Below are 71,218 nucleotides of genomic sequence, written 5' to 3'. Positions count from 1 at the left end.
TGGCTACTGCAATCGCCAAAAAAAATATTATAAAGATCGCGATAAACCGCTGACAACTGAGACGTCACGATGCAGTCTAAAAGCCTGCCTTACTACCTTGCCCCTAGGCAATATAAAGGAGTTCCACTTGTCAACCTTTAGAAGCAATAAAAATGTGGTTTTAAGGAAATGAAATGCGCGCTGTCTCACTTCTGGGTGGAGATCTCAACCGCGCCGTGAGGGAAGGGAGGAAATCGGGAGTGATAGAAGATAGAGAGGAAGAGGCCGTAGTGGAGGGCTCGGGAATAATTTCGACCACATGTGGATTTTAATGTAGACTGACATCGCACAGCACAGGCGTGCCTTTAACGCTTCGCCTCCATCGAAACGCGCAGCGCCGCGGCGGTCGGGTTCGAATCCGGCCGGGTGCACCGGTTCACTAGCCGTATTACAGCAGTAGCTATTATAACGTTCCACAGAAAAAAAAAACTGGTTAAAAAAAAGACGCAGTAATTGTCTCACTTCTCGGTGGACACGTCGACCGCGCCGTGAGGGAAAGAATGAAGGAGGGAGTGAAAGGGCGCATGGGCGTGTTTGAGAACGAGCACAGCACACTGACTTCCGTTGTATCGTGTGGGTCCCGGCTCACTCGCAGGTAGCAGGCAACATCATCACCGACTGCCATGCCCGAGAAATGTCAATCGGGCCGAGCACGAGCCGGAAGAGCTACCGCACCCGGTTACCAGCTTTCGGGACATTACCAGGATGTACCGAGAGGAAAGGTGCACACTGCCAGAACCGCACTCCAAACCCACCAGGCAACAGACGATCCTGCGTCGAGCGCAGGCGGGATCGCTTGCGCATCCTGTACTGATGAACCGCATGTACCCCGCGGAACACGATAAGCTCTGTCCTATTTGCAAGAGAAAATTAAGGGCACCCTGCCGCATGTCTTGGCAGAGTGCACAGAACTCAAGACCCCCCCCTCCTCCTTCCCTTCCCGACAACACCCCCAATCCCCAACCCTTAATTGTTATCTTTGTTATCCAGCCCGCACTACCGATTCAGCACGCACTGACAGACAGGGGCCAGGAGCTGCTGGGAACATATGTGTCCCGTAACTAGGGAACCACCCCGTCACCGATTTATTTCGGGCCCAGTAAATGTTGATTCATCATCATCCGCTGTCTCCATTCATCCATATACGCCCGGCGCGAGATTGGCTATCAGGAAATGAAAAGTCAGGTAACTGTCTCACTTCTCGGTGGACAGCTCAACCTCGCAAGGAGGTAAGGGAAGAAGGTGGGAGTGATGGAAAAAAAAATGTCAGTCGACCGATTTGGGTAGTTCGGCCAAATGCTGATATGTGCAGTAGCGTGATGTGTTTCTGTGCCGCGCTGCTCTGCTAGGTTAAGGTGGTTGTTGGTGTGTTGTTTTATTAAATTAGAAGTGAAAGGAGGACATGGCAACACAGCAGGTGCTATGGCAGGTGTTGCCATCGGTGGGACTTGGATTGCTTGGGTGGGATGACAACCCTGGTTGTTCTTCCCGAGCAGCCCCTCAGGATTAGATGGGCTGCCGCCTGACACGGTGGGCAGGTTGCCCACCACTCGGTGGGCAGGTGAGCAGCCTGCCACAAAACCGGATACTCCCTCCTTTATCCCTTCTCTTACGGCGCGGTTCGGGTGTCCACCGATATATGTGAGACAGTTACTGCATCATTTCCTCTCCTCAAAACCAATTTTCAATTTTTGCAAACAGACAGACAGACAGGCAGGCAGGCAGGCAACGCCTAATTGCGGGGAATAGCGAAATGGCCACTATAAGTGCTAGCGCACTAAAAGAAAGAGGTGCCGTAGTGGAGGGCTCCGGAATAATCTCGATCACTTGGGAATCTGTAAGGCGGACGGACATCGCACAGCACACGGGCGCCTTTTGCGTTTCGCCTCCATCGAAACATGGCCGCTGCGGCCGGGCTCGAACCTGGATATTCCAGCTCAGCAGCCGTCCGGCGTGAGCGACGCACCCAGACAACACCAAGCGTCCTGGGAACGTCTTCAAACAGTCAGAACGTCCTAGTTCTGAACAGGATATTCTGAGTACCTTTTCAGTATGTCATGGCTAAATGTCCTCATAAGAATGCCATTGCTGGATGACTTGAGGATGAAAATTCCTGAAATGTCCTACAACCGTCCTATCACAGGAAAATATTATGGAACTGCATGAACTGAGATCAAACCAGCTTATCTCTCGCACTCGGCTCTCATTACTTAAGGCTGTAGGTTTATTACAATATGTGTGTACAATAGTGGAGTAATGAAGGAAACCATTGTGATTTTGTGACCCAAAAATTATATGCCTTGAGGAGACATCTCAAGACATTTTGTTCCTTTGGTGTTGGACTGTAGATTTTTGGGCCACTCGTCTTTTCCATCCAGGCAGCAGAATTCAACTCCACAGAGGGCTATACAGCTCTGCGGCCCTAGACATGGTAAACCCGTGTTGTGCCTCTTCATTTGCTTATTGTGGTTAGCTTAATTCTCTTACATTAGCTTTGAATACAGAAAAAAATACATGAAAAACATGACATACATACATGAAACTTGAAATACACGAAGAAAAAGCTCTTGACACAAATTCTGAAGTATAGCAAAGAAAATGTCCCCCAGACATGGTCCTCAAGACATCCCGCAGTATCTGCAACGGACGGGAAAAATGGGTTTTAGTTGGACTGCTTGAGGACCAGTTAGAGGCAACCTGAGGATGCCTGAACAACCTGACATGGGCCTCCTGAGGTGATACTAGAGACGCCTTTGCATCGTCTGGGCAGCTACCCAAGCAGCATCGAACATTAGAATAATGCTATATTAATGTTATGTAAGCTGCGTTAACAATATATGCTGCATTGGAGCGTCACATTATTGTTAAAAATTAACATATAACGTTACACGTTGTACCAAGAATATTAGTTTAACATTCTAAGTACACATTAATACAATACTCACTTTGAAATGTTACTGTAATGTTATAAATTAGCGGATAATGATCTATTGCAAACATTGGTTTAACGTTCCAAATAAAAGTTGTTTTAATATGCAATATATATTACAAGCACACGGTTCCAGAACTTTTCCGACCGTTGTTGCAGTATAAATGTTTTTCAACTAGCAGTACTTCGCAACTAAACCTCTTAGATTGCGCCTTTCCATAGATTGCATGCACAGTCCCATTATTTTGTCGCAAAGTTTTGCTTATTACCCATTCGCCACTGTCAATTGAGTGCGACAGAAAGCCAGGTTGCAACGCTTCACGTTACAGTAAACGACCAAGCAATCACTATTAACGGCCAAGCAAACACTATTAAACACATAACAAAAGAGATTAGAAGACTGCACGAAAAAAGCGTCGAGTCAGAAAACAGAAGGCGCCGAAATCACCTAGTCTTTTATGGCGTCGATGACGACGAATCGGAGACGTGGAAACAGTCGCATCAACTGCTCAAAAATCTCTGTAAAGAAAATTTAGGTTTAGAACTACAGTCGGTCGAAAGAGCGCACCGTATAGGCCGCTATCATGGAGAGAAGAAAAGGCCGATTATTGTTAACTTTGCCTCACACAAAGAAAAAGCCAACATTCTTTCCAATGCTAGGAATTCAAACAAGGAACTTCATACAGCGTTGACCAAGACTACTCGTCTGAAACACGAGATATTCAGAAATGGCTTTAGTAATATGGGAAGGCCAATAAAGCGGGGGAAATGAGTCGCATCAAATTAAGCGTCGACAAATTAGTTGTCGACGGCAAGACGTTTAGGTGGGACAAAGAAAAAAAAGTTGCCCCATTCATGAAAAATAAATTACCCAAACATGTGAGAAAAAAGAGTGACAAAGTTGACTTGAATGAGGTAGCAGTGAATTGTTGGAGCATCGTTAACAAAGCTGACGACCTTGCTGCTCTTATAAGTTCTGTACGAACCGATTTAATCACTTCGGTCTGAATCATCGCTTGATTCTTCTACCCAAGACAGTGAAGTGTTCTCGAAAGACTTCGTTGCTTATCGGAAAGATAGGTCGCGTACGGGTGGCGGCGTCTTTATCTTAGTTAGCCGCTCTTCAAATTCGTCTCAACTAGATATAGGCCACGACGATGTAGAATCTCAGTGGTGCAAAGTGACATTGGCGGACTATTCGTCATTTTCAGCCGGAGCGTTCCACGGGCCCCCAAACTCGTTTGTCGCGACGCTATAGAGATTTTACAAGAAATAATTTTCGAAGCCTCTTGCCATACTTTATCGCTAGCGGGAGACTTCAATCTGCCTGACTTGCAATGGCCTGATGGAACTTGCGAGTACGCAAGTGGTGGAAGCTTAAACATGCAAATGAAAAGTACTGTAGACTCATTCGGATTAATGCTATATGTGACTGATCACTCGGGGCACTAATATATTGGACCTGTTTTTATGTAACTCGCCAAATATGGTAAATTTTGTGAATGTCATTCCAGGAATAAGTGACCACCATGCTGTAGTCGCGAGCCTTAAAGCCAAAAGTAGCAGACAAACAAAAAAAGTGACTAGAAAAGTGTACCTATGTAATAAAGGGATTATGCCAGCATGTCAAGGAAGCGTTTTGATTACTTACCGGTATTTTAATGCCTTTCTGATGAGTGTGACGTTCATGAATTATGGAATAAGTTTAAAGGAAAGCTAAAAGGAACTGGGCTATAGCTACATCCCCAGCGTTGATCATAACAAACTTAAACAGCGCAAGAAGCCATGGATGACTGCGCGTATCTTAAGAATAGTTAGGAAACGAAGGCGCATATTTCTAAACTATCAGAGAACTAAAAGCGTTCGACACTTTGAAAATTTACGTGCTGCAACCAGGGAATGCAAACGGAAGAAGCGAAGGGACGCTACTTTGAAAAACTCGGCAACGAGGTGAAATCAAATACCAAGGCATTTTGGAAGTACCTGGATGATTATGGAGCAGATCCGACTGGCATTAGTGAAATAGTTTTTAATTACGAGGTGGTATTAGGTGACACTGAAAAGACTACTTGTCTGAATAATTACTTCCGGTCAATATATTTACCAAAACACAATTGTAGTCCCTTACATCAAATAAATTCAGTTTCGGCTATGGAACCATTAGAGCTAAATGTCAGTGGAATCAGATCACTGGTGAACAAAATTAACAATAATAAAGCTACCGGACCTGATCGTATTTCTCCCTGAATTTTAAAACAATGTGCCGAAGCTATTTCTCTTTATACAATTTACACCAAGTCGCTTTCTTGCGGTGCCCTTCCAGATGACTGGAAAACTGCACACGTTGTTCCCATTCATAAAGGTGGATAAAGAAAGAAGTAGCTAACTAAGGCCCATTTCACTTACATCCATACAGTGCAGAGTAATAGAACACATTTTATACAAAGAGATAATGACACATTTACTGATTAACAACCTACTGGCCTCCCAGCAACATGGATTCTGTAAAGGTCTATCCTGTACGACACAACTTATTGAATTTTATCATGACCTTGTATTTAATCTAGACAACGGCGGACAAATCGATTGCATTTTCCTGGACTTTCACAAGGCATCTGACACTGTTTCGCACCCTTTGTTCTTAAGAAAACTTGCTGTGCTGAATATCAACCACACAATACTTGCGTGGATCGAAGACTATCTATCTTCCCGTCGACAGTGCGTTGTATTCAATGGAAAGAAATCTAGTTTTGTAGATATAACATCGGGTGTCCCACAGGGTTCAGTTTTAGGACCGCTCCTGTTCTCAGTGTATATCAACGATAATTGTTCTGAAATCGATTCCTGCATACGGTTGTTTGCCGACGACTGTTGTATATGGACAAATTAGAAATGAAGGTGATGTTGCCCACTTACAAAGAGATTTATTAATTGTTCTCGAATGGTGCTCAGAATGGAGGCTGAAGTTAAACACTAAAAAAAATATATGTTCATGAAAATATGTTCATGTACCCTTTACGCGTAAAAAAAGATAAGTTAACCTCAGAGTGCATGATCAATGGTAATACAGTCACGAAGAACATAGAGCATGAATACCTAGGTGTTACATTTACATCTGACTGTTCATGGAATAAACACGTGAACACGGTAGTTGCGAAGGCCGCTAGGACCTTAAAGCGAAATATGAAGCACGAGCCTCCTTCTCTGAAATCAACGGCCTTTTTAACATACGCTGGGCCACTGCTCGAATACACTTGTGCCGTATGGGATACTTGGCAATCAGCTCTGAGCAATAAAATTGAAAGTATCCAAAACAGACTCAGCAAGGTTTGTCCTGTGCCGGCACTCGAGAACTGATATCTGCACCGACATGAAAAATGAATTAGGTTGGGACACTCTTTCCAACCGACAAAGGAAATTGCGTCTTAAGCTCTTGTTTCAGATACATCACAACAAAACAGGTATTCAAAAGGAAATGTCCCCACAGAGCCCACATTATGTCTCTGCCCGCACAGATCATGATCTAAAGATTTTTGGAATGCAGTGCCAAAACTAACATGTACGCCAGTTCCTTTTTTTTGTTCGTTCCATCAGCGACCATGGACTCGGCTTTCACGCCAACAGGTGTGCTGTATAAACGAAGACGTGTTTTTTTTTTTCCACTCTGTGACCCCCCTGCTGTAGCGCCCTCGGGCTAAGCGGGGTAATCATTGAATAAGGAATAAAGAAATAATAATTAAGTTAAGTTAGAAGACATGTTACTAGCAGAGTTTATTCAGAAAGTGTGGCGAGGTTCCGCTGCCGCGGTACAATCATCAACCAGCTAGACGGACGATCGGTACACATTTAGGGCCGGCCTCGGTCGCTGCCCTCCACTCGGCGAGTGCCGTTATCATCTCCGCGGCCACAGCTTCTGCCAAAGTCAAAACAGTCCCATGCTGAAATCCAGAGCCCCTCCAAGGTGTCCGCCGAGATTTCCCAACGGTGACGCTGTGTGCGCGAGCACGGCGCACAGGAAGACAGCCGCCATTCGCAAAACGCAGCTGCACACCTGAATGCGTGGCTGCGCCGTAGACGACGCTGTCTGTGCCCTTACAGAAACTGATGTTTAGTTTCTTTGGAACCTGCATAGTTCATATTTATGATTCTAAAGAATCTATAGGGTTACTCAGTACTATACCTATCGAGTAGGCTCACTAAAGAGTCCATGCATGTCTTTAAGGATATCTCTCTTTAAAATATCCCCCTGTATAGCGCTCAAAATAGATTACACAGAAATTGCGAAGCATGGCTCATTAATATACTGTAATGTGTTTCTGGCAGAACTCACGGATGCTTGTTTCGTACCTTCGTTATGTACACTCACTCTAGACAGGTACAATACAAGTGCTGCAAAAAGTGAAACGGTAGACTCGGCAAGTGTGATGGATGCAGCACCATGTACTTCTGCAAAAAACTTCGCAGATGCATCGAAGGTAATTAGTTCTGCAGGCTGGCACAGTAAATTCAGAGCCGACTGGTACTATAATGGAAATAATAAGTCTAGAAGATATTCCATTGTTCCACTTCAATGACCACCTGACGGTGAGTCGTATTAAACGGCCTTCCAAAAATGCAATTACCAAGACGCAAGGAAGGACTTAATCGCGCTGTAAACTGACTAATGCACAGCGCCCGCGTGCTGCTTCGCCGGTCAACATGTTCTTTCGTGCTTTAAACTTGTGAGTACTGCAGTTCGTATTAAAAATTGAATTTTTCCTCATTGCGCCTTACGAATATTTAGGTTGTGTAAGCAAGATGCTGGGAAGATTGTTGCGAAAATATTATAAAACGAGTAAAATGATTCAGTAAAATGAGCTCTTGGGCGAGTTTCTTAGGCTTAGTAGCAGCTAAAAAAAAAACACACACAAGAGAAGAACAGACACCGAGAGACACGCGCAGACTCTGCACTCACAACTGATTTTATTTCAAGCTATCAAAGTGGAATATATAGGCTGCGTCGCGCATGCGCGTTAAGAGGGAAAGACAGAAGGCGTGCCATGACAACATCCTGATAATGCATCTTATCTTGTAGCAGAAAAAAGTGCACGTTCCGAACTACACAGCAGAATTGACGTATCGCTAATACAATCACTGCCCGTTTTCTTTATATGGAAAGCTTCCTATAGCTCACGTGCAGTCTGGCCTTTACCTCTGCCTAGGACCATAGTACTTTCAAAATGAGGCGAACACTTGCAAGAACTGCAGTGCTGAACGAAGCGCACGTCCTCACTGTTCTGTAAATTTTGTTCTGTAAACGAGGCCTTCGTTTATTCGGGTGGTTTTAAGTGAATGCTGTTTCTTTTTGTAAACCTTGATCCAAACGCTTGGACTATAGCTATGCTTTTAAAGATTTAAATCCGGAGTACGAAGTCTTAACTCTGAGTACGTACAGGTAGAAGAAACATGAGAGGGAACACGGGAGCGCAGCCGCCGACATGCGACGAGACACCAGGGGCATGCGCGGACAGAGCAGCCGACCATGCTTACTGGGCTTATGCGCCTTTGCCGCCAATTCTCGCCGCCTCTCGGCGACAGTGGTTCGCAAAGAGATCGAGGCGGCCATGTGCTGCCGTGTTCCCTCTCATATTTCTTCTACCTTTACTTATGGTGAAATACACGCAGTATACCAGAACGAAATACACTAAGCATTTAAATAAAAATGACTTCTCAACGATATATTCATTTACTACTTTTCCCACCAGCATTCCGTGAGTGCAACAGTTTGCCTAGGGGTGCTATGAACTGCGCATCACTCGAAACTTTCGTTGCCAACATATCAAGCAATGCTTTGTAGTTTTGACCGAGACTCAGTCGCGCTGTGTTATTTCTATTTTTTTCTCTTTATTCGTTCACGATTAAATCTTGATTTACTTATCTGCTCCTTGTTTTCTGCCTTGGTTCTTTGTTCCCCATGACATTTGTCAGTAGTTGCTGTGCGATACTTTTTGCTCCTGAATATGCAACTTGTATGTATTTCCATTATGATTTTTTTTGCTTTCGTGCGCTAAATATTATAACATGTCATTTACTCCCCCTTGTCACCTTTTAGCATTTGTATAATGAATATACAGTGCATATGTACTGCCTCGTTCAATTAAAATTGCTTATGTGCATACCTTCTTGAACTTTGTTCGTTTTAATGCATATCGTGTCCGTTTAGTGCAATGGACCCAAATGTGAGGATAGCAGAGTGTTCAAATAAATAAATAAATCGCGTGCAGTCTAGTCATTTCTTACACGTTTGAAATTCGCAAGACGTTGTTGAGACGTGAAGTCAAAGAGGCGCTATAGAATTTCACTTATTGCTCTGCGGTGTAGACCATACCCCGCAATTCTGCACCAGCGCATTTTTTCAACCGGAAGTTGCTTATAAGCGCAATATTTTCACATATCCTAACATTGCACCATAACAATCAATGTATCCGCAGATCCTTACTCGGGGTATTTGTAGTTTTCTTATATTTATTGTCAAAAACGCACCCCATTGGTTTATAACTACTTGTGAGCGTAGGACAAACTTTAAAGTGTCACACAAAGGGGTGTTCGAGCTTGGCTTTAAAACGCTTGCACTATGTAGAGTACAGGCCACCGACCATCCATGCCGCATACAAGACCTCAGAAGCGAGCGGGAAATTTACAATACATTTTTAAAAACTACCGCTTTCGCACCTCGCGGCGACGCGCGGTGCCGGGCTTTCGCACGAAAACCTGGCAGACGACGTCACGTCTTGCACATGACGTCAGCAGCCGGGGGTTATCATTGGTTCACAGCTCCAAATTCTTTCAGACGTCACGCGCTACCGCGGCCGCGGCCACTCCGCGCGCGACACAGGCGGCGGAGGTAGGGAAGGGGCCGAGTGAGTGGGGCCGGCAGAGGAGCGCCGCCGTTTTGGCGTGCGAGAGGAGAGGAAAAGGCGTGAAGACGCGGAAGTTCAAATTTTGTCTGCATGTAACTCAGCTTCCACAAAACGCATTAAAATAATTCTTGCGGGGGGATAATTATCAACCGTCGTATTTTAACATCACAGACATACCACACCTTTATTCAGACCCCTTTTCTGGGTCCCTTTAAGAGGGCTCACCAGCTACGAGGCAACTCAGATTTGAACTTTTTCTGTCGATAGATGGCAGCACTTAAGTACCACAAAAAGCAGGCAACTTCTATTACCCATCCAGGTGCGTAAATTCTACCGCGACACGAAAGTATCAGTTCTTCCGCGAACAAAAAGTAGGGTCGAGAACTTTCTGTGTATATCCTGCCAAAGCAGGAAGCACAAAATAATAACCCGTCTCAAGGGGTGGTGGTCACAGAATGGACCTTTTTCCAATAACCCACCACTCAGCTGCCACAAGGAAAAGTACGTTTTCCAGTATTGGTCCCCCTAAGCTCCCGCACATCTTTTCTGCGAAAATACACTTACAATGATAGGGTGGGGTATACAGCCTGTAGTTAGAAGCAGTGTTGTTTAGCCTAGCCAGAACAGATGAGTGTGAGTCATCTTTTGACACACCTTGGGAACACCTCGCCATCCGCACTTTGGCCGGCTATTCCGTATTCCGCGTATTCCTCCGTCGCCACACGCAATACAAGCCCTGGTGACTGCGTACGAGTGTGGACCCCGATTCGGCGACGCGGCCTCTGTGAAAAGCTTTTTGAGCTCTCACTGCCAGTGTTTATTTTGCATTGTCTTTGCTGCTGTTGACCTTACTCTTTGTTTAAGCGTCCGGCCGGTGCTTCTTTGACAAAAGGAATGCCGCGAAACTATTGTACTACTTGTTTGTTCGAGTTCAAAACCGTTGGCGCGCGGGAATTCACTTTGTTATGCGAGATGCGATCAGCGTTATCTAGAAGGAATGCAACCAGGCGCAACTATTTCGACATTATTCTGGGTTGTTGTAGTTGCTTTTAGCGCCTTATCTTGAAGGTTCCTCTTCGATGACCACTGACAACGTTTGTTGCTATCGGCGTCGTCGAATTCTTGTTTATTTATGGGCGACAGTCACTTCAGTAACTAAATTACTGCTGAAATACTTCGTTTCATGTCTCCTTCACTGCTTATAATTTCACCCCGGAACAAATCAGACCTGAGTGAAGGGGTAAGATGTGTGGCTTGCAAAAGCACTGAGATCGTCCTGTTGCTATTCGTGGTGACTTTGAACGCGAATTTCGTCATTGCACAAGCGACTACCAACTGTTCTGGACAACGTTGCTAGTAGTCGTTTATTGTTAAAAATAACAAAAATTGCAATTTAATAAAAGATGGCCACTGCAGCCACGCCAACCGCGTGTGCTCTTTCTGAACACAAAAACGGCAGCGCACCTGAATTGTCATGACGTCAGGGGTTTTAAAGTGAAAATTCCACACCTACTATGGTTTCCGAAAAAGTCTCATTATTAGCTCTGCTTTTTTGCGTTGTTTTATATATTTTATCTATTATATACCTTTATGTATTATATATTTTATATATGTATTTATATAGCGCCCCTTCCGAGCGTTTTTCTGATTGAAATGTGCGACTTTTGGAAGCGTAGTGCAGGCGGTGCGACTAGGTGTGGTGCATACCTAGGCATATCTAACTGGGAGAATAAAGACGGTTGGGGAACGCTTGACACACGCGAAACCGCTTCAGAAGCAAAACTGGATGATTTTGCCAGCCAGGCCGTGAACGTTTGACATCACGTTGTTTACACCACAGAGATGTCTATTCTGGAGTAGGGGGCTCGGAAATCCGCGAGCTCCTTTCTGCAAATAAGGTGCAACCATGATTACCCGCGTACAGTGGACAGCACCTGCACTGATAACGCGAACATTCTGGCAGAGATATGCCTGGTCGCGAGGAGAAGTGGGGAAAAAGAGCGACGCTCAACCAAAGATTCGTTAGAGAACCGATGTTTCGATGCCGATCCGACACCTTCTGGTTTCACTAGGTTGGAGCCAATGCCGAACGTTGGCTTCGACCGGTTCTCATGACGTCGCCGCTGCAGTGCAGCAGGGGCTGAGCAGGGAAAGGAAGGAGACGGTCCTTTCTCCCCTTGATGTGGGCTGTTGCACTGGCATACATAGTTGTCCGCGAGTATAGCGTGAAATCGCAGGTGTTTGGCAAGTGCCTCAGTGAAAGGAAGTCAATAGCTACGTCATGACAATCAGTCTACGCCATTAGCCCTGTTTACATGAAACCGATAGCGTCGGGTCGATTCGGGGGTCGGGTTGAGCATGGTCAATCCAACTCAACCACTGCGTGTTTACATGAACTCGATTTTAGCGATTCGAGACCGGTTCAGCTGTGGCCCCACCAAGCGTCGAGCAAGCAGTAGCAGCCTCCAAGATTGAGGCACGCCATCGCTGTATCGGAGGTGCGACGGCGCACGTGGAAAGCAAGTTCGCATTTATCCCCTTCCCTCTCAATAACCCTACTTTTCGACTCCACAGCCTTTACAAGCACATCGGTTCAGGGTCGAGCTGAGTCACCTAGCCCTTGCGGCGGAATTGACTGGACCCGACCCGTCGACTCCCGGCTCGGCGTGCGTACCAGTACCGGTTTTCAAACAACCAGGCGCGTGGGTTCACGTAAGCGCCGGCCGCTATCGGCTCGAGGTCCTCCTATGAGGAATATTTGCAGCTTCATTCTTGACTTGTATCGACACCAGGGTCACTGCGCCCTTGCGCTGGGCAAGGAACAATGCTGCTTTCCCACACTGTCCTGAACAGGGAGCCCCCATCCTGTGTTTTGGCACTAACAATGCCTTATTGTGTGGCTGCCGGGAGGAGAAGAGGGGGCACTTTTGGGTGTGGCCTTGCATTCCACTTCCTTTCGGCACCAAGAGCTCGAGCATAAAAGAAACGCAGAAATCCTTTCCGAATACAGCCCAAGCAAGAAAAAAGGAAAGAAAGAGCTCAGGTCCGTCCAAGTTCTGAGTAAAAACCTGCGAGCACGAACACAGACAACCAAGAGGCTGGTGGTAGAGTGTAGTAGGGACAAATATTCTGACGCCAGATGGAGCCACATCGCGCTAGTTAATTTTGGCGCGAATTTCAAATCCCCACAGAAAATACATAACTTTCAGAGCCTGTAAAACGCAAATACTACGCTCGATATGAATGAAAATTGCGGCTTGACAATCAAGAAAAGGGAGGAGATGTTGCGGACGAAATTCTGACATTTGGCTTAGTTTTTTCGCAAGATGACATGAAAGACCGACATGTCTAAAAGTGAAAATTTTCTGGATATTTACCTGTGATTTGTAAAAAAATGAAACTTAAAAAATAATATTTGCAACATATCCTCCATTCATTAAAGAAAACGCTGCCACAGGCCTCATGAAAATCGAGTCATTTTTAGACACGCTACAGCTTCTGAAAGTTCCCATGTATTTCCAATGGACACTGTCACTGGTGAACCCTCTTAAAAGCAAGATTTTGCTACGAATCGGAAGATTAGTCCACTCCCATCAATATTTAATAACAGAAACTTACAATATTCCACTACAACATTGCAATATTAAAGGTTATGCCCAAGAAAGCTGGACCTGATAAGCTCAACGGCTCACTATTTGACCTTTCATCCGAGCTCCAGCCTATTTTGCTCATAAAATGTAAAAATAGCAAAGACATACAATAGTAAACAAAAGTATATTGGCTTCAATATATTTTCAATGTTTTTTAGTATAAATTCACAGTACCATGGATATAAAAAAAACTATTAGCTATTTCTGTGTACATTATCATGCAATAATGCCCTCTCCTTTTTCCATCAGGACTTGGGGCCGTAACTGTTTGCCTTAAGTTCGTCTTTCATTTTTCCTTTCATGGGCGTTCTCCATTGCATTCCTTTTTCGTTTGTTCTAAATTATTATTAATTTGCCGTCATTTTAAGGTGACATATTCTGCGGTTACATGTATTTACTGCATATTTTTGTAGGCAGTGGGTGGAGTGCGAGGTTAGCATAACGCTATCAACCATGCCCAAATAGTCATTATCCGCGGCCACAACTATGGGATGAAACACCGTCAGATTTCACTGCTTTCACACCTTCACGCAGCACAGAAAGGAATTGTTCAATGAAAATTTGCTCTGGGCACAAATTGCGGCTTAATATTATGATTAATATTGGTTGCTTTTGTGTAAAAAGTCTGACACTGTAGTTCCGCCAACCTCGTGTGTAAGTTTTAGGGCGAAAGAAGTTAAACTTAAAAAACGGAAATATCACACCTTTTTGTTCACTATGCTGTATGTCGACGCTAGCGGTTCAAGCTGGGCATCATGTGAAATTGTGCAGTGACGCGAATAACCTCGCATGCATTTTTTTGGTTACTGCACTTGGAATCAGTGTGGCCTTTCTCGGCAACATTTTTCTTCAAGAGTTTTTGTTGCACTATTTTCTACATACACGTCGCACTTCAAGTATTTTTATTATTAAAAAGTAAGATGCTACATCACTTTTCTCGAGATTAGGTTTCGTTTCTCGGCACAAAGTTAACCGCAATGTTACGATGAACATCCCTGACCACCTTTACAACGCGGTAAGTACAAACGGTCTATATGAAAATGCTTTTTTTTCGGAAAAAAATCCTTAAAACTCACGAAATGCACTGGAACTGGCCTGATAAAGTGTGAACTTGAAATTTTAAAAGCAAATGCATGATGCATGAAATCGCCTTTAACGTCCCTTTAATAAATGACTAACACATACGAGTGCTGACTATCAACTGAATGCCTTTACCGCCGAACCGGTTTGACAATAAGGGCGTTCAATTGATAATCAGGGCTTTTTCGTGACACTTCTTACCGCCCCTCTCTGCTCTTGTTTTCGTAGCGATTTGTTTTTCTGAGCATAGCATCTTCCTTTTTCCGGAGCCGAGCTTATGTAGCACGCATGTGACTCTCGTTTTCATCAATTAGTCAATAAGGTGTGTAAGCCGCCGGAACTGAGCAAATATCGACGTCTTTCTGCTCACAGTTCATCGCGTTGACAACGACCGCTTAGGAGATGGCCGAAGCTGCCTCATTATTTTAACATAAGCGTTACAGGCTCCCTTGTTGAGAAAAAAACCTTTCCTAATCATCGTAATGCATCGGAAAATTTCATGAGCAACAGAAGTGCAGTAACTAGCTGTCTAACGTATCTCATTGGACACCTAAACCACGCCGCGAGGGAAGGGACAAAGAAGGGAATAAAAAAGTAAGATAGGAAAAGACGGCGTAGTGGAGGGCTTCGGATTCATTTCAACCCCCTAGGGATGTTGAGCGTGTGGTAGCATGGCACAACACACGGGCGCCTTTCGCATTTCACCTCAATCGAAACGCGGCCTCAGCAGCCGGGATTCGATTATACCCGTAGCCACTAATACCTGTCAGCCTGTTTGAGCATCCATGGACGCCGGCAGCGCCCCATTGCTACCCCAATTCAGAGGTTTTTCGAGATCCACACGGGCTTTTGCGATCGCTATCTATAACGCTGGTGCAACGCATAGCGGCCTTATCCAAAAAAGTTTTGCCCTCGGCTTACACGCTGGGAAAGAAGGCTACAAGCAATGCAGCAACCAAACTATATATTATAATCATCAGCGAAACTAGGCCCGCTGCAGGCAAGAAAGGCATCTACCGTATCTCTCCAACTAACCCTAGCCTGTGTCATCTGCACCCACCTCATCCTCGCAAACTTCTTAATCTCATCCGCCAACCTATCTTTTGCCCCACTCGCCTTCTCAGAATCCACTACGCTACCCTTAAGGACCAGCGGTTATCTTGCCTTCGGATTACATATGCCCTGACCAACACCATTTCCACCTCTTGATTTAGACTGGAATGTCATTAACCTGCGCTTTTTCCCTGACCCGCTCTGCCCTCTTCCTGTATCTTAACGTTACGCCAATCATTTTACTTCCCATAGCTCGCTGCGTTGTCCTCAGGTTAAGTTGAAGCTCGACGGACTTTCCTTCGGTGCGACTACAGCGCGCTCACATCGGCCGCTACGGGAAACTCGCGTTGCGGACAATGTCCAACACAATGCCTCCGAACGTCGTCAAAAGCTACCTCGGTAAAACAGTGACGTCACGCTGTAGATGTTGCTCTCGGTACGAGTGAATGCAATCTGCTTTTGTCTAGCCCTACAATGCCGGAAAACGACGGTATATATTGCGCTAAAAATGCCATTCAGACGTAAGACGACCTACGAAGGACAGCCTGACATTTAAACTCAAAATAGTGGTGGGATATCCCTGAAGTTCATTCTTGCTGCCAAAAATACCGCAACGGGCGCTTGCTTAGCACATTTGTTAAATTTCATAAAAAATTCAGTCTGTATCGCTCCTGGACAGAGTGCAGATAGAAGGCATCAAACATATTTATTTGAACTTGTTTTGAACATCAAGAAGTGTTACATACTTCAGTCAAACCAGAAAATCTCATATCTTTCACTGAAAAAAGTAGGCCTTCGCTGTCAACATGCCAAGGCGAAAAAATGACCGTTGCCTAGGGCGGTGGGCACGCTTCAATATCCTCCCACTTTTTCTCGGTTGGCCCACAAATAGCACAGCAGCTACGACACCACGCATGACCCACGAACGAAGCCACCATCAGCGCAGTAGTCGTTGCTTGCCTCATAAGAAAAAAAAAAAGAGGTAGCACTACGGGTGCTTAATAACTTGCACGACATTCGGCACAATCGACGACTGTTGCAGCGTGCCGCCTAGTTGCCCGATGACCTGCATTTTCTTGTTGCAGTGCGCGTCAGTCTCCAAGTGCTCCAATTTATACTCAATGCTCTTGAAGAGAACGATGCCGCAGTAATGACATGACAGGTCCACATCTTCTTCATGTTCCCTCGGCTGATCCTGCTGTGGCAAGCATGCGGGTGCTGTGGGCGACATCGCTGTCTGGTTGTGTGCCTGCTCGGGCACCGGCCCTGCAAATATGGTGCCGTAAACCGAGACCTGACGCATAGTCTCTTCTGTATACAACGCCTTCATGTGCTTCTTGCCCTGCAGTGCATAGAAAAACAGAATGCATGCACGTTTTGAATTGTACAAGAAATGGTTGAGTGAATACCTGAGGCTACTAGAGAAGGAATGTTCACGGTGTCTGTCGTGCAGTTACACAGTAAGAGCTTTTAATGACACATCCCAGTCGAAAGGCTACAGAACCGTGTGAAAAAATTGGCAGTGTCTTAGCTCGGCTATGTCAGGACATAGGTAGCAAAAGCTAAGGCATAGCATGGTCAGCCTTGGTTAATCTTGATTGCAAGTCCAGGTTAATCTGGTTGTCTAGCTATGTTGTTGTCGCATTAAAGACGACACAACTGTGGTTGCGGCGCGCGCGAGCTCTCCTTTTCAATCCTCCGACATGTTATCAGGCATGCGACGCAGCTGGCGAAACGAGCGGAGGCGAGCGCAACGAGGAACGCGGTGTGACGCCATACCAAACGGCGGCGGTGTGACGTCATGCCAGATGGCGCGGCGAGCGCGCAAAACACAGTAACCGTCTCACATATCTCGGTGGACACCCGAACCGCGCCGTAAAGGAAGGGATAAAGGAGGGAGGGAAAGAAAGAGAAAACTGAAAATTGAATTTTGAGGAAAGGCGGGGCGCTGCGCAGCGGCGGAACACCTGTGGCTCGGTTCTACTAGTGGCGCATGCGCAGTTGTGACTAGGGAGCGAGAGAGATAGAAAAAAATTGGAGGACGCTTAAGCCTGGACTCCATGTACGCGAAAACTCACGCGAACGCGAAGGCGACGGCGGCGGCGACGGCTGGCGTTCGCTCTGTCGCTTGTGGGCAACCTCCATGCAAGCGAAGGCGGCAGGCGACGCGAACCCGCGACGTGCGCAGCGGACTCCGTGCTTTGCGCACTCAAGCTTAGAAACACGCCCGTAACCTGTTCTCTCTCTTAAAATTTTGTTAGTGTGCCTCATAGTCAGGGCCAAAGGAATATTTCCTCTACGGCAGCGGTGTAGCGGCAGTGGAGATAACTAACGGCGTGCTTGCGGAGACGAAGTCACATCACGGGTTCACGGGGGAGGTGTGCTTTCGTTCGGTGCCTGTGCACTCCGGCTTAGTAAAAACACTCCCATAAACTGTCACCGCAACCTGACTGTAAGTGAGCAAACTATAATATACCACTGAGAATGCGCGCCGCGAGTGTTTCTGCACAGTTGGAGCGCAGCGGCACGGTGGATCGAGCGCCGGTACCCGCGGCTCGACACGCATCTCTCCCTGCAGTACGCCCGCTCGCGTAGCCCGCTCCAAATGCTGTTAGCCCTCCGCACCCAACAAGTAGATTGTTTTAATTATTTAAATCGTGCGGGTCTGCCTCTCAGCTATAAAACCAAATATTTTCTCGACGGTGGCGATGACCAAGACGACGGGCTGGTTTCGTGAGATGTGCCCGTGAGAAACCGTGGACAAACCGGAAACGGCTTTGGGGGGCTCTGATTGGCCAGTCGCGTGGGGGACTTCCGGGCGACGAGCGAAATTTTCTGTGGGTGCAGATCCGAGCGACACGGCAAGCGACACATGCATTTTGCTTCGCGCGACGGCGTCGCTCGTCGCTTGCCGCCGTCGCCTTCGCGTGAGTTTTCGCGTACATGGAGTCCAGGCTTTAAGCGTCGTTTCTAAGAGAGACGCGACAGCGCGTTGCAGCGCTGCCAAGGAGTCCATGGAACGCCAACGCCCGTTCGGCGCGACGCGTGGCCCGTTGGACAATTTTAGGAAAGGACGCCTGTCTCACATCTCTCGGTGGACACCCGAAACGGGCCGTAAGGGGAAATTGAAATGAAAACTGGTTTTAAGCTCTTCCCTTCTTCTTTCCCTCCCTCCTTTATCCCTTCCATAACGGCGCGGTTCAGGTGTCCAACGATATATGAGACAGACACTGCGCCATTTCCTTTCCCCGAAAAACCAATTATTATTATTATTATTATTATTAAGAAATGACGCCTGTCTCACAATTCTCGCTGGACATCCGTACCGCGTCGTAAGGGAAGGAAAATCCCTACCCTTACGGCGCGGTTCAGGTGTCCACCGAGATGCACCATTTTTCGCTCGCTGCCCAAGAAGCCGACGACACGGGCTCTTCTGCGACACGAGACCCTTAACGCTGTCGCGTTAATATCCGCCGCGAGGCGCGCGTTGTGACGTCATGTGCCTCCTCGTAGTGCGGCCACGGCGCAATCACAAGTTCGCGGCAAGTAAAGCTTTCGCTTTAAAATACAACAAAACATTTTGTAGTTTTGTTATACAGATTTTTTTTGGTCTTTCGCAGTATTTTTCTGTAGCACTGTAGTTTCTTCTGTACTGCTTTTCTGTAGTCTGCAGTATTTTTCTGTAGTAACTACACAAAATTCTTGTGTTACAACCAAAATTTCTGTTGTCAGTACAAAAAGTTAAGTCGGTACTACAAAAAAGTTGTCATTATTACAGGAAGTTATGCCGTTCCTACAAATAGTTATGTTGTTATTACAAAAGTTCTGTTACAAGTTTCTGGTCAGAGGTCAAAAACATTACAGAAAATTTGTTGTCAAGACAAAAATTTTTCTGTTGTTTTTCGACTGGGATTCAGCGAAATCATGGCGCCATCCGTGCACAGCTCAACCCACGCATCCACACCTAACGACAGCTCGTGGCACCCGGTTACTCCAACACTCTCAGGGCGGCAGCTCACACCTCATGCAGACGCCACTCGGCTAGCCCAACACTGCCAGAAAAAAGGACTCACTATACTTTGCGAGCAAGATATAGGGATGCATACGCTTCCGGTGTTTGTGGATTTGTGCCAAGTGAAAATAAGAAATAAATAGAAATCAACTAAATATCTACGACTGGTACTGGAAACCGCGACGGCACGAACAGATAGCTTCGCTAGCCACCGCACAAGGACGCTAGGCTATCGCCGTAGCCGATCACATCTCGGGTTAAACTGCGACACACCATCGCGCTGTGCACTGCACACTGTCTTCTTCATCAACTAATACTGCTATTAAACTAATGTTCACGCTTTGAGCTATGTGGCGGCAGTGAGAAAGATATGTGCTGCATGCATTGGCGTGGACAAAGTTGTGGCAGGAATACAGCACTGGGCATATATGCCGCCAGCGTAAATTAGCATTGACAATGAAAAAGTTAAGACGCGCATAACTGGCTGTATTGGTCAAGGGACACCTCGGTCGCGCTTTAAGGTACATGGTCATGGTCGCCACCTGGAAAAAACTGTGGTTATAAATGCTAAACTGCCAGCTATTTTTTTTGGCGGGTGGAGGGGGGAATTCAACTCACGCTGTTATGGGAAATCAGGGCCGCTTGACAACTCATGGCCACATTGCAGAGCTTGCACACGAATGGAAGCAGAGGGTTCGGCGCCAGAATAGTTGGGCTGCCAACAGATGCCGCGGATGCGTCGATATCCATGGGGGACTCAGCGGCGGGTCTTCCGCCTTCACTCAGTGCTTCCACGTACCCCTGGGTGGCCACTTTTTTCTTGTGGTGCTTGGCGCCTCTCAGGTGGTCGTTGTAGGGCACCGGGCCGTTGAACTGCATGCTGCAGAGCTGGCAGGAGTACCCCGTCGACGCCATTTGCAAAAAAATGTGCGTCTGTTTTCGATGGGTTCGTGAACTACGAACACTTCACTTGCGCGGGAATAATCACGCTCCGAAAAGTCGCAACAAGTTTAAAGTATTTCCGCTCGGACTGAAAACCTGACAGGATGTTGTCCTAGGTGTCGTTCTTCCTAGATACTCTTCCTTCCGTTGTAACAGTAGGTATAGAAGCTAGAATGTTTTAGTGTCGTGAACGCGCCAGATGAGAGGAAATAATTTGCAATGACGGCTCACAGATGGCGCTGCAGCTAGCAGGTGTTTTGTGCGCGCTCGGCAGCAATGCCTGAAAACGCATTTGCTGCGCGCATCTCGCTGTAACGGTTGCGATATTCGTCTGGCCAAAGCACAAAATATAATACGAGTGTCCATATGTTCTGCGGTGCATGCGGCGTCGGTCAGCAGCGATATTCTCAGCAAACCACTTTCGAAGCTACTGCTCCAGGTGGGCACAGACTGTTGAAGCCGCGAGCGGTTATATTTTTGCTTGTTTATGCTTTGGTTAATCCATTTTCGCGGGAAAAGGAACAAGGAAAAACTGCGCAACAAGGCACTGACGAAGGGAAATGAACGAGCACAACACGACATGGGTAGAAACAAGAAAGGCTCGTCATCCAAGAGATTGAGCGCGTCTTGTATAACAACCGAGCGAAATTACGGCCTCACGTACGTGTGGAAGGCACCATTCGCGGATGGTCGTTACAGCCCCGAATACATTAATGTAATCACATAAATAAGGGAACAGAACACATTAACGCAATGTTTATTTACAGGAACATTTCACTGACGAAGTTTCACTGGCATCGCCTCAGTTCGAGCAGTTTTTGCTTCTCGCGATTGGACGCCTTATCTTTGCTCATTGCCTTAGTAAAAAAATGCAACCTCGTCAATGCATGAAACTTAATCACATCCCTTGTAAGAGCGCGGGAGTGCTGGTTACAGCCGACTTCTTGGAGTTCATGCCATTGTAGAAAATGTAAAAACATCATGCTCCCAGCATGCAGCTCGTTTTTGCTGAGAAAGGCAGTGAATGCATTTTCTAGTTTAGTTACTAGCACTTCAATGAGCTTTGAAGCGTACACCAAACCTCCATGGTCAGCCTGCCTTGCCAGTGAGGCATTCTCATTTTTATCAGCCTGTAGGGGCAAAATAGCCAAGGCAAATAGCCATGGGAATCTTTTCAGTGATTTCCTGACAACGTAGCCGCGACATAAAAAATGAGTCGGCTGTCGCTTTTCTTTTCTACCCAGCCTTTATGGTCAAACATGCTGTCCTGCTCTTGCAGCACTGCTGAAGCATGTGCGAGGTTTCCCTAGTCCAGGAGGTCATCAATTAGGCTTGCTATCTGTGCCGCCTTTTCTTTCCTTGCATCACAGGGCTGCAGAAGAGAACTCACAACCTCAGCGTGAGTTCTCTTCTGCAGCCTGTGATGCCAAGGAAGAAAGGCGGCACAGTTAGCAAGCCTAATTGCATGACCTCCTGGAGAGGGGTGGTCATTGCAGCCGAATGATTGTCTTACATTTCCAAATAAATTCTTCAATTTGTTTTGGCTCAAAGTGGCTATCAGGACATATTTGTATTTTAGTGATGACGTCACATAATTCACAAGTGACAGTGTGCTTTTCAGCGTCACACAGTCCGAGGGCAGTCCCTGCACCGAGAAATCTACCGCCATGCTGAGCGGCATACTGTTCCCATTCATTCAAGAAGGTTAGAAATTGTTCTAGAAAGCCAGCACTTGCTGACTCTGGGCGAAGCCCTTTGGAGGGCACCCTTGATGTCATGACAAATATCAAGCGTTCCATAAGCTTCACAAATCGTTCAGTTGGATCAATTGTATGGAAAATTTTGTCTAGCTTATCCTTGTAAAAAAAAAGTCCTTTCGAAACCTCATCACTGAACAGCTGGAAGGCAAGGCAGACACGCCTTTTGTCAAATGCATTCGGCTGCAAATGGAATAAAGTTTAAATGTGGCATGACTTTCAATGTAAGCGCGTCTTTGTCAAACTTCCAAGCATCTTTGATAACGTCGACGTATGCATTACCACCTGGGATCTGGACTCCCTCAGAAATAAATGCATTCCTTATACATTTTACGATGTGAGGAAAATCAGAAATGAAATGAAGGTTCCTTGTTTTGTCCACGGATGTTGAACCTTGCACTTGATTTCCTGGACTGATGCTAGAAATGCACTTCGATTAACACAATAAACAATATCGTGGGCACAATGCAGCACAGATTAGCGAAGCGGAAGCACACCAGAACGACGCGCTTTCACACGACGAGCGACACGAGGAGCTGCGGCAGCGGCATCGGTCTTCTTTGCTCGCTTAACTCGCCTGCTGCGAACAGCGCCACCTACGCTAGCATCGAAACAGGCTTCGGTGCGGCGGCTGGCAAGGGCGCCTGCTCACGACACTAGTCAAAACTTCTAGCCTCTATACAGTAGGCCATAGAGCTACTACTACCAACACTAGAGCGAAAGCGACGGCAGCACTCCCATGTAAACCCTCTCCACTTTTTTTTATAACCGTGGACGACAGCCATCTTGTTACTCCGCTCAAGGTTCCCTGCATGGTCCAGGCGACCTAGACCAGGTTTAACGGCAGTTTGCAGCATACTAACCTTGGCAACCTCACAACTTCCCCCAGCATGGCCGCACGCTTCGCAGTGCGCGTCAAAAAGTTGTACGAGGAATGGTGCTGCGGCTTGCTTACGTACCGTGTTGAAGTCCTTTCTAGTTCATGCGCAAAATGTTCGGGATGGTGCGCGCACTTAGATACTTCCAGGTGGTGGCGAATCTTGTGTCACTCATTACGTATGATTTGTGTTTGTGTGAGCCGAGATCAACGAGGATTGTTGGCGAGGTTCAGCAAGGTTTCTTTTGATGTACGGGGTATTATAAAACATGCATGCCCCATGCCTTTTGGCGTAATCTGGAGTCCCTTTAGTAAAGTGTGCACCATCGCCACCTCCTGTCTTCTCCGGCGGTCAGATCTCGGTGTTCCACACAGAAGACGAGGCAGAAGGAAGACGACACTCGCGCAGAGTGCAGCGCATGCCTTCTGTACCGCTGCCTGTTAAGATGCAAATTCTGTTTGAATACAACGGAAGATCTATAACAGACTCCGTTCAGAAAGGTTTAATCTGCTTGCTACGAAGCACCAAAGCGTACATACATCGCACTCGGAGAGCACTAAGAGAGTATTGTGCAAGGTGATGATAGTAAATAGAAACGTAAAAATGCGGTTTGCTTGCATACAGCTTTGGAAATATTAAAAATTCAGGCCATATTCTGTAAAACAAACAATTGACAATCAGTGCACAATTACAAGCATGTGAGATTAATATATAACCTGCCACTGCAAAGTTAAAGCTGGTTTCATGGTTGACAGTCGTTTAACTTGAGCAGTTATGTTTGTGAATGCCTGCTTTTTATTTCTGCCATAAATTCACTGATGTTACTATTGTACACATTAGACAAATAAAAGTATCACAGCTTGTAAATAATCTCTCAGTCATACACAATGTAGTATTCAATACTTTGCACATCTTTTCACACACTCAAATAATGCACATGAAAAAAAATAGAAACCGTACCAAGACTTCTGCTCTCATTATTTGAACACCTAATAGGGCAGCCTTGATGCAGTACTAAGGGGAACTTGAAAAAAAAAAAAAACACGTGTTCAACATAGTATCAACACAGTAATTTTGCATGAACAATGTTCGAATAAATGTTCGATATCACTCTTCATCATACTTGTTATCTATAGCAGGACTGTGCATCTGGTGCAGATCCCTTCAGAAATAGCATCCCTCATAGTCTGTGCCATTCTGGGACGTGCCATTCTGGGACGTTAAACCCCACCAAACCAAAAAATAGAACCTTCAGAAATGCACATGAGCGTCTGTGTAAAATCTGATATGTGCAACTGCTTTGCATTTAGATTTCTTTAACGCGAATAAATGTTTCAGTACTTGCTGAACACTTCATTGATCTTAGCTTCGGAAACATTTTCTGCACTGAACATTGCACTGGTGAAGAGTTGTCGCATTACACATATAAGGTGTGTTTTAAGGAACTTCAACAAAAAATTCTTATTTCTTCTACTACAATCAACAGACATATTTACCTTGCGTGTCATGCATCATTGCCATTTATCTGTCATAAGGCACGACACGAGATCGTTGCAAGGTGATGGAACGCAGTCCTGAATTTTACACTGCAATACTACTTTATAAACATGCACATTGGCCAGGTTCATTCCTACAATGCACTGGTGAAGCTACCCCACTACTGTCACTGTATCAGCAGTTGTTGAACGCCAACTTTTGATAATGTAAAATCAGGAGTATTTAAGAGAATATGCAATGCGGCTAGTTGGAACAGCTGGTACTCTGTATTTTGTAATAAATTTTCGGTGTAAGACCCCCAGGTATCAAAATTATTGAAGAATCCTCTTCTGCAGCGTGCTGCATAACCCAAGTGCGAATATGGCTTGTAAAAATTTATTATTATTAGTTTATTCCTGTTTCCTTCTTTCCTTGCTTTGCACTAAATAATTGTCATTAAGATGCGGTGCAGACAAAAGGAGATAATCGAGGGGCTCATTATGACATATACACTGACTGTTCATTAACTTTGGATTCCTTCATGTATATGTTGTTAAGTTGATTAGTGCAATTTGGAAATGGTTGTTATTGATGCTGAAACATGATTTGCTTTGTAAGCAGTGCTCTAACATATGCCCCTCTTGCCTTCTCTGTTATCTTTCTAGCCTCCTCTCTCAGTCGGAGTGTCACATATTTCTTCAAAACGAACTTGATCACTCCAATTAAATGTGCTGGGCTCTGTTTGTAATGTTCTACTTCCTTCAAGATCTGCTCATGTCGTTGGCAGAACTGCTGGAAGGACTGTATGGTCAAGCGGTCAACGTTTTTGTGCCCTTGCTCATCACTGCAGCGGAAAATCTTAAAAAACATGCGACAATGCCGTTATGAATTTTTCAGAGAAGAACAGTACTCACACATGAAGCACGATGGAGGCATTCTGCTGAAACTCTGTGCACGAGCGAGACAAAGCGGTAGATCGCGATGCGCGGATCCACAGCGCGCTGCGTTCTTACAGCATCTCCTGAGCAACTGACAGGCGAGCGTGTATAAGCGGACGGTTCTGTTCTCTGTATTCTCTTGTTTGTTATCTGTGTTCTTATGCTTTTGAGCGAAGGTGGGCTTACTCGCTTGGCCGACTGCTATGGTAGTTTCGGGTGCCGCTCTGAACGCTGCCGACGGGTCCAGAGTCCAAATTCTTGTGTGCGATCGACCGCCGTGCGCGCAAGAGATACGATCGACCAACGTGCGCATGAGAAAAGACTTGCGCCTGCAGCGCTTTCCCGGCACCGAATCAGACATCCAAAACCAGCAGAGAAGGCAACGTTCGTGCGAAAGACAGCGAACCGAGCGGCGGGAGTGAATGAGTCCAAAGTGCGAAGAGTGGCTAGAACGCACGGTCGAAAAAGAGGGAGACCGCTCTCAGTGGAGTATGCTCGGGAGTGCCTTGAGCAGACACATGGGGCTGAGAGGTGTGTAATGCAGAGCGCATTGGGCATATCAAACTGCCGTATCTTAATTCTGTCCTGCAGTCTACGCTGTAAGTAGTAATGAACTAGCATACGTCGGTAACCTACAGCTGCTACAGCAGACGAAATGAAAACGAAACTTTCCCAAGTTTTCTTGTACAGGTCTGCATATTTGAAATTTTGAAACAACAAAAAGAATTTGGCGTAACGCTCAAACCTCTTCTTGGATGTTTAAAGTTTTAGAGGTCTATTGTTAATGTGTTTTGTGTAGCTGTATTGAAAATAATTGCTTAATTTTCAGTAGCGCAAACAACTAATAAGTACAGGCAACTATGGGAGTAGCAAGATGGCGCTGCTCAAGTGTACAACAACCTCCTCACCGCGCTTTACCCCCCTGCAGTAGGCACATGCAGTGGCTTGGCTTGGCTGCGCGGCTGTGGACCCACGTGAGGCTGGCGGCGGCTGGCATGCGTCTCGTACTCGTGCCGGCATTCGCTGGGCTGGAATAAAGCTGTCCGGTTGACTCAACGCTCTCGTTTTCCTCAACCTAACATGGTGTCAGAAGTAACGCAACTCCCACAGTAAGCCCAACCGGGGCTGCTTCCTCTCGCTGCGACACGCATCTACGGTGGCACACGTCACAGCAGTGTCTACGGCCTGGACAACGCGGCCAGTACGTGGCGTCCTTCGTCATTCAACCGCCCGAGGCCTTCTGGTTCACGATTCCTGCCGACTGGCCGAAATGGAGGAAGCGGTTCGAGCATTTCTACACGGCTTCCGGTCTCTGCGCCAAATCACGGCCACACCAAGTCGACGACCAGGCCAAGGACATCTTCTGAACATTCATACTCTCCGGCGAGAACGCTCAGAACTTGGAAGTCGTCCTAAAGCAGTTCGACAGCTACTTCATACCACTGCGCAACGTCATTTTTGAACGGGAACGCTGGAACACGACGGTCCAAAACGACGGCGAATCTGTGGAAGAATTCGTAACTGCGCTTCACACGCTTTCCAACCATTGTGAGTACGGCACCCTACAAGAGGAACTGGTTCGAGACAGACTGGTCGTCGGCATTCGAGACCAGAAATTGTCAGCGAGACTGCAACTAGATGCTGATCTTACTCTTCAGAAGGTGCTAGAGAGTATCAGGCAGGTCAAAAACGTTTGTCAACAGCAATCGGAGCTTCATCCCGAAACGCTGACCGTCAACAAAGTTGCATCAGGCAGACAGCAAGTCAGGCACCCCACGAACGCTGCTCACGTCAAAGACGGCCGAGAGCACTTTGAATCAAGGCCACATCCGCGTCCCGCTGACAGGTTCTGTCATCGTGTCGTTGGCGAGGGAAAGAACGACAACCGCGTTCACTGTGCCCAGCGTGGATGCAGGTATGCAGGGGCTGCCACAAAAAGGGCCACTACGCATCTGTCTGCATGCCAAGTTGAAGCATCAGAACCCGATAGCGAAGGTGGATTTCTCTGAACCGTCTCGTCCTTCGATACATCGACATGAGAGACAACTATCCTTATGCAAGGCCAACCTGTCAAATTCAAGATCGACACAGGTGCGGACGAATCTGTCCTCCCAGCTACCACTTTCAGCATGCGCCGACATCAGCCTCCGTTGTCCGTAGCCCCTCGGCAGCTCTACTGTCTTAAGGGAAGACCTCTCGCAGCCAAGGGCTTAGCGAGTCTTCAACTCGCCTACAGGGGATGTGAAACGCTCCAGGACGTCTACGTGCTGGAAGATGTCCACATTCCCTTACTCGGTAAGCCCGCCATCATAGACTTGCAGGTGCTAACCTTCGTCAGCGCCGTCACAAAGAAGGTGAGCCCAAGTGATGAATTTCCTTCGTTGTTTCAAGGCCTCGGCAAGCTACTAAAAGAACACCACATTCGCCTGCGCGAAGGTACGAAACCATATGCTTTGAGCACCCCTCGCTGCATACCAATTCCGCTCTACAAGAAAACAAGGCTTGAACTGCAGCGAATAGAAAATATTGGCGTCATTTCACCTGTTGATGAGCCGACTGAATAGTGTGAACCAATGTTAGTAGTTCAAAAACCAAACGGTGATGTTAGAATTTGCGTTGACTTCACCGAGCTCAACCGTCGCATCCTACGAGTGGCATCCGATTCCCTCTGTTGATCATACACTCGGGCTGCTCCATGGAGCCAAGGTATTTTCGAAGCTGGATGCCAATTCAGGGTTCTGGCAGATACCACTCAGTGAAGGCAGCAAGAAGCTCACTACTTTCATCACGCCATTCGGGAGGTTTCCCTTCAACAGGCTTCCATTTGGCATCGCGTCCGCTCCCGAGCACTTCCAGAAGCAGATGTCAAAAATTCTGGAAGGTGTCAACAGAGTTGGGTGTTATATGGACGACATCCATATCTGGGGCTCAGACGAAACAGAGCACGAGACACTCCGCACCGTTCTTCAATGACAAACTAAGGCAGGTGTCACGCTAAACGAGAGCTAGTGCCTGTTTCACGTCGACCAGCTCATGCTCCTGGGCACCATGCTACAGGTGGCGATGGCGGTCATAATGGTTAGCTTAACCGCATCTTCAGCTCTTGCCCATTGTTGCTGATTCCTGACAATGCTCATCAGAAAGCCAGCAACCATGTGCAAAAGCTGCTGAGCAGTTTCTTGTGTAAGTGATTTTGAGGAGTGGCAGATGCTAGCAAAGGGAGTGCTTGTATGTGTAAAATGTAGGCAAGCTAAGCAACAGCAGCTACCATGAGCTCCATTGATGATGTGTCACCAAATGAAAGGGCTGCACAGCAGGCCTGTGAGCTGAAAGCAATTATGGTAGCATACCACTGCAGCTCGGCACAGGAATTCATTCCCACCTGATTAAATTGGTAAAGATGACATGAAGGCTATGCAGCATTTATTGTCTGTTGGCCCAGATATACTTGCCCCTTGATCTATGCACTGAGCAGTAGCATTAAGCCCATGAAGTCTTCAGAGGAACACTTGTCCTGCACAAATAGCAAAACACAAACAAATTATCACAGATGCACCGAGGAGAAAAATGCATATATAGCACCAATTCCCTGAAAAATGCCTAATAAGCTGCTGAAACATTTCGGCCACACTGGAACTATGCTAGCATAGCTGTTTGCAATACATTTTAGCACACTGAGAGTAGCAGTTTCAATTAAGTAGCTGGTCTCTTGATTAGGAATTTTTTCGTCCTGAAAAAGTCTCATTTATGATTTGACTTGTGAGGTATAACGTCCCAAAGTGACTCAGACTATGAGGGACGCCATAGTGGAGGGCTCCGGATAATTTTGACCACCTGAGCCCCATGTACTATGAAACATCAGTGCACAATATTTCACTGACATTGAACAGTACACAGACCTCTAGCATTTTGCCTGCATCGAAATGTGACCGCCGCAGGCAGGGTTTAACCCACATCTTTCAGGTCAGCAGCCGAACACCATAACCACTGAGTTATAGATACACCAAAACGACGAGGTAGAAAAACATTGGTGTGTCAAGGAGGCACTTCACCACTGTAAATGCATACAACCGGATAGGGGGTATTCAAATGTCATGAGTGCCATTTTGTTGTCCAGCACGTAGCTTGAGCAATGCAGACCAGATCTGGTGAAGATAAGCCGACTAGACACGCATAGCAGCCTTTAGGCATGCTCCGCGAGCAACTAATGATGGCCATTGTCATGCCGGTGAATACCCCTTTGTACAGATTGAACAGAACACCACAAATAATTAACTGCCTCTGGAACCTTTAATCTCGCTTTTTTCACAAAACCTTGTTTACAGCGTGCCAAAGCTACAAATGTTTGTTTTTCTTCAAATAATGCCTCAAGTTCCACAATTCTGCTTTGCTAAACAGTGATTCTCGTCATAAATAAAGCTTAAATTTGTTTCATTCTTTATCTCCAGCAGTTATTGAATAAATCCCGGCAATAACTGTGACACAGCGAAGGGCGCTAAGAATCTCTGAACCTAGCTGTTCGAGCCGTAGCTGGACTAGCTGTACTGTTTACGAAGCTATTAGGCATTACATATGACAGCAGTCAGGACTGGTGAACCATATGCATGCATTCTCATACAGAGGTCTGCCAGGGGGCAGAGAATGTGGTGTGGTTTTGAATGGTGAACTTACCACAATAGTCAAGAAGTGAACAAGTGAAAAGCAAGAGGTAGGGTAGCTAGACAATATACAACCTCGAGAAGAAAAAGATATAAGAAACAACAAAGCATGAAACTCTCAAACCTCACAGTGAACATAGAGGGAGCAGAACCATCAAACCTAGCCAATAATTCGAAGCTTAGCAGCAGAAGAAAATATATCAAGGCCAGAATTGAGCAAACAGAAAGTCATGGAGGAAACCTAAAAGCAGAAACAAGCAAAGAGAGTATGCAGGAGCGAAATATAAGCAGTAGGAGACAGGCAGCAAGTAAGCTCCGATTTGTTGATGGTGCTATTAAGTATCCACGAGTATGAATTGCAGTGTATGCTTGAGGACCTTAGCAGAGAAAGAACTGAGGGCACAAAAAGAGTAAGCAGAAACCACAAGTGAAGTCCAATAGTCTCGAAAGGAACCAACAGCCTATGATGGTAGAGAAACATTACAAGTGGTAAGGGAACTCTAAGCAAGGCAAGTAGAGTTTGGAGAGCTAGACCATGAGAAAGAAATTATCAGGAGATACAGAATTGCCTGTAGTGAACTCAGTGGGCATTCTTGTGTTCTGAAGCAGCCTAATGATGTTGCTCAAAATAAAAGCCGCATCTTGAAACTTGGATGCTAACAATAATTGATAACGGAAGTGCTGAAAACCACACCAGGTAGATTGAAAGTAGCTTTTTCCTGCAATTAGATGGTGTGTTCACAAAGTGTCTATAACCTTCAGAAGATTCACATGTACTCACCAAAAATTGCGCTGTACAGCCGTAGGTTGTTAAATGCTTCTTTTTCGCCCCGCCCCTTCAATGTGTACATAAGGGCCACAGGAGTCTTCACTAGTCTTCATAATAACTTTTGTAGCCTCATCAGCTGGCTCACTCCCAATGAGTGCTAGCTTTTTGATCTGAAATAGATTATACAAAGTGAACTATGCCATGAAAACCATATATTGAACCATTCATAAAACTCCCTCTTCGAGGAACCATGTGCAAGTCAAAAAAAAAATCAGAAGGATGTAGAACAGGATAATACAGAGGACTTAAAGAGACCTATGATCACAGTGGTGTGACTCAGCTTAATGATAACAGAATTCTCTGTTGTCTTCTAAACGCCCATCTTTGCATCATCATATTAACTTCCTTTTATGCACGACTCAATGGCATACGCTTCCCAAACAATAAGATAAGGGGGAAAAAGTGAAGCCATTACTTTAAGGCCACCTTGAACCATGGCAAAATTGTAGTCTGGAGCTAAATGAGTGGTGTAACAACATAACCGTCAGCTGTCACTATGAACAGCAAGGCTAATGCTTGTGCTAATTTCTTGTAGTAGGCTAGATATTATATACAGCAAATCCTCTTTCAAATACACTTGTACAAAATGAAGCTTTCAGGTCTACAAATCCAAATGCAACATGAGGCAATTTCGAAGTCCCAACTTATTCTGAAGTGAACTCACCATATGTAGAGGGCTCAAATTAAACTACAGCTGAACAAAACACTATGCATCAAAATTATATTAAAAGGAATCAATACGTTGCCAGTAGTTCATAGGCACAATTGAAAGAAATGCCATATACCCAGTCGAAAAAAAAACATCGGCCCGTTTCTGGTGTTTACACCAAACTGGCTTTTTTAGAGACGTGTTCTGGTGTGACCGTGTCTGGTGTTCCGACCAGACCAGGATTTTCAGACACGGGTCCTGATGTGGCGTAGTGTGGTGTGCTTTAGTGTGTTCTGGTCTGGTTTTCTGTGCTGTGACCGTTGTCTGATACCGGCTCTGGTGTGGTTTCGTTTGGTGTTTCCTGGTGTGGTCGATGTACCATTCGATTTGGTGTGGTTGGTATACCGTAGAATGTCTTGATTGAGATGCTGTGAGTTTGGACATACTATCGTGAGAAAAATTAAGAGATCCCAGCGAATGCATGCCAAATGGTGTAAAACGGCAAGCACTCCTGATGTCAAGTCAGGTGCACTAACATCCATCAATCTCGCTGCGGCGGCCTTAATGGCACGAGCATTTCATCAGATGGCATCTGCACGCAGTTAGGCATAGTGTGGCACACACTCGCAGCGTCATAATTTTCCACATGATTGTACACTGGAGCATGCACATAACCACATCATTTCTGCTCTTGCCGAAGACGAAGAGCAAGCACATATCGTAAACAAAGAAAAAATGCTCACATTTGCACAAAAGCATGTTTAGCTTCATTGGTAGACAAAATTGGCAGTATAGTCAAGATGGAGGCCCCTTGCATCATAGCGTGCATCTTTTCTGACAAAGTCGAATAGGTTGAATTTCTCTGATAGCAGCTTGACTCCAGCTGTGTAGCCACAATGCCTGAAGAACAACAGAACAAAATCACGAATTTGTGTGAAATACACTATAATAATCACAGTGCAAAGACAACCAGCAAATACTGCTATTAAATTTAGCTCAGTAGTGGAAACATACAGTACACATTCAATACGACTTGCAATGCCTCTGCAGTAAATCAACTGTCTTCTGCTTTATAGTAAATCAATGCTACTCACATAAAGCACCCCATTTGCATTAATTTGCTTGAAATCAGTGTCTGGATGAGCAAGTATTTCACACTTTCATTCACACAGTACGACGATGAACACGGACAAGGGGGAAGACACCGAAAAACACTTTGAGGTGCCTACTCCCTTGCCCCTGTTCATCATCATGCTGTGTGAATGAAAATGTGAATTATTGCATTGTGTTTTTCTTTTGTATTCATAGCTAACTGCATATATTTACAACACAGTTGGGTACACCTGCATCATAATCTGAATTCCTATCATATTTTGGCATTGCAGCTGATATTGAGCATGAAAGTCCTTTTAACACAGTCAGGCTTTCTGAGACAAACAACAGCACTCTAGCATCTCCGGTAATTTGATTCATTACCAGGCTCAGAGATACTAATACTTGGTAGCCTAGAGAAGTAAATTGATATGAAAATTCTACTGCTGTAGAAAACAAAAAATAAGAGAAATTAAGGAATTACAGAAATGATTACAAGATGCCCATAAAGATGGGCACGAAAAGGAGATAAGATGTAGTTCGACTAAAAAAAATATCTGATGCGAGTATATTTCAGGGTGACAAAATCCATGTATTGAGACTTTTTATGCGCACAGGGTGCAGAACTGTAAAGCACTGCATGGCTGGCTGCATCTATTTAGAAGACCATTCCTCATCATTTCTTCCAAAAAAGTGGCAGCAAAGCATAAAAAGCCGACTGCTGAAATTTATTTTCAGCTGAATGCCACATACAAAATGACAAGGGTGGAATGTTAATGATTCGAAAGGAAACCTTAAACAAGATGCGATGAACTCTGGCACTGGTAAAACCTCAACAGATGTGCAAAAAAAAGCTGCCAGATTATTTTTCCTGCTGAATGTATTAAAACCAAAGCTGCCTGAGCGCACATGAGTTTTGTTTAGGTATAGCTTGCTATACACATCCTGAGCCTCTGGTGCAGTTGACTGCAGAGTACCTGCAGACACTTGCACACATACCAAACCCACACTAGATTCTGCGTACTGTGCATTGCCCACTATAGTGCCTAGCACGCCCTGTCTTCCAGTGAGATGCACTTCTTTTGGTGCATCCAGGCGTTAGGGTTCCAGTTATAAAAAATGTCCGAGTTGATTATGAGTTAAGTGAATAAGCTTAACAAGTTGACTGGCTCTAAGCAGGCAGATCACTTGCAAGAGCTGCTTCTCACAGCAAGGCAGAAAACAATAATGGCTTCAAGACACTGTAGTGCAGGGCTCCAAATTAGTTTAGACCAAGTGGGGTTCGTTAAGCTTCGCCGACATTGTATGGCAGACCGGCGCCTTTTCCAAAGTAGCAATGTTTACTGCCACACATATACGTAACTCACAAGTCGCATGATTCCTCCCAACATGTATGCAACAAAGTATTGCAACTGCTTCGAGCCAACTCTACAGGCCCCACTGGGCCGTCCCTGCTAAGTGTGAAAAAAAGTGGCTAAGATATGCTTTGTCATATTCAATGCTACAAACTATTTTTACAAAGCATGCAGCAAAGCTAACGAAAGAGTGCTCAAGCACACCTATGCTCGAGTAAAAAGTAGCCAAAATCTTTTTACATGTAAACTGAAGTAGCCGAAGTTAGAACGTGACTTGTAAAACTGTATGCATAACAGCTAGACAAGAGAGCAGAGAAGGTAAGGGCAAACAGGGGCTCATTATGGGCTACATGATGGACTCTAACAGTCACTTCCATCATTTTCGTTGTTAAGTAGAGGCAACCAGAGGATTCATGGACGATGGCAAATGTGGCGGCACCGACGAATGCCTATACTGAATCACCATCACTTAGGCCTCAGTACCTAAAATCCAAGCTTCAGGGCAAATGACTGCTAAGTACCGTCCGTCTTCTGTTTCCATGGCATGAGAAGTACATATTCACTAAAAGTTGTTCATTATGAGTAATTTCACTGATTATGCACTGCCGCACTGCACATATAGCCTAGGCTTTTAAGCTGCTTTTATTCTCACACGAGCTAACTGAACCCATCAATTACCCTCCCGTAAATAAACTTTCACATGAAGACAACATCTACAATTATTTGATCACGTCTTGTATGTTTGGCATTATCCTTTGTTTGGCACTTTCATATTATAAACCACTAACAAACCTGAGTCGTAATTCTCACATACACTGATGGAGTGAGTATATGCCCGAGATAAATCCAGCTACAGCTAGCAATTACCTCTCAGTGCATTCATTTTTCACACTCCAGCGCACAAAAATACACGAACAAAGAGGATAGACACCACGGACACCGGACATACTTTTTGTGCGCTGGAATGATGTCTCATAATTCTTCCCAGAACCGACCATCCCAGCCCTCTATGCTTAGCCTTGTGGAGAACCTTTTCCTTGCCTTTTGCTGTCACCTCCTGAGCACTTGCCACTGGAACTGCATAGTACAACTGCTTCTGTTGACCAGATGGGAATAGCAGTTCTCTTGTGAAATACTGCATCCTTTGGGATTCCCTTCACGGTGTCATACATTGCCTTCTCTACCTTGAATTCAGATACACCTAAAGGAAAAAGAACACGCATATAAAAATTCTTAGCCATATTTGAAGCCAGGAATATGATAATAATTGTATTTGTACGCTTCACAGCAACAACAGCAGTATGCTTTAACGCCTGTTGAAGCAAGAAAGTAAGAAATCATTTCGTTTATTACCAACACAAGACTTGCACCTTGACGCTGATGGTGTCATGCAATAGTGGTGAGTTCTGATAGCAGTGTGAAGTACAAAAGGCAACTACTTGCTTCGAATTTTAGACCATGCAACTTTAACTGCACAATTATTGAAAAAAATTGACTTCATCCTTGAAAATCGCAGATTAGTATGTGTGGTAGCAAATACAGAAAATAAAAATAGTAGGAGCACTGCCAGTGTTTCAATCAACACGCAGTGACTGGTTTGGTTTATATGGGTTTAACGTCCCAAAGCAACTCAGGCTATGAGAGACACCGTAATGAAGGGCTCCAGAAGTTTCGACCACCTGGGGTTCTTTAGAGTGCTCTGACACCGCACAGTACATGGGCCTCAAGAATTTCGCCTTCATCGAAATTTGACCGCCGCGGCCGGGATTGAATTCGCGTCTTTCGGGCCAGCAGCCGAGTGCCATAACCACTCAGCCACCGCGGCGGCTTTGCAGTGACTGGTAAGAGCAATTTTCTAATTGCAGTTCTTGCCCATGCCCTTGTCAAGCAAGGCACTAATGCCGGTTGACCTGCAGTAAATCTAATGTGTCCTCAACATGCTGCCTAGTTAGCAAAGTTCTTGTAGTCAAAATTGAACGAAACATTACTTATTTTTTCAGCTAGAAGCACATGAGCTATTGATATAGTCCAAGGCAAACAACTTAGTGCCTTAGAATAGTGTTCAACGAGGGGCCCACACCTAGAGACACTTGACTTGCCACTGTTTCCTTACACAAAGTAATACAGGAGTGCATGGCCTGTGGTGTTCATGCTAAGAAATACAAAATATAAATAGAAACAAAACTGAAGTGCAAAGAAAAATTAGAGACAAGTTCTGTCATTACACCTTATGTGACACTAGAGAGTACATGTTCATGAAGAAGTAGTAAAATGGTCATTTTGAAATTTTGCACAATCATCAAATTGTCATGAGCACAGTCAGTATGCCTTTTCTTCACACAAAAGGTTTCCAGCGGCTCCAGTGCACTTCAGTTTCTTTTTAGTACAGTGCCTTTAAAAGACAGAAATTGGTCAAGGGCCACAAAATGGTAATAACTGTGTATCACCATTTTCATATCTATGCTTCATTACTTTTTAACACAACCTCCAATATGACCCACATGATTTGCTGCAGGAGCAGGATTCCAGTGTGCACCACTCACATTCAATGAAGGATCTGGCTGCCTTTTCCAAGTGTTATATTAATTTTCACAATGAAAGTGCTGTTGAGCGAGTTTGACAGCAAGCAAAAACATGATTTGAACCCAATAGCATCAGGAAATTTTAAAGTGGTCCGTAACATTATGCTTGTAACAAGACAACTTCAGGTGTCAATACTCATCAAAGTTGCCATCAGATCTCAGCTTTGGTGTGCTCATAAAGGGAGGGTGGGGTGCTTAGTTATAATGACCAATTGTCACGGCTGGTACATTGTGCTACCTACTTCAATGATGAAGGATGTGACAAACTATACTCCAAAATCTGACATCTGGCATAAAGGCTGAAAAGCAAAAGCAAATGAAGGACCACTAAGACCTGAAATTATTTCCTACTTGAACAGTTATGCACATCATAAAGAAAGCTGACAAACGGCACGAAGTTATACTGGTATTTTGGCCTCAGATGCTTGCTCACTTGAGCCTCAGTATCCTAACTAAGGCAATAAAAAAGACATGACTGTTGAAGGCATCATAAGCTCCTGTAAAGCTCATCAGCAGTGAGAAAAACAAATTCTAACCTTCATTACAATATAAAAGTCAGCCAATGAGGCCACTGTGTCAGTCACCAACTAAGAGACCATGTACAAACTATACACTGTAAATGCACAAACTCTACATGAGAGCAAAGCATGCCCTGCACTTGTGAAACAAATTTGTGTCAATGTAAGATTCTTGGCAACAGTAGGCATCACCATTAATGGCATGTGCTAAAAAGGAAGAGGGCACCTTAATGATGTACAATTTAGAATTCAGCCTTTCAGTAAACTATATTTTGTCTAGTACCATGAGCACCGTCAGAGGAGAAGGCAAAAATGAAAGGAAAGCTGCAAGCTGTCATGAGGCCTGCCACAAAAAAAAAAAAAAAAACACTGAACAGAAGTGGTGCACAAACAAAAAAGAAGGGATGCACTACGCGATTACAGAACACAAAATAACACAGGAAAACAGGGCCCAACCAATGAATGAAAAGAGAACAACAAAAAGAAGGTAAGCAGTACTGAACACTGCTACCTCTGCAAATTGAGAACAGTGAAATAGACAACACCTAAAAAATAAGTTTCAAGGAGTATAAAAACGTAACTTTGGTCACATATTTTTTTAAACGCTGCATTAGACATTAGAATACATGAATCCCCAAGTGGTATTTGCCTACCATTAAATAATTTATAATTCCATTTCCTTCTCTGATGTTGTTTAGGCTTGGTTAGCCAAATGATGGCTGTGATGCCTAGTTGGCCTTTAGGTCTGCTGAGGCATGGAAAAGGCTACAATATAAATGTTGATATGCAGTTTTAATTCACTACAACATCTAAAACAGCCTGTTTCAAAAGCTGGAATGACAACAAATGCCATAGCAGCAGTTATATTACCAGTTTTCTTGCTTTTGACATGACCTGAAAACCAACTAAACTACACGTCGCAGCCATCGTTCGGTTGATAATACTGAAACAACAAGGAGAAGGACAATTATAAATTATTTACCAGTCATAGAGCAAATATCACGGGGTGGTCCATGTACAGGTGCGGACAGAAGTAAATGGAGCGCGCCGCACAAGAACTGCATGTCAGCGCCGCCTAGCCAAACCAGACGAAAGCTCGAAATCACCACGCGCATGTGCAGGCCTGCTTCCGGCGCGACCCTCTCAATGCTCCGCTTGCCTCGCATTCGTCTGGCGTCTGTGTCGTGCTGATGATGATCATGATCGGATGGTCGTGCTCTGTGTAGCTAGCAAACATTTCGGAAAACAAAAGACCGCTGTCTTGATAAGGCAAATTGTGCGGGGACGGCTCTACCATTAAGCCGCTTCGTTTGAGACAGCTGGAGGCATGTTTGCGCCGCAAACAACCCGCGTGTTTCGAACTTTGCTGCTGCTGGGACTCTGCTGCGCCTCACTCGCAAGCAAACGCGCTTGAAACACTCGGCATACTGCCGCAGTTTTGTGTTAATTTTCTACAGTTATCACTGATGATTCGCCTTGTCCCTACCAGGCGCTGACGTAGCACTAGTGCATGCACCCTGCCTGTCTCCCCCGAAACAAACTGCCCCTATACTGGATCCTGCTCTTATCACCACTGAGACAGTGCGCTGCGTATCGCGCTGTCATGTGCGGAGCAGAGCTCATGGTAATCACTTTGCATGCACCTTCGGATCTTAGGATGACTACAAGCACCCGCTGTCTCACCCACACGAATGCCGCGGCAGCAGTGCGTTACTGTTGCGTGCCCCGCGTGCGAAATTCGGCATATAAGTACCCGTGATCGCCCACTAATCAGAGTATGAGCCACGACAGAACCCGGCAAGTGATCCAAACTCTTCTGTGCGAGCTGTATTACTTCACTGCTACCGGCTACATATAGACATTGGTCTGTTTGAGAATATAGGTGTGGAAACCCAACAGCTGCATCCAGCACATTGGAAGCAGTCACTATCCTTGAGATGCTGGATCGCGCTGCAAAAAGCGCCAAGAGCGGCGGTTTCATCTCATTTTAAGCTGACCTCCTAGGCGAGGTTCCAATGCAGGAGCACTGTGGTGCAGTACAGACACACAGGGCGCATGCTTTGCCGCTCCGTCGGTTCCTCGAAGGAGCAAGCCGAAAATGAACGGTAACTGTATTAAAAGAACCCGAAACTGCGGTGGTGGATCAAGCGTTTTTGAGTTTACTTGGTCTATAGCGAGATGGAAATGAATCCCAGAGGCAACTAAACTTCGAAGGATGCGCGCTATTTGCGATGGAAACGTGCCTACAGCTGTCACAGAAGAAACGACATAATGATAGCGTCGCCCCCGCGGGATTTGTGGCATCAAGGCAGTGGTCTGTGTGCTCAGAAATGCTTGCTCGCTACTAAGGGCGCAACCATCCGACCATAATCATCATCAGCGTGACCCTGACTACGGCTGAATGCGAGGCGAGCGGAGCAATGAGAGGGTTGCGCTGGTAGGGGCCTGCATATGCGTGTCGCGATTTTGAGCTTACGTGTAGTTTTGCTAGGCGGCGCTGAAAAGCAGCTCTTTCTTGTGCGGCGCGCTCCGTTTACTTCTGTCCGCGCCTGCACATTAATGTCTAAGGCATTTGAAAAAAGACGCAAGCAAACATCTGGTGTCCATAGTATATGCAGTTTCTTTCAAGCTTTGTTGAACTATGATATCAGGTAGCATGCCGAAAGGCTGAGTCAAACAGGTCACTACAAGCTCCTAATTTCTTGTAAGTGTATTAGAGCAAGTATATTCAATGAACTTGCACAGTGTCATCACCAAGCAAGTGAAATGGCAAAAAAAAAAAAAATCAAAACTGACCAAGATAATCACAGAGGTAACAATTTATGGTGAACATTCACCTTTTTTCATTTAGCACGTTTAGCTTTTTTGTGCACAGGCTATAATTCAACAGACCTTGAAGTAGCTTGCAGTAGACGGTGCTTATTTTCCACTCAGATCTAGAGGCAGTAAAAATATTGCAACTACAGTGAAAAGTTCATTTAACAGTACCTCTGGCTGGACTAGTTGGTGTAACATTGTGTAACAAAAGTAAAAACAGCACTAATTTTTACATAAACAACACAGAAAGAACAGACAGGACGGGCGCTGTCCTGTCTGTTCTTTCTGTGTGGTTTGTGCAAAAATTAGCGCTGTTTTTACTTTCGTAATACATAAGAGGCCACAGAAGAGAAGCTGTCAAGTCCAATTAATGTTTCTCATCTTTGAGGTGCATTCATAGCTGCGCTATATAACACCATTCATATTCTTTTCATCAAGTGAAATAAGACGTATTTGCTGGACCAGTCTCTGAGGCATGCCATGTGACACCGGCATTACTGCAGAAGCTTGACATGGTTATCCTTCTATTATGATTGTCTATGAGGAGTGCCATGTGAGATGGATACTAGAGAAAAAAAAGAATAAAAGCATTGTTCTCATGCTGTAATATCACCTTAGAATGCTGCCCTGTAGCCCATTACTTCATATTGGCATTTTTTAAAGCCTGGCTGCATTGAAGGGGGTTTCTAGTGACTCGAGAACAGGTGGGGAGGGAACTAGAGAGGAAGAGAGAGAAAGTGGCTGAGCTGAGGCTATGCCAGTGTGCTCATTGTTGCTGCGTAGCCTTGGAGCTGAGCGGCCAGCTCTGGACTCAATCGTGGTATGAGGGTGCGGGTTTCCCTTTTTCTTCCACCCTGTGTGTTGTGCTGTCAACGTTGCATTTTTTGCGTCTTGGCTATAAGAAAACGTGTTAATGATTCTTGCTAAAAATCACCATGAAATTTTAGAAACGACAGGAGAAATGTTCTAACCACCACTAATAAGAAAAAGAAAATTGGTTGCTTGCTTCGGATTCATACGCTCCCTACATTCTAGTACAGGGAGTCTCAGATTCGTCGCTAGTTTTGTAAGAGTTCCGAGGCCAGCCGAGACCCCCCTGTATTTAAGCACTGCTTCTTTCTGAGCATGAAACTGGCACCATCTGATGATGACCTATTGAGAAGAGACACACACGTTATTTTGAATAGGAGAATGCCAATACATGCCATCAACGTTCTGGTCCAAAGCAGACATTGCAATACACTGATCTCAATGCAGAGGTGAAAAAAATAGATCTGAGAAAACTCAACACATACTTGTGCTCTGCAATGTACGCTGAACGGGCACAGACAAGAACAGCCCCAAATCTGGACAGTGGAGACATCTTCTCCGATGAAGCTCTTTTCAGACCTCTTCACTACTGAAGAGAAGGCACTTCACCTGCATAACAACATAATTTACAGCTGTGTATTTTGCACGGTGTAAGAAGTGTAGCTTAGGTGACTGAACGGCGCAGGCTGGGCGCGAAGCGGAGGAGAAGGCGTGGAGTTCTCCTTTCTCCACGCGTCAAGAGAGGGCGCTAGCAACTTGCGCCCGCTGAGACCCCCGCGCGCCGTCTTCGCGCGCGCCTACATCACCGGCTGGTTACACGTGCAGCGTGGCCACGTGGTTGCTGCCCACCGTGTTTTCTCAACGCATTTTTCACTTGGCCGTCAGGTACGTCTGAACCTTCGGACTGTTTCATGAGCCTGCATAATGGGAAAGTGCTTCGTACCGTTTTGCAACACTGGTTACAAGTCTTGCAAAGAAAAGTACTCGCTTTTCAAGCCGCCAAACGATGAAGCAAGACTTGAAGCATGGAGACGGGCTATACCTCGTAAAGACCGCATACTCCAAAGGACGGACCATGTTTGTGAAAAGCATTTCGCTTCTCATTTTATCCTGAAGACATGGTCTGCGGAAATCGACGGTCATGTGTTGATGTCTGGAACAAGAAGAGCGGGCCTTTCAAAAGACGCTGTGCCATCACTTTTCGAAGGCGCTCCAAGCTACCTCTCGAAAAAGATCAAAAGCCCTCGAAAGCATGTGAAACGGCTAGCGCTTCCTGTGGCTGCTTCTGTGAGTGACCGGAACAGTGACAGCAGCAGCGCGCTGATGTCAGCTAGCAACATAGATGTTTTTTCAGCGGACAGTATGGAAACATCTTCTGACGACAACGCTTGTGTTGCAAAATCCAGTGAGAATGACTTATCTCACTCATCGTTCGAGCAGCTTTTCAGTGGAGTATCTTGCATTAGCCTACCACAGCCTTCATGGGCAGCGCATCTCATCAATGTAGCAGGAGTGAGGGACGTCGTGTTTATTGACGCCGCGGTAGCGCATAGGACCAGCGACGGATCGTCGGTACTGTTTAACAGGAAGGCGGTGCACATCAAAAGCGACATGACCGTGCAAGTCTACATATTCGACAAGTTGATCGACCCTACTGCAGTGGGCATAAGTCCCGTCGCCACGTCACCCCTTGAAGTTCAAACCATGCTGAAAGTTGTTGACAACACAGATGTCTGTGGGGGAGGACCTAGTTTGAAGGACTTCCCTGATGTGTCCCCTGAATGTGCTTTTGTGGACTCTCAAAAAAACTGGAGACACAACAAATGCCTTTTGGTGACATCTCGGGGTGCCATCTGTCATCTGTGTTCTGGCCTTGCTGACACCCTAAGGATACATGCTGATCGCCGAGTTGCCCGAGCCAAGCAGCAAATACCTTTCAAGCGTTTCAGGTTGTCGGTGGGGCCTGTCCAGCAACAGAAGCTTTCTGCTTTGCGACGTGCAAGGTCAGCCCTTCAGCGTTCAAGAGCACGACTGGCAAAGCGCAACAAGCTTCTACTGGGGCAGTTGCAGGCGGCTATGAAGCAGCTAACAGATTTGCAGGAGCAAGATATCAAGGAGAAACTGAAGGGACTTGATATACCGCCAGCACAGCTGCTTTTGTTAGAAGAATGTATAGCAGCGGCTAAGTGCGCATCAAAATAAAGCAGACGGTACACGGACGACTGGATCCTGTTGTGCCTCTTGCTGCATATACGGAGCCCGGCCACCTACTCTTTTTTACGGAACAATGACATATTGCCTTTGCCGTGCGTCACCACCGTGAGAAAATATATTAGCATGGTTGGCCAGAAGTGCGGTTTTGATGAGAACTTCTTCAAAGCCCTCAAGATAAAGGTTGCCGCAAAGACCGCTTTCCAGCGGAGGGGAATCCTTATCTTGGACGAAATTCAAGTAAGAAAAGAAGTGGCCGTCAACTCGCAGACAATGACGTACACCGGTCTTGTTGATCATGGAGAAAAAAATAATCAAAGCAATGAAATCGCAGATCATGGCCTCGTCTTTGCTTTTGCACCGTTTGGTGAAACATACTTACAGCCAGTAGCCGTATTTGCGTCGAAAGGACCAACTAAGGGGACGCTGCTTTCTCAACTCCTGATCCAATGTAACGTACACCTAGAAAACGCCGGCTTGTTCGTCGACGGAGTAGTGTGTGACGGTGCTTCCACCAACCGGGCGATGTGGAAGCAGCTCGGTATCACTGGTTCTCTGGGTCACGTTCGTAATTCTTTTGAGCACCCAATGGACAGTTCTAGAAATGTGTACGTACTGTCTGATACACCTCATCTTTTCAAGTGCATCAGAAACAGGCTACTATACAAGAAGGTTCTCAAAAGAGATGGGAAGCTGATAAGGTGGTCCTGCTATGATGCCTTGTTCGTTGCAGACAGCAAGAACAAAACAGAGCTCAAAGTATGTCCCAAAATAACATACAGCCACATAAACCCTTCCAAGATGCTCAGGATGAGGGTAAAGCTTGCTACGCTGATATTCAGCAACTCTGTGGCTAAATGAATTCTTTTTTATGCAAAGAGAGGTGCGCCTCGTCTAACCAATGTGGAGCCGACGGTCGAATTCACGCTTTTTTTAAATGACTTGTTTGACGCTTTAAACCGGCGCTTTCCGGCAGAAGGTTTAAAACTGGAGTGCAAGGATTTTGGTGTCCTGGAATCTGCATCCGAGTGGCTGGACTCGTGGGAGCAACAGGTCGTGAGCGGTGAAATCCACAAGGACCTCTTTCTGACGCAGTCAACTGCCGAAGGCCTATGCGTAACATTGCAATCTGTGCGGGAGCTGTCAATTCACCTGCTGAAGAACTGCGGCTTCAAGTATGTATTGACGGCAAAGATGAACCAAGATTCGCTGGAGCGCTTCTTTGGCATAATCAGGCAAGCTGGTGGGCAGAATGAGCACCCGACATTTCCCACCTTCCTACAGCTGTACCGCATGCTCAGCTTATATTCTTTGGTAAAACCGCCGAAGTTTGGGAATTGTACGGTGCTTGATAAAAGGCAAGCAGCTGTTGTGACTTTGGCTGACATCAGAGAAATATATAAGGGCTCAGCTGCGCAACATGCGGGAAAGTTGCATGAACTGAAGCAAAGACTTGACGGGCTCATCGATGATGGAAACTGGGAGTGCGACAATGTCTTCGATTTCGATGACCCTGACACAGATGCAACTGTAGTCGACTGCATTGTCTACTACGTTACAGGGTTTGTGTCAAGAAAACTTCGCAATGTTACAACCTGCTCCATTTGCAAGGGTGCTCTTGAAGGACAGAAAGGTCTCGCAAATGTGCCCGAAGCCGATCTCGTGAACTGCAAAACCAGGGGCTGGCTCACGCATCCAAATATGCACCTCTTTGACTTGTTCAAATACACTGAGGAAAGGTTCGCTAAGTACGCAGATGACAGGGATGCATACGACAAAACTACTGATGCCGTGCTAGAGAATTTCCACTTCACGTTTCCTTGTGGTACGCACAAAGAAGAAATGCTTGCCAAGTTGCTACATTACTACATATGCCTACGCATGCGTCAGTACTGCAGGCAACTGAAGAACAAGCATGAAAAGAAGAGCCAAGACTTGCGCAAAATGTCTAAGCTTGTGTAAGCAGGACCGCTTCAACGAACTGAACATGCCTTTTCTTGCTTATTCGCGTTTCATTCGCTTCTTTTATCGAGCATGTTATTTGTATTGACGTTTTGTATTACATACTTTCTTGCCTGAAAATTCTAAAATTCAGTAAATAAATGACGTGAAAAAAAAGTGTTTTGATGCGATGCTATGCTACATATGCGGGGAATAGCAAAGAAATAATGCCGGTGGCTTTTTAGCTAGCGACGCCAAATAAGGTTGATTAAAATACTACATGTGTAATGAAAAAAAAAAAAACGCTGTTAGCTTGTATCATTACGCGATTGCGACAGCAAGCACGGCCGCAACAGTAGCTGTTCCATAACCCTATAACATCCTGTCAATACGAACGAATTGCTCAGGCCTCGGCTTTTGTTGTTAAGGAAAGGTAATGATTTATATCCAGCCTCCCGCAAAACTGAACCAAACCGTTCCTCGGCCAGATTTCTTTCTTGCTGCGCGCGGTTTATAATCAGGGCGTCGGACTCTGTCGGCACCCCACAACTAATACCCCTGCCACACGGCAAATCTAATGTCATTCCCATCGAATGACATTTGTTCGACTTAGTAACCCCGAATGCAGAAATGTAACTTGGCTCGAACTTAACTTCCATCGGTCTCAAGTGAGCTCCATCGTGTTTCATAAACCAAACTCGGCTTGAAGTGCGACTTGCAACCGGCTTGGCTCGATCCTAGTTCGGTCCAACTTCAAGTTGGCTGAGGAGCTTGCTTGAAGCTGACTTCGTTGTATTTTCCAACATGGCCACCTACCGATCGGACGTCGCGCGGAGGGTAGCTGCGTTCGAGTTCGCTTGCCACTCCATGGACGTAGTATTTTCTGAGGCCCATTCGTTGCCGAAGATTCCACGGCCAGCGTTACGAGATCGGGGGAACCCCATGGAGCCCTACGACGACGAGCAGCTCCTCGCCCGCTATCGGTTCTCCAAGAACGCCGTGCGGGAGCTGCTCACCGTGTTGCCCCTGCGTGAAAGTCCCGACAACAGGGGACAGCCTGTTCCTCCGATGCTGCAGCTACTCCTGGCTTTGAGGTTTTATGGGGCCGGTACTTTCCAAACCGTCACCGGGGATCTGGTGCGGATTTCGCAGCCCACGGTGTGCCGCGCAGTTGGCAAGGTCACCTTGCTGATTGCCTGCGCCCGATGCTGTTGCAGTTTCCAGCCGTCTCGCAGTTTGAAAAGCTGATGCGGGACTTTTATGAGATCGGTGAATTCCCTGGTGTGACCGGCTGCATAGATTGCACGCATGTCCGCGTCAACAGCCCGGGTGGCGCAGATACGGATGTCTACCGAAACCGCAAAGGCTATTTCTCCATCAATGTGCAGGTGAGCAATGAAAATTGAAATTCTCTGAACAGTTACCACTGTTCAGCTCATTCGTATTCGTTCGCGTTGTGTACGTGCTGTCATTTTATTTATTTCCCCGCGGTGCTACGAACGTACAGTCACAAGATTACTTCCCCGAAAGACGCGGGTTCGATCCCGGCCGCGGCGTTCACATTTCGATGGAGGCGAAATGCTGGAGGCCTGTGTACTGTGCGACGTCGTTGCACGCTGAAGAACGCCAGGTGGTAGAAATTTCCGGAGCCTTTCACTACGGCGTCCCACATAGCGAAATGTGTCTCTTCGGAATATGCGATCGAGGCCCAGCATTTTGTTTTAGTACTGCTTTATAATGTAGCTTTGTACTCCATGAAGAGTGTAGCTTCGTTCTCCATGCTCCATGAAGAGTAGCACTACATTCTAGGCGCTATATTACCACGCAATCACTGTGCAAATTCACCGCAAGGAAGGTTAGTTAATGTTTCCAATGACAGTGCATGACAAAGTTGACAAAGCTTGACCACACTTTCGAGCTGTGGCATTAAATCAACGCAGTATTCCTTTATACGTGCAGGTACCAAAAAGCCCACATAAAGACACGGAATGTGGTCGAAAGGACATTCGGTGTCTGGAAGCACCTCTTCCCTTGTCTGGATATGGGGCTCCAGCACAAGCCGAAACAAGCTGCAGTGATCATCACAGCGTGTGCAGCCCTGCAGAACTTTGCATGTTTGATGAAGGAGCCACAGCCTCCTATTGAAAGCGCTCCCATCCAGGACGCTCCACCGGCTCGCACCAGCACGACAGCAGCGAGGCGGCCAGAGCACCTGCCACCTGTTGATGCTGTCAGCGACAGCTTGTCGGGAATGCAGGCACAACGGGTGCTCATCCAGAAGAGCTTCACATAGGTAAGAAATGCACAGTCCTCAACACTGTCCCATGCATTTTGAATAAAGCATGTTTATAATGCGCACTTGCTCATGCTACCCGTATCCCAACTTTTGTGCAGGAACTAAAGAAATGTTACAGCAATGGGAACGACTAGCAGCAGTTCAAGCGGCGGGACGAAGAGGTCGACGAAGTGCAGCTGGGGATCCTGAGTGACTCCTGAGAGTGTGCTCATCATGACGCTCTCTGATCTACGACCGCAGACCTTCACTGCGAATACACCCCTTTACACTAGAATTTTTTCTCAGCTTCGGAAGCTTTTAAGTTGCGAGCTTGTTGCATTAACAAACTGCTACTCTTCCGCTTCTAGGTTCTGCATTTCTTGCTATAGTGTTCTATTTCAAATGCTATTTTTCAAGAACGCTGTATTGATCTTGCAGGAGGCGAATACCAGAAAAGCTCTTGTTGACCCTGCTGCCGAGGGTCTTAATGGCGCTCAGTTCATCTGTTTAAGAGCTGCTGCCTTGGCGGCTTTGCTTACACGCATGTGAAAAATTACCAGATTTGGTAAAGTACAACAGTTAGGCCTTAGGTGGAGCAGTCGCAGGGCTTGTGCACCTTTCCACAGAGCAAACATTTGTGTGGCTGCTTTGGTAGCGGCATGGAATTCAGGTTCCTCACAGCAAGTAGTTCTGCTACTTCGTCTTTCCTACTTTCACATGGCTTGCACTTCAAGCTTGGGCTCTTGCATGTCTTCCATGTGTTGAGTATAAATTTGTTTTTATGTCACAATTGTAATGACAAAGAAGTGCCCATGTGGCAGCGGGACTGCTCTCGGCAAGCGCGTGCTTCGGGTTGGTGCTGCTGGAACCGTTGACTGTCAGTGAACGCTGTTCTGCGCTTTGTACTTTCTGCCCGGAAAACCCATTGCACAATCATTAATTTCAAATATCCCTTTTACAACAAAACGAGACGTTCCCAATTGCCTACAATGATGAAATTCCAGATCACTGCGAAGTTTTGTTTTCTGGCTTGCCAACAGAGGTGTGTTATGAATCAGTTATTAAATTTCTCACTTTTTTTGGCTGTATTGAGGTAAAAAAAAACATGAGTGTATTCTTTTCATTCGGTTTGCTTTCAAGATGGTGTAGAACGGTCGAACCTTCAGCTGTCACACTGGAGCCTTCTTTTCAAGGAACGATGCTCGAGTGGTTTGTTGTGCATTGTCGCTCTCTCTCGTCTCTGTTCAAAGTGGGAGTTGGTTGTTGTCATAGTATGGGGCAAAAGGTCGATTCTTTAGGTCTGAAATGGGCTTCCTGACATGATCCACATGCCTCGTCCAGCTCAATCTCTTACAACAAAGTTGCATAACGGGCAGTAACTGGCACAGAGAAAGAAGCGAAAGAATCAGCATATGTGCGGAGAGGATTCCAGGCATTGTTGTGTCATGGTGAAACATACCAACCTACAGTGTGTGACCTGTGAGCATTTTTAATTTCCAAGTGTAAAGGTCATGGTCGTACATAGAACTCCTGTAACTGTTGCTAAGGCTACACAATCTGTCTGCGAGCAGTTGCACTCAATATTCATTGTTCTCGAGCGAAATGCACCTGGTGTTTGTTAGGTGCCTTGCTTTGCATGGCTGAATACAAACCCTAGATCATAAAGTGAGTTGTCATGAGCCAACACCAACAGTTAGTCGAGATCATTGTGTGCGGGCACTACTGATGTTTGGGAACGCCTTGCTGCCGCAGTCATGGTGGACCACTGAAAGATAATTTATGACCCCAGTAGTGTTTGCAACTTTTTGTTTTGTGGGTTCAATGAATGGTTTGTGATATGACTAGGTAGCTACTTCTAGCTCGCAAGTGTTGTAGTGAAATCTTTTACATGCAAACACTTGGACGAGCGGTTCTTTTGATTTGTACATGCAGTTACTGGTTGGCTGTCACAGCTTAAATCTGGCTTTGCATTTGAGCCGGCCTTCTTGGAACTGTGCTGATTCCACTCATCGAGAACTGGCATGTTTTGAAATTGTTACATGGTTTGGCGGGGTTTGAAATAGCAGAACGTGGGTGCCATCAGCAAGTGTTTTTTTGATGCATGCTTCTTTATAGTCTTTTTTTGTCATGCCTAGTGCGGCTTGTCACAGGAATGTGGTGGCCATATTTTTGAAGCAATAGATTACTTCAGCAAAGCGGGAGGCTGTGGCATTGTATTGACTCAAGCTATGGGCCCACCTTGTAGACAGCATAGGAGGAATCGAATTCTTTAAGGGTTTCGGTTCTTGAGTAGGAGGCACTAGCTGCGAGGGTTTAGGTTAGATGAGGCAGCAAAGATAATGGAAGGAGTAGAGAGCGGTGTTGGCCTTTGAGCATTTATGTGGTGTTGACTTGCGTGAGCCAATATTGTTGACTTTTTATACATGTAAACTTTAACAATGTGGCCTCCAATTTTCTCTGCTGGTTGGTTTTGCAAGCAATGCCAGGGGAGGTTTTTCTTTCCTAGAGCAGCCATATTTGTAGCATACAGCAATGCGTATTTCTATGAATAAATTGCTGTTTGCATCCAAAGATCCATATAGCCATAGCAGCATAAGTACCACGCAACCATCCTACCTGCCTCCTGCTATGCGATAGCTTGTCAGACTTGCATGCAAGGTGGTGACGGGGCTGTATGTCTGTTCCCACCGAGTCATGTGCTTAAAACGGTACATGTGCAAATGAAGTGTAGTGTTGTGGGTTTGCCACATAATATTTGTGCAAGCATTCACACAGCATTCCAGTTTCATTCAGTCATAGGCACCGTTTATTCTGGTGCCTCTCGCAGCCTACGAAGCTGTTCAAGTTTGATTTGTTTTTCAATTTCTAAGATTTCCAATTCCAATTTTTTTTTCTGGATATCAAGAAGTTTTTTCTCCTGCCGCTCTTGCAGAATACTGTTGTGGTCCTCTCGCATCAGCTGCAGACGCAGTCCATGCTATTCACGCAGTAAGGCCGCTATATAGTCGTTCTCATCTGCCAGAGACCTTTCTAAAAGGGCCATCCGCCCTCTTGGAGCCCTGCCAGCGTCACCGGTGGCCACTGCTTCAGCAGTAGTGGGACCAGCGGCAGCTCCAGAAGCAACTGTAGCACTGCTGCAGCCTGCTGCAGCTGTGCTGGAAGCATCAGCAGGTTGCACAGCAGGAAAAAAGAGATTGCTCTCCTGCTCAATTGCTTCTGGAGTTGCCCCACTCTTACCAACAGCAGCCGCCGGTGACTGTGGCTCATCCACGAGCGGAGGTTCCCAGTCGTCTTCTGTAATAAAGAAAAGGTAAAAATTAGTTGGACAAATCTAAGCTTACAACACATTAGCTGTCTGCCTCAACAGCACAGATTGTTGGGTCAATTGGTGAAGAGACATTATAACGAAAGCTTTATAATGTTCTTATATAAGACACCACTTGCCCTTCTCGGCGCCAAATAGCTGCCGTTGTTTCTGGGGGCCCCAGTTTAGTCATTCTGTTTTGTTCTGCCATATTCCTCACCTTTCACTCTGAATTATGCCTGATGACCTCACTTTATTTTTTTCTGCTGATACAGTTGTGATAGTCACGCAGGCCCCGAGTTTTACACATGTGGTTATCCTCTAACTCTGCACCTGCAGCTTTTTTGCTCATTCAATGGGTTTCTTTTCAATTTTAGTATATTTGCTAGTTTGTACTCATGTGTGTCCTCTGGCCCAGGGAGCCAGTTATACGCCCTTCCTTTCTTCAAAATCATCAGCGTCTAGAACTTTGTCAATGCCAATGAACGCCGACAGCTTTCACTTTGTATATCCTGGAGTAGCTGAGCTAATCCACTTTCATTTTTTTGCAAAGGTTTCCTTGTAATGCCTGCCTGCTTGCTTCGCCGCATATATGCGACACAAATGCCAAGGTGAGGCATACAAGAAAGGTGACAAATAATGCAGCCTGAGCCTGAGGGCTACAGAAAACATGCGCTTCGAGTGAAACCTCTGCATTGCAAAACTAACAATTTCCTTGAAACTAGCAGCCAAATTCGAAAAGGCTTTGAGCATTACACATAGGCAAGCTGCACCATTATGCACAACAAGAATGTTGTTACCTTATCCCTGGAGCACCATCATGTACAAGTACACAGAAATATGAAAATTTATGTGAAGGAATGCATGCATAATGAAACTGCATTAAAGTTGGCATTCGTTTAAAGTGAGGCAGGAATGGCAAACAAGACTCAAAAACATCATCAGGAGAGAATGTCATAATGAATGCAGTTCAGGTTGCAGCACTGAATGCTTGCTCCCTCGGTGTCCAACGGTTAACCAACTCCTCGCCTTCCGCTACAGGAACACAGCATACCACTCACATGAATATAAGCCGTCAAGTCAAAATGCCTTCAGAGTGCTGTCCAACAACATGCAGCTTGGAGCAGGTCATCCTTTCGCACTGTCAACCAATGCAGCCTTTATCTGCACAAACATTCAGCCAACCACATGTAGAGCAGCTTTCCACAGTGTTGTATTAAATGAGATTTTTATAATTTGTTGTAGATGAACTGTACAGTCCTCATAGCACGTTCAAGGCAATAAAAAACATTGAAACAGCGTCAATTGACAGTACACGCTGCCGTTGTCATCAAAGGAATATAAAGAGAGGAGTGCTGTTTTTCTACAACATGCAAAGTGCTTTCTTTACCTGCATAATAGAATTCTTCATTGCCTGCTCCATCCACCATTGGCTGCAACAATCTTATAACAGGCAAACTTGCCACTGGTGGCAGGTCGATGCCTCCATCAGAGTCAGTCTGGTTGCCTACCCTGGTCATTATGTGGCTGGCAACAGCAATGACTTGCTCACTTTGAGCGCTCACAGTGCATTGAGCTGACCCTCCTCCTGAAAAGAAAAAAGACACCGCACACAGTGAAGCTACTCTTAATTTATAGACAATGCGCCATTAAAATATTTTGTTCATGAAGTGCCACACAAAAGCAACCAAAGGCACACCAATGCATGCAACTGTGTGTTGTTTTCGCTACGTTTTTGTGCCACCCGTCCCAGCAGTGCCAGGAATGAGTAAAGGTAGGTAGCTGTATGTACAGCCTTCCGGATATTCAATAGTACCAAGCAACTGTCAATAGCGCGGCAAGTTTCCTCATGAACATGAAGGTCGCCAGTGTAGACACCGTCTGGTCTACCGTGCACCCAATTTGGCTTCGCGGCGCGATAGTATGCGAATGGTACCAACTCCGAGCAAAATCGTCCATTGTCAGTTCGCTGCTGGCCAGGCGCGAGCCCTCCGTCCCACTGCACTGCCCGCTCATCATAGTCTTCTATGCAGCAGAAATCGCATGCCTTCGTACTGACTTGAATGTAGCAAACATTCTCTGTAGTTTTTAAAAATTACGGAGGCTGTACAGGATACTGCTTGGGCATTATTTACACGATTAACGCAGGCTGCATTCATCTGCGTTTGTAAATAAAGCAGAGTACACTGCACCGAAACGTTATTACGTGCCCATTTACGTGTTATCACACTGTTCCTAAAAAACTATGCATTCCAGTCCACGCTGCTTACGCCGACCGAAGTAGAATAATCATGCCCTTATCCATGGCATACAAAGCATGCAGGAACAAACATTTGTAAACGGCCTGCAAGCCGCGCTCACCTGTCTTGTGGCGATCTCTCTTTTTCCTCGCGTCCTCTTCCTTCGACTTTTGTTTAGGTTGGCCCAGCATTTCTTGAGTTGATTGGGGTCACGTCGGGTCACCCCGTGATTGCTGTTAAACAGCCCGGCAATTTCCTTCCAAGCGGCGTTTTTTTTTTTTTTGCCAGCGACGACACATCGGTTTTTTTGGCACTCTAATATATGCCGACGTGCGTTAACAAAACACAATAACAATTCCTTTTCCTCGAACGTGAACTGAGGCGCTGGTCTCCGCTGGGAGCAGGAAAAGCATGGGAAAAACTGGCTATGGCTCAACTAGGATTGGCTCAATGTGGAGCACGTTGCCAGCCAAAAACGTCAATCAAGTGGAAGCAGCGGGTAGCACTGAAATGTAGTTTTTATTGTTAGCAATTTTATGCAGGTCACTCACACCTAGTGCCTGTTTATGACTGCTGAACGAGATGCGTTGCTTTATAGGAGCAAAATGGGCATTATTATAATAGATTGTTCAATACTCTCATCCCCAGACGAGCAATGCGCCCTCGCTTTCAAGCACGCGCTTAACTTGACGAAGCAAGTCAGGTTGAGCATCTATGAAACACGAAACCCAACTTGGCCGTTCTGAAGCCGCCTTGGTGCTTCGACTCGACTTGCCGAAGTTGAGTCGAAGCGCGAGCCGAGTTACATTTCTGCATTCGGGGGTTAATGTCATTTATTCTGCGTGCTGCTACACGGCCAAAAGTAATGCCATTTGCAAATGATGGCGATTGCGATGGAGAAAAAGTGCAGCATAAAAACATTTCGATCTATGCTTCAATATGTTTCGAAAAGTATTGTTTTGCGAATGGAAACTGATTTCAAAATTTTAATCCTCGTTTCAATAACGCGTTGATCACTGCTATCCACCAGGAGTCCAAGCCAAGCCAAAGTTCAGCCAGCGACGGCAGACAAATGGCGGACGTCACTACGTCGCTTTGTGCAATGGATTCGCGGCAGCGGAATGCGATCGCTGCGAGTCTATGCTTGCGAGCACAAAGACGCAGCAGGCTGGCCCTGTACAAAGGCAGATTAGCGCGGCTAAGGGTAGCCATACGCCACGCTACACAAAAAAGCCAAAAAACATGACTGCTCGTCCATTCCGGTTGGCTGGTAGCGAGAGTGACAGTTTTATTTTTTCTGGTGCTATTCGGTATTATTATATAAATAAATGAACGACCACAGAATTATACGGGCGTTGAAATATTATAATGCTTGTGTCGCGTTTGAAATTTATGTTCGGTGCATATTCTCACCAAGTCTCTGGTGTAGAGGGAACACATTAGCTCGGAGTTTGCTGGCGAATGAGTTCCCCAAACTCGTTCGATACCTAATGTCGTTTTCATCGAATGTCATTATATTTTCTCGTGTGGCAGCAAACTAATGTCGTTTTGAACGAATGTCATTCGATGGAAATGACATTAAATTTGCCGTGTGGCAGGGGTATTAGTATGAACAGGGTTAAACGAGCAGACCTCATATTAAGCACAAACAGCTCGAAGTTCTTTGAAAGCACTGTGTTAAAACGGAAAATGCCGATGCCCTCAGCAAAGTGCTTCTTGCACCATGAGCGGGGCGCAGTTTTCGCATTGACGGGGCGTGCGGGAGGCCGGGCCAAAGGGGCGCAGTTGCTTGCGCCATCTGTAGGCGCTCTCTAGAAGCAGAGCCTTTCCGCCGTGCGCCCCGCGCCGCCGCCCTCTCACCTAAGCTACTTACACCGTGGTATTTTGCACCCACAATGCCTGGCACTTCCTGATAATTATTTGTATTGCTGGCATTTCACACAACCACAAGAAAATGTTTAAACAGCCAAACTTCAAATACATAACGCCACTTGGTCACACTAGTTTTTATGATAAGCTCTGTACTACTTAGGTTATTCAAAACCACTTAATTTGAAAGGGCTACAAAGCGCTCTTTTTCTAGCGCTTCTTCGTCATCATTTAGCAATGATTTTTATTCACGGCCGCCAGCAACTAAAAGAACTTTACAGCTGCAGGCAACGTTACCAATGTTACAAAAGTGATTGAGCAGGCAGCTACCTGTTGTGGTATCGCAGTGACGCGTCGCTTCAATTCACTCAGTTGCTTGCATGCCTTGACGCGTCACACCCCTCCCACTCTGAGCTTGACAGCTGGTGTAATCGGCTCGTAGAGGTGTGTTCTAACCTTAAGACGCCACATCAGATCACTATAAAGACGCACATACGCGTAGCGAATAACAGAACGCTAAACAGACCGAGCGGCGCACGCTATCGGCAGTCCGCAACGGGCCGATACCGGCGTCAAAAACACGCGTGCAGGCAGTGCACGATCACGACCCACGTCGAATAATGAACAGGAAGTCGGGCAACCACCTTAACGAAAGCCCAAAACATAGTCACGAGCCTTGCTGGGCGGTATACAACTGCCACATTTACATTTAGGACTCCTAGGCGTGCCTGCCCATCAGCAAACGCATCTATGCATACACATCGGCGCTCGCGTAGCAACGCATACACTGTGAACACTGACGGACCAGCAGTTTGATGATTCGATGTGGAATGCACTTTGCTGCCGCGGAAACAACCAGTGACTCACGCGCAATGCCGAAGGGAAACGAACAGGACAGAGCTGACAGAGCCTCGTCCCTTCCGCTGCTTCTCGCCTTTGCGCTCGCTCGTTTATTTTTGCACGCACTCTTGCGCTACACTATGGGCCTCACCTGGAAACGAAGACTCGACGCATTCCAGTAACCGCTTTCTTCTCTTGCTTCGCGGTTGCTACGGTTGAAGCCGAATGTGAAACGGCTTCATGCTTCTCGGCGTGGTCACTTTTCACAAAGTACGCGAACGGCTGCATTGCTGACACGCGGCGCAAGCTAAGATAAGCAGGAAATCCAAACGGAAGTTTGAAGGAACGATTTTGAAATCAGACACAAACAGCACACGAACAGCAGCAGCACGGAGCACGGCACGAGCCGGATATCACTCCGGAATGCACTGAGGGAGAGGAGGGGAGGAGGGTGTGCTGCGTCCTGCCACGTGACCTGGCAGCAGCGCGCTGAATTTGAACGGCGTTGGGAAGCATACTTTAAAAGAATTAGATGTTGGGCTAGTTGGATTTGTGACCAATTATACATATTTTTAGCGCAACCACGACAGGGACACAGAGAACAGACAAACATGAGCGCTAACTTGCAACTGGCTATTAGCGTGGCTATTAGCGTTATGGTAAATGTATACTGCGAACTGTTACAAAATTGCAGTTAGACTAAGGCGCTCCGCGCCTCCGTGAATCATTGCCGTGCAGTTTTCATGTCAAAAGCAGGCGACAATGTTTCAGCTCCTTGCAGAACAACTTTACAAATTGTTTTCTTAGCTTTTCTCTTTTCTTACTGGTCTTTTGCCGACCGGATTAACGAGCTTTCACTGCATATTTTTTAGCACAGCACCAAGTTTCCCGTAAACCACATTTCGCCTTATGCTACAAAGATATGATCTGCAGAACAAGTCTGCTTTACTCAACTTCAAAAAAAAAAAGTTAATCTCAAAGGTGCTATTGTAGATTTCAACAAAATGTGTATTACTGCAAAATCTCATTAAATTGAACATCAAGGGACCATAAAAAGTTCAAATTATCAAATGACCCCCCAAAAAACTTACAAGAACCATTTGTACCAGAGTATAGGTCGGAAGAGGGGACCGCCTCAGTTATTGCTGGCAGCCGGAATTCGTCTACCTATATGCTTTGCCATTTTGAAGCGCATATAACTTAAATTACATGCTTAATCGCATATTCTATGCAGAATATATTTAGCTTGAACGCGGGAATGAAAGCTATTTGCCCACATTCGTCTGGCTTCATCAACGTGCTGAGTGGCAGCCCATATACTGAGCACATACAGTATTGTGCGTTTTTATCGCTGACACTCAAAAATTTCCCCGCCTCAGCCGCTGGCTCGTTTGCGGTGAAACTGCACACAGAGCTTGCGTATTATGGTAACTTTTGTATCGTAGGAAGTTTGACAACGGTACTTACTTAGTTGAGCCGTGCATGATGCGAAAACATAATCGTCTACGTAGAGATCGGCAACCAAAACCCGCAGACGACGCTTTTTCGCTGAAGGGCGGCAGTGGCGCCATCTGTTTGCGGTAGCGCAAAGCGTCACGACAAGGCCTCGAGGAGAGCGTTGCAAAGAGCGCGGGCCGTTTAAATATGCCGTTCCTGTCGTTTCGTCTGCTTCTACTGAAGCGCTTACAACATTTTCGACTAATTAAGCGGAAAAATATCAGAACAAATGATTTAACGAGGCTTTACCTTTTAAAGAATATTGTTTGCAATGCTTGCCTCGGCGGCCGTTACGGTTTCTACTGCCCAAAACAGATGGCGCCACTGCCGCCCTTCAGCGAAAAAGCGTCGTCTGCGGGTTTTGGCTCGCCGATCTCTCGTAGACGCTTACGTTTTCGCATCATGTGCGCCTGAACTAAGTAAGTACCATTGTCAAACTTGCACCGATACAAAAGTTACCATAATACGCAAGCTCTGTGTGCAGTTTCACCGCAAACTAGCCAGCGGTTGAGGCGGGGAAAGTTTTGAAAGTGTCAGCGATAAAAACGCACAATACTGTATATGCCCGCACTTCACCCATGCGCCCATGCTCCATCGCTGTGGTACCCATGAAGCCCTTTTACATGTAATGTAGGATATGCAGCCAGGCTAATGTAAGTGGAACTACATGTCCATAGGTGTCGCCGGGCAACGATCGGTAACATTACACGTGATGTTTCTGCACTGCAAACTCCAGAATAATCGACGCAGGACTTACGAAGGTTACAGGCTAAAATATACTCCTGTTTCCACACACAGTGTCGTCAGAGTGATGCTCGGCAAGCCCCCATCGCGGTTGCCCGCAATTCACCGTCGTATAGCCCAGGTTCACGCACACACATTTTGCCACTGCATAGTCCACACATAGCCCTATTCTACCAGATATGTAGGCGGGGAAGGTGTGGGAATGGCTGACATATGCCCATGCGCTGCCCACGTATTTTCTACGCAGTGCCTTTGTAGGTTGTAGGCAGGAATATTGTATGTTTGCCCACACGCAGCTAGCTTCCTTGGATCCTTGAGGGTGCTGCAGGGGCCGCCTCTATTGGGTTTGCCCGCACTTCACCATCATGTAACACCATATTTTCTGCACACGAACTGCATGCAGCCCATGCTTAGCCCTTTCATACCCTGGTTAGGATAAAGGCGGGGAAGATGCGGAAATGACAAACGTGCCCACGCCTAGCCCATGCGGGACCAACGTAGGCGTTGCTCAGACAGCCCAAACTGCATGCCTACAACGCTTCGCCGCTGTGCAGCCCAAAGTTTAGCCCCTGTATTTTCCACACAGGACACATGTAGGCCGAAGGCGGGAATACTATCTCTATGCCCACACAAAACCACCGAGGCTCCCTCAAGGCGCTGCACGGGCAGCCCCAAGAGGGGCTGCCCACACTTCGCCATGATAGAGCCCGCACTGTTGCCCGCATGTATCTGTGGTGGGACCCAGGTGGGCTGGCCGCTCTTTTTAAGCCCATGCGTAGCTGACGAGGGGCCCACTCAGGCATAAAATGGGCAGCCCAAAACTTTTTTGCCAGCACTGCGCCCACAAGGGACCCATGTAGGTTTATTGCGGGCAGCCACCAGCCCTCATTACCCATGTCGGACCCGCATGGGCCCGCCACCTTGTGCTACTGGGGGAGGCTCGAAATTAAATGCAGGAAGAATAGTAGGCCACAGAGATGAAAATATTAGCAGTAAGACTGGACTATGGCAACACTGATTTCAGAACAAGCCTGAATTGTCAATACTCTGGCAGAAATTAAAAGAAAATGGACCAGGGCAGGGCATATGATGCAGAGAATTAGTGTTGTGTTGGGTTTTATGGCGCATAGGCAACTAAGGCCATTATGCGCCAAGCTCGAGGTATAGGAGAAATTTCTGGATAATTTTATAGAAATGTGAAAATCGTATAAGGTGCAGAGTGCTTAAGTAGTTAGAATTACCTCATGATGATGAAGAAAAAAGATGCTAAGAATGGGCACTATTAAAAACATTTATTAAAGGAGGTCGGGTAACCTCAGCGGCCATCCTTACCAGTGCAAGGATCTCCAGGCTCCCAATCAATCAAATAAAAACCTCACCGTTTTTCTCAGGAATGAGAAATGGCTGAGGTGTATCAGGCGAAGTACTGGGTCATGATTTACATATTTTTAAGAAGACCAGCTTCTGTTAAAAATCTAAAAACGCAAGACATGTCACAATTGCATTATCACTCAAGAGCAGTGCTGGATGAAAAGGGATGCATTGGTTATAAAACGGAGAAAAACACTTTTTCCGTAGCTTTTCCACTTTAGAGCATGAAATTAAAATGTGATTGTAAGTTCATATCCGCATGTACATGGTATGTCTTCTTTATTTAGCAGAAAGTTGTGTGTAATGTGTGTGTGACCTATCCGGAGACGGCAGATAATGACCTCCTTGGAACGTTTCTGGTGCACACCACTTCCATTCACCTAGGACTGGCTTTATTAACCGTAGTTTGTTATTTAGTTCATTGTTCCAAGTGGACTGCCATTTTTTCCTTACATTACTATGTAGTAAGTTCATGCAATCCCTATAGGTCATATTTATGTTTTTAATTTGCTTGTCACAAGCTTGAGCAGCGCACAAATCTGCTCTTTCATTGCCCTTTATGCCGACATGACTTGGTACCCAGCAGTCATGTTTTGTCCTTGAGCTATGGCTGTTGTAATGTTGTGTATGAGGTCGCCAAGCAGCGGGGTTATTGCATTTCTAGAATGAAGGGTTGTGAGCAGACTTAGCGAGTCTGTGTAAATAATAATATTGGGGAGGTTCTCATTTAGTATTTTTTCTATGGCTACACAGATGGCGTAACATTCCGCAGTGAAGATGGAAGTGCACTGTGGAATTCTTACTATTTTATACCAATTTCCCTGTACAACTGCGCTTCCAACGAATGCATCTGTTTTTGAACCGTCGGTATAAAATGCTGCGAAAGTAGTGTACTTTTCCTCAAGTGTGAGAAATTCTTGTATTGTATGTTGCGGAATTTGTTTCTTACGGAACTGTGTAAGAGTTAAATCACAGATTTCAGATAAATTGTGCCATGGAGGCAGTGGACCTCGCCTTCGGGCAATGTTTCGCAATACGTCTAGTATTCCAAGGTTCCGGCACATCTCTTCAAACCGCAAGAGGAGAGGCCGAGTAGCTTGCGGCTTGCTGTTGAAGAGTGTTCTAGAAAGGCACTTTGTGGCGATAGGGTAACATAAATGCTTATGCAGTGAACGGATTTTTAGAATGTATGAGCATGTGAGTATGGCTCTTCTTTCTATCTGTAAGCGGTGGTTCATTGGTTTCTACATTTAGACTGTTTATGGGTGACGTTCTATATGCACCAATGGAGAGACACAAACCTAAATTATGTACTGGATCTAGCCGTTTGAGGTACGATGGTCTCGCTGACCCATACACTATGCATCCGTAATCCAGGGTAGAGCGTACTACAGAGCGGTATATTTGTAAGAGACATGTCCTATTGGCTCCCCAGTGTTTTCTCGACAGCACTTTGAGTATGTTCAGGGATCGAGAAGCCTTCTTTTTCAACGCATTTATGTGAGGCAGGAAGGTGAGCTTTCTATCGAATGTTATACCTAGAAATTTATGTTCTTTTTTCACGGGTAAGTCTATTTCGTTCAGGTGTAGGGTCGGATCTATCTGAATTCCTCGTCTGAGTGAGAAAAGAATGGCCACCGGTTTCTGTGGAGAAAAACGGAAGCCATTTTGGTCTGCCCATGTTGCCAGTTTATTTATTGTTAGCTGTATCTGTCGTTCCCATGTTGATGTATTCGAGGATGTGTAAGCTATCTGGAGATCATCTACATAGACAGAATACATCACGGACCTTCGGATTATTTTCCTGATAGAATTTATTTTTACAATAAAGAGTGTTGTGCTCAAAATACATCCTTGAGGTACTCCGTTTTCTTGGATAAACTTCTTTGAAAGGGTTGAGCCTAGGCGGACATTAAATGTACGGTTAGACAAAAAATCTTTAAGGCAGTTCAACATCCTGCCGCAGATGCCCAGTTCAGCCAGGTCCTGAATAATGTCAAACCTCCACGTTGTGTCATACGCCTTCTCTAAATCGAAGAAGACAGCGAGACAATGATGCCTGTGTATAAAAGCCTCAAGAACAGTGTTTTCAAGATGAACCAGGTGGTCAGTGGTGAAGCGAGCCTTTTTAAAACCGCGTTGATGGACATCCAGAAGCTCCCGGTCTTCTAACACGAATGATAGTCTGATATTCAATACAATTTCAAAAGATTTCGCTAGACAGCTAGTCAGAGCTATGGGCCTATAGCTGCTAGGAAGGGTAGACGGTTTTCCGGGTTTTTATAGAGGAACAATAACGGCCATCTTCCAGGCTTCGGGAAGTTTCCCCGATATCCAAACTTTGTTAAAAAAATTTAAAAGTGCTTCCACAGCCGGTTCAGAGAGATGAGCCAGCATTTTATAATGTATTTTATCTGGGCCACGTGCAGTTTGCTTACCAGCGGAGAGTACTTTATTAATTTCTTGGATTGTAAGTAGGTTATTATAGGGTTCATTTGAACTGCAACTTGTCGGCAGTCTTTGTTTTTCAGCTGTGTTTTTGTATTTGAGGAATGATTCTCTATAGAGAGATTAACTGGAAACTGCGGAAAAATATTCACCCAAAATATCTGCCTGTTCTGCTAAACTTGCCTGCATGCCAGGGGTTGATAGAAACGGAACTGTGAATGGGGAGTAGCTGCCATTTATCATTTTTACCATCTCCCACATTTGTTTTGAGGAAATAGAGCTGTTTATTGAGGACACGTAACCTTGCCATGAACTTTTTCCTGAATTACGGCGAATCTATAGAGCTTTTGCTCTGAACTTTTTGAACTTTATAAAACTCTCCTGTGTTGGGTACCTATGGAAAATTCCCGAAGCTTTGTTTTGTTTCTTTTTGCATCTCGGTATTCTTGTGTATACCAAATTTTGTGATTCTGCTTTACTACTCCAGATGACCGAGTAATTGCTAGGCGTGCAGCGGTTAAAATACAGTTTGTGATAGCTTCATTGAGTTCATCTATGCTGAGATCGTCTGAAACTATTTTATCTAAGCTGGCTCTTTCTCTAAAAAGTGCCCAGTCGGCTAAATGTAACTTCCACCGTCGGGGTTTCGTTGGGGTGACTTGCGGTGGGGATGTTAGGCTTATTATTACAGGGAGGTGATCGCTGCCGTACGGATTATCGATGACATCCCATTTAAAATCACAAAAGAGAGGGTGAACGAAAAGATAAATCTATGGAACTCATTTTTCCCGTGCTCGGAGAGCAGTATGTATCTTTGCCGGTGTTTAGGAGGCAAACATTATTACTTAGAATAAAATCTTCTAAAATATGACCTCTTGCATCAGTGCGTGCACTTTCCCAAAAACCGGAGTGGGCATTAAAATCACCAACTAGCAGATATGGCTCTGGTAGCTGTTCTAAAATGGATTCTAAATCATGAAGTGTTACTGTTAGGTGTGGCTCAAGATATATGGTACATATTGTGAGTGTTTTGAAATGAAGGATGGTGACTGCGACGGCTTCGTATTTGGTTTTAAGTTTGATCTCGCAGGTTGCTACACTATTCTGGATGACAATAGCAACACCTTCAGACAGTTTGCTTGCTTACTCTCAGTCACACTGAAAGACATTGTACTTGTTTAAAATATTTGTTTGTTTTGGACATAAGTTGGTCTCCTGTAAGCATAAAGCCACCGGGGACATTGTGTTTAAAAGTTCTTTTATGTCACTGTAGTTATTGATTAGTCCTCGGCAGTTCCACTGTATAAGGAACGCCATGTCTGATGAGTGTAGTTAAAACTTAGGATACCGGTTTTTGGGGTGCCAACACTGGGGTCTTTTTTTCGCTCTAGGGAGCTGTGCCTCTGCTGCAGCAAAGGCGAGTTCTGAGTTGTGTCCATCGCCTCACTAGAGGCTCTGGACTTCCGCGGTGAACTCGCGGGTGTACGGTTTGTGGGCTTCTCCCAACTGGGGGAAGCCTTGCGGGCGGCCGACTAAGGGGCCGGCGGGCCCTTGTTCAGAGGTTGCAGGGCAGCCTTCGCTGCGTCTGCCGGGGGCGGCCCTGCCTCACACCTTGCCTGGGCAGTGGCCGAAGCCTGGTGTGGTGTGCCCCCCCTGCGCACCACATCGGCGAAATTTGTTTTTGCCGTGAACTGGAAGGCTGAGGTGAGTTTTTTTCGTGCTTCTTGATAAGTTATGTTTTCCTTTGTCTTTATGGTTATTATTTCCTTCTCTCTCTTCCAGGTTGGGCACGACCTCGAGTACGCGGGGTGATCCCCTTCGCAGTTCGGGCGCACTGGTGATGCATTGCAGTCCACGGATTCTTGATTGTTTGAAGAACATTTGGCACATGTTTGGTGGCCACGGCAGCTCTGTGGGCCATGGCCAAATCTTTGACATTTGAAGCAGCGTCTGGGGTTTGGGATGTATGGTCTTACATTTATTTTAAGATATCCTACTTCTATGGTTAAGGGAAGTTGGCTGGAGGCAAATGTCAGGACTATGTGTTTTGTTGGTATTTCTTTGTTGTCTTTTCAGATTTTGATACAACGGACTTTAGTGACGTTCTGGTCTTTCAGACCCTCCAACATCTCTTCTTCAGAAAGGTTCAGGAAATCATGCTCACATATTACTCCTTTGGCTGTGTTCAGTGATCGGTGGGTAGTTACGGTTACACGGATGTCTCCGAATGACACTAAGGTTGGGAGCTTTGAGTATTGTGCTTTGTCTCAGATTTGGAGGAGGAGGTCGCCACTGGCTAACTTCGTCACCTTGTAACCAAGGCCCAGGGCGTCAGTAAGAGAATTGGAAACAATGAATGGAGAGATTTTTCCAGCTGGTTGCTCTGCATCTGCACTATGTACAACATGACACCTAGGGAAATGTTCTTTTGTTTTTTGGAAACACTGGACAGTTATGTCTTCGGTCCGTACTCTCTTTAGAGCGCGATCATTTTGTGAGAGGGGGAGCCATAAAGTGATGTTTAATGTTCGGTCATGATGCCAGCCACCCACCATGATGCCCAACTTGGGGACGGGACAGGAACTTGCAAGCAAGTCTTGCCCACGCCAGCTGTACACCCCAACTATAACCCAATATGACACAACTCAGGGTAGTTGGTCACACAAGGTTAACCCTCGCCGCCAGGAAGAAGGAAAAAGTAATTAAGAGAGGAGAAGACAGGAGAGTTGTGAGAAAGAAGATAGGAAAGTGAAAGATAGAGGGGAGGTCAGGTAAAGGCGACTGCTGATTTCCCCCGGTCGGGTCAGGCCGGAGGTGCCGTCTACAGGAAGCTAGGGCCAAAGTGGTGTGTTATCTCTGCCGAGGGGCCTTAAGGGTCCAAACGCTCGGCATCGGCTCGACCACCAGGATCCCCTTTTCCCCGGACACGACAATGCCACGCACGGCTAGGCGCAGGTGCTCGGGTCCGTGGTGATGCACCGTTCACCATCATCCCCCTGCGGGGATGTCCCTGCGGATGCTCGGGAACCCGTGGTGTCGCCACTCACCAATGCCTGCAAGCTGCAGACGACCCCCTGCGGGGAATGCAGAGGATATATTACCAATGGTCTCTTAGGGCAACAAGATGAACTTCATGACGGATTTTAATGGTACAAGGGCATCTGAACCTCTGTCACTGAGTCATTAGCTAAATGATCAGTTTAAAACTTAAAATAAACATGTTGCAATATATACAAAAAATGCTTTATAAACAATCTACACAAAAAATGCTTTATGTGCTCTCTCTTACATGACATCAGTTAATCGCATCATAGTGATGGTAGCCCACAAAATGAATGTGCAGAACACACACATGCACCGTTTTTGTTCATATCTTAACCATGGCCTTTTATGTGCTGGGCAAGAAACAGGTAGTGACTAATGTTGTATTGCAGCCTTTTTTCTGGTAGAATTTGAATCATGTGAAGTGCAGCTGAAAGAGGTTGTTTCATACATAAGTATACTTCATGCAACCGAACAAAATGTGCACAGCCCCATGCTGAGTAGTGGTTTAAACTAATAGTGAACATTTTACTACTGTAACATGTGACGCAAGTCAGTAATGCTGGAGGCATAAAACTATATATTGTGAGGCACCAAGAGCTAATGTGAGCAATCATGCCTTTAAGAGATATTGCCAATATATATGCTCTTGAATGAACTAAAGTTATTCTTAGAAGCATTCAGAGCAACACAGTTTTGCAAAATGCCATTAGCCAGGATAGGCCTCTTATGAACCAGTTGCAAATGTAAAGAATTTGGCTTTAAGACCACGCTGTGCATGCTGTAACGCCAAAACAGTTGTGTACAAGCAATTCGTGTACTACACCCCTAGTTTTATGGTGGGTCGATATTGCCCAATTTCCACTCAAGGTAGTGAAAAATATGTGCTATAACATAGACCTCTGCTTGCTGAAAACAACAAATAAATAGCGGGTTTTTAAGGAAGGAAAGAAGTTACAAATTTAATCCTGCAGGTTTTCAACCTCAGGCTAGTTATTTGAAAATATCAATCCCTGACCCACAATAATTGAAGTTTCAATAAATAGCATTTAAATTGTAATAGTAGAAACGCTCTTATTTGACGTATGACTTCAAAAACCTGCATTTCATGGCAGCTGTAAAGTAGCCCTGAATAAGAGAAACCAGTAATGACACACAACCAAGCCCCTGTAAACAGAAAACTGCACATTTTCAACAATATCCTCGTGATTAGCTTTAAAATAAGAGTTAAACAATACAAATCCCTTGATTTGCTTCATGACTTATCACTGGTGTATACATACAAAGATAACCGACAAGATATGGTTATCTGCACCTTGTAAGGCAATCCTGGGGCTTACCCGAAAGGTAACTCGCCATAAAAGAAGTGCACAGTAGAGAGAGAGCATCCAGACGGTTTCTTGACACTCACAAAGTGAACAAGGGAAGGGGAAAGCCTCAGGGTGTTTGCCAATGTTTCGACAGGAGCCCTTGTCTTCGTCTCGGATCAACATACCCAGAGAAAACTTGGAATCTCTGAACTAGAGGGTCGTCTACTCTCAATGTCAACACGCGGGCACATGGCCATGTTCTTTGGAGGGCCACTGCATCAGACATTGCCGCACATCGAAGCGAAATGACAGATGACATCATCATCAGCCTGACTACGCCCACTACAGGGCAAAGGTCTCTCCCATGTCTCTCCAATTAACCCTGTCCTTTACCAGCTGCGTTCAGTATATGCCTGCAAACTTCATCTGACCTGTCCACCTAACTTTCTGCCACCACCTGGGAGAAGTTGGTGGCGCTTCCCTTCTCTTGGAATCCACTCCGTTACACTTAAGGGCCAGTGGTTATCTTGTCTTCACATTAAATGCCCTGCCGAAGCCCATTTCTTCCTCTTGATTTCGACTACGGTATCATTAACCCGCATTTGTTCCCTCACCTACTCTGGCTGCTTCCGGTCTCTTAACGTTACACGTATCATTCTTCGTTCCATAGCTACCCATGTTGTCCTTAACCTGAGCTGAACCCAAAAGTTAGCCTCTACATTTCTGCCCCGTAGGGGAGTACTAGCACTACATTCAGGTCCATCTTCTCCTGCGCCATTTTGCAGCGATGAGTGGCTTTGTCAGACGCAATGAACCTCTAAAGAGTGCGGCCATGCGCTCGCATGTTTGCACTAAAAGTGCAAAAATGCATATTCCAGCACTAGCGTAATTATTGAAAAAGGTCTGACACGTGGTCAGAGGTTCTCCCAGTACTTCATATTGCTGATTGATCATTTCGTTCACCCTAGCTCTCCAGCCCAACCCGTCATTTCGTTAATCGTTACGCATTTAACTTATGCACTGCACCTCCTACTATCACTTCTCAGGAACCCTTGGCTTCCACACTCTTTCCCCCTTCTTTCTGCCTTTTCTCTGAACCCGTCCTCATTTTCCCCTTTCCTTTCAATTCTTTTGCCCCCCCCCCTACTCCTAGTATTCCAATCTTCCATACTGCTTAATTCCTTTACCCTAGTTTTTCAGGTCAAGGCAGCCAGACATAGCAAGCCACCTGTTGAAGCTGGGCATACAGCCTTTCAAGCCAACTATCTGTCCATGCTCCACACCCCGGGAATCCTTGCTACTGAGCTCGCCTTTTTCTTTTTGCAGTTTTACAGGTCGAGCGGTTAATCGTCTTCAGCAGTCATCATGCCTAGACAAGATGCACCCTCCAAATCATAACGCCATTCCCACATCGCACCCTCCTCCCCCTCACCAGGCCTTCCTCCTCAGAGTGAAAGCCCTATATAAACCCTGCCAATGATGAATGCTTTGCCCAGACGAAGACTGAACCTCTAGACGAAACGTTGGCAAGCACCCTGAGGCTTTCCCCTCCCTTATTCAGTTTGTGAGATACCACGGATAGGTGTTCAAGCAAAGATACCACACTAAAGCACAATTTTTAGTAACACGAAAGGCTCAGAACCTCTACTCCTCACCACATTCTGAATCATGCTCTGATGGCTCACTGTACCAAAATAGTGGACATGACAAAAACATCTAATTATTGAGGGCTATTGTTTGCTGTATGTGAAACTAAAACAACACTCTACTACAATAATGAAACGAAACCACCAGCATCGACATCAATGTACAATTTGTTGTAACATATGGCCCCAACAAGGACAATCTAGCTGGATGTAAATTGTCTTTTTACATTTTTAAACTGCATGCATTATTTCTAGAAAGCGCGAGAACAGAAGCTCATACATAGTCTCAAAGAACAGAGTGCATAATAATACCACCTATGAGGTGTTTATCAGCAAATGCAATGAGCAAGGCTTTGTAAATGGTAATCCGGAGTTCAGAAAATCAGAAATAAGTGCAGTTCAATTGACATCTAGTCTGGGATCTGGGTGGAATGGCTGCCATTACATTAGCAACAAAATGATACTGTACTAAACATTCCTGAAGCAGAACAGCTTTACCCCTTACAAGTTCCGCACTATATCCAGTACCAAGGTAGTGCTAAAAGTAGCCTGGATCCTTCAACCAACAGCAAGCATGTGAAAATGTAGGATGTGGAATTAAATAGGACAAGTTTGATATTTACATTGTTGCACTTTTTTAAGCACCCTGTGATAAGGCATCAGGCCATTATTCAACTTTTATTTGGCATGCTGCGATATTGGCTCAGTTGAGTGCTTTTCACAATTCCGGACACTTCATGCTTCTTGCTCACTCCATTCACCCGATATTAATTTTGTGCAGTGACTTTTTCCGGTCATTGCCCGTTCACGGACATCAAGTATCAGTCACCAACAAGGATGGGTGTTAAAACTGATTTGAGAACAGAATGAAAAATTTAAAAAAGCACAAGTCCTTTGTTTTCAGAAGGCTTCATACAGAGACGCTGCAGAATTCCTTTTGCGCTGAGATGAATGCTCAAAGTATCATCACTCATTAAGAGTATCATGTGCGGCCACAGAGGAAATCACTGCCTTTTTCATTTTTTAAAGAACAAGCAATTACCGTCAACGCTGCTTAAATGAGCTACGGCTTAAAGGTTTAACATATATACTTTGAGGAAATGAAAGGGATGAAGTTATTCTAGCTCCCTTTTCCCTGACATTGGACTGACTGGTGGCTCCACTCTAAACTTAGTTCAGCCCTCGATACACTTCCATGTCAAAGTGCTCAGAAGTAACTCACAGCATCCAGCATGATGTGACACTTGTTCGCCATCCATCCATCCCTTGGCACTTCGAGGTTCCTGAACACATTGAATACCAGTCAATATTTGCACTGTACATGAAGTTCGTCATGGTGTGGTGCATCTTGACAGAAAACATGATAACTAAGTGGATGAGATAAGAAGGTTGCGAGAATAAGGTGGCCACAGCTGGCACAGGACAGGGTGAACAAGAGAGGTATGGGAGAGGCCTTTGTCCTGCAGTGGACATAGGCTGCTGCTGCTGATGATGACAAACACTGCCGTCAGTGTTTGTCCGGGGCGTGCCAAGTGAAATGAGCCATTACTCAGTGGCTTGAAAATGGAATATGAGGGTTTACTGGATAAAGAAGAGGAATTTATAGACTGAATGACCCTTATGTGTCTTTGGAGTGCATGCTCATGAGAGGCGATTGCAGTTGTTGACGCAGCTGTCCACCAAAGTTTTGAGTCTATGTCGAGATAACACATGGGGTAACATACTTCCTGTTTTACTGCTGAAGGCAAAATCGTCAGCTAGTGGAGTTGCCTTGCTGTCCATTGTGGATACCTACTGCCCAAAGTAAAGAAAGCTAGGGTAGAGGAGATACAGAATTTCACATTACGCTTTGATTAAGTGCAGTGAAATTGAAACAGACTAGAGACTTGTCTTATGATGTTTGCACTCCTTACTTTGAACCAGAGGCAAATAAATTTGTGTGCAGTTGACCTACTGCTTGCCACTTAGATAGAAGAAATGAATCCAGGTCATAGAAAATCTACAAAGGGAAGAGTGATGCTGCAAGTGCATTTCTCTTAACTGTTCTGAAATATACTAACTTTTACTGCCTGATTACATATTGTAATCTTTGCAAAGAATATGAGGTTGATGGACTGGGAAGAAAAAGCCAGGAATGTTAACTTTGGTAACTGGACAAACAGCTAACTCACTGGGCGTCCCCAAGGGCTCTGTTGCCAGGCGACCCCAGCAACAGTGGCCGCTTGTACAGATCCAAAGGAACCACGCGAATGATTACCGAAAGGTTAAGTGTAAGTAGAGCAGATGCATTATTAATTATTAATTAATTGGTTTTTTGGGGGAAAGGAAATGGCGCAGTATCTGTCTCATATGTCGTTGGACACCTGAACCGCGCCGTAAGGAAAGGGTAAAGGAGGGAGTGAAAGAAGAAAGGAAGAGCACTAAATAGCTTTTCAACGTTATTGCAGTGTGATGTATGGTTCAATATGCCTCTCGACTATATGTGGTAATAGACAAGTTATCAGAAGACCACCTCGTGAGGAGAATCATCTCAAAGCATATCTTACAGGCAGTACCAACATGGACAGTTTGTGCTTAATCGAATCCAAAAGTTTACACTGATTCACTAATGTTACTTCAAATAGTAACGGAAAGCGCATGCACGTCGTACTGATGTTATCGTGAACATAACATGCGACGAGACGCAGGGTTACAATACAAACAAAAACACTGCGCAGTTAAATAAGCGGAAAAAATGCTTTCCAAATTTGTGAACAAAATGCTCACCTTCTCACAAGTTCGCCAAACCGGAGATGTTGCCGTGTGGCTGCCACTAAAGCAACTCGCGATGCACAGAAACGAGAAACACAGTGCCGCTGACTTTCCGTGAGCAATTTCAGTTGATTAAATCTCAAACTCTTCGCACCGATAAACGTTCACTTCGACAAATATGCCGCGCTCTGAGCGCGCCATTTACAGAGTTACAGAGAAGCACAGCAAATTGATAGCGCCATTCGTGTATTTGCGTCCATGCTCGCGTCGTTGACGTCGCAAAGGCGCGCAACGTTATGTTTTTAAGCAAAGTTAAGTACTTAATTTTACGGCACCATTTTTAGCTTACAACCTCAATGGTTTGATACATTAAAATTTTTCTTTTCGCTGCATGAACGTTGTTACCATCACGGCTGCTGCTCAGCCATAGCAAACTCGAAGCGCTGGCCAAGCGGCCGGCGTTATTTCCTATTCTCACCTGCCGTTCTCACCAGACATTCGCCGACGCGCGATCTTGTGGGCTTGGCCAAAAACATAACGTTGCTCAAAAACATAACGTTGCGTGCCTTTACGACGCCAACGACGCGAGCATGAACGCAAATACGCGAATGGCGCTATGAATTTGCTGTGCTGCTCTGTAACTCTGTAAATGGCGCGCTTAGAGCGTTTTTCGGTGCGAACAGTTTGAGGTTTAAGCGACTGAAATTGCTCAAGGAAAGTCAGCGGCACTGTATTTCTCGTTTCTGTGCATCGCGAGTGACTTTGG

The 71,218-nt window shown here is 45.6% G+C and overlaps 3 protein-coding genes across 6 annotated transcripts; 1 reads left to right on the top strand and 2 right to left on the bottom strand.

Annotated features, from left to right (window-relative positions):
- Window positions 1-16,337: 16,337 nt before the first annotated feature.
- Window positions 16,338-56,073, bottom strand: LOC144114762 (zinc finger protein 346-like). 3 transcript variants are annotated; one of them, XM_077648710.1, is made up of 8 exons: window positions 55,795-56,073; window positions 41,449-41,572; window positions 35,278-35,437; window positions 32,533-32,689; window positions 31,093-31,250; window positions 29,036-29,167; window positions 20,281-20,550; window positions 16,338-16,992 (listed from the first exon to the last, which is right to left on the bottom strand). In XM_077648710.1, exons 7-8 carry the CDS (start codon window positions 20,539-20,541, stop codon window positions 16,639-16,641), a joined length of 615 nt encoding a protein of 204 aa, XP_077504836.1. In that variant the 5' UTR covers window positions 20,542-20,550; window positions 29,036-29,167; window positions 31,093-31,250; window positions 32,533-32,689; window positions 35,278-35,437; window positions 41,449-41,572; window positions 55,795-56,073; the 3' UTR covers window positions 16,338-16,638. The 3 variants fall into 3 exon arrangements, with proteins under 3 accessions (XP_077504836.1, XP_077504837.1, XP_077504835.1); XM_077648711.1 differs by lacking the exons at window positions 29,036-29,167; window positions 31,093-31,250; window positions 32,533-32,689; window positions 35,278-35,437; window positions 41,449-41,572 and having other exon boundaries at window positions 55,795-56,067; XM_077648709.1 differs by lacking the exons at window positions 29,036-29,167; window positions 31,093-31,250; window positions 32,533-32,689; ... (1 more) ...; window positions 41,449-41,572; window positions 55,795-56,073 and having other exon boundaries at window positions 20,281-21,997.
- Window positions 45,907-47,644, top strand: LOC144114764 (uncharacterized). The gene is made up of 3 exons (XM_077648714.1): window positions 45,907-46,503; window positions 47,075-47,408; window positions 47,510-47,644. Exons 1-2 carry the CDS (start codon window positions 46,424-46,426, stop codon window positions 47,406-47,408), a joined length of 414 nt encoding a protein of 137 aa, XP_077504840.1. The 5' UTR covers window positions 45,907-46,423; the 3' UTR covers window positions 47,510-47,644.
- On the bottom strand, window positions 50,368-55,780 carry LOC144114763 (uncharacterized). 2 transcript variants are annotated; one of them, XM_077648712.1, is made up of 3 exons: window positions 53,056-55,780; window positions 52,085-52,282; window positions 50,368-50,684 (listed from the first exon to the last, which is right to left on the bottom strand). In XM_077648712.1, exons 1-3 carry the CDS (start codon window positions 53,123-53,125, stop codon window positions 50,368-50,370), a joined length of 585 nt encoding a protein of 194 aa, XP_077504838.1. In that variant the 5' UTR covers window positions 53,126-55,780. The 2 variants fall into 2 exon arrangements, with proteins under 2 accessions (XP_077504838.1, XP_077504839.1); XM_077648713.1 differs by lacking the exon at window positions 50,368-50,684 and adding an exon at window positions 51,756-51,858.
- Window positions 56,074-71,218: the final 15,145 nt, after the last annotated feature.

Source organism: Amblyomma americanum, chromosome 1, assembly GCF_052857255.1.
Source record: "Amblyomma americanum isolate KBUSLIRL-KWMA chromosome 1, ASM5285725v1, whole genome shotgun sequence".
In the NCBI taxonomy this organism is placed as follows: domain Eukaryota; kingdom Metazoa; phylum Arthropoda; class Arachnida; order Ixodida; family Ixodidae; genus Amblyomma; species Amblyomma americanum.
This window is presented reverse-complemented; position numbering and strand designations above follow the sequence as displayed.

What these genes read in the sequence shown, in the direction of transcription:
- LOC144114762 (XM_077648709.1), bottom strand. Translation starts at nt 20,577, where the DNA reads ATGGCGTCGACGGGGTACTCCTGCCAGCTCTGCAGCATGCAGTTCAAC. An exon ending in CCCTGATTTCCCATAACAGC is followed by an intron (nt 16,993 to 20,280) that starts GTGAGTTGAATT and finishes TATGCACTGCAG; the next exon opens with GGCAAGAAGCACATGAAGGC.
- LOC144114764 (XM_077648714.1), top strand. Translation starts at nt 46,424, where the DNA reads ATGTCCGCGTCAACAGCCCGGGTGGCGCAGATACGGATGTCTACCGAA. An exon ending in ATTTCTCCATCAATGTGCAG is followed by an intron (nt 46,504 to 47,074) that starts GTGAGCAATGAA and finishes TTATACGTGCAG; the next exon opens with GTACCAAAAAGCCCACATAA.
- LOC144114763 (XM_077648712.1), bottom strand. Translation starts at nt 53,125, where the DNA reads ATGCTGGGCCAACCTAAACAAAAGTCGAAGGAAGAGGACGCGAGGAAA. An exon ending in GAGAGATCGCCACAAGACAG is followed by an intron (nt 52,283 to 53,055) that starts GTGAGCGCGGCT and finishes TTTTCTTTTCAG; the next exon opens with GAGGAGGGTCAGCTCAATGC. An exon ending in TGAAGAATTCTATTATGCAG is followed by an intron (nt 50,685 to 52,084) that starts GTAAAGAAAGCA and finishes TCTTTATTACAG; the next exon opens with AAGACGACTGGGAACCTCCG.